A 72,089-nucleotide genomic window follows, 5' to 3' on the forward strand; every position below is an offset into this window, starting at 1 on the left:
GGACAAAGCCATGTATATAATAACCACCCAAAGCCGCAATTAAAGGATCAAATTACAGCTCGATGTCCCTTTGGGCAGATATCTGCATCGTATAAGAAAGGCCGGTAGGGTGCTTACCCCACAGCCCACTAGAATACAATCAGTATTAGGTAGTGAGCACCAGTCACTCAAGTCTACCCTTTTAATGATCAGTAAGTCATTAAATCTGACTACTCCTGGACCTGTTCTCTGGTGAAGCCATGCAAGGATCTTATCTCGCAATGCATCTTTGGTCTCTTTCTCTTTAATTTTCTGAACATTAGTTATATTGAAATTTCTCTGGTCCCTCGCAAAATCATGAAGATTCGAGTTCCTTATCGTTGGCATTTGGGATTTCTTTAATTGTAAGTTTCGTAGAGATATCCTTTTCAGTTTAGCGTTCATGGCTGAGGGCTGTTTGACCTCTTAATGGCCGCCATCGGGTTCATGCAAAGAAGAGGGAAGATCAGTTTCCTGAATTATATCTGTACTGGAGAATTTTGCCAATTCCTTGCCTGTCTGAGATGCCCCAATTGGCCCAATGGGACCCAAAGGGTCCTTGATAACAACATCAGTTTGGGTCGCTTGATCTATCATTTTCTTTTGTGTGGGAGTTTGACAGGCAATATTTGCCCTAGAGTCCTGTGACAGGATGTCAGCGCTACAAGGCCCATAGGTCTGAGATGCAGTCGTTAATGCATCCACCAAAAGACTAAGCTCAAATGGTTCCTTGCACAAGAGTAACTCTTTCGCGATATTGGCCATGAGTTCCGGCCATTGGGATGGGGACATGTCCTCAAACGAGTCGGGATTGGGTACTCCACTCCCTTGGGATGCCAGGCATGGTGCAGTCGACAGTGTACCAGGCTGTACCGTCTCAGAGTTTCTCAGTGGTGGAGCATTAATAGTCAACACTAACCCTCTGTTGTCCTGTGAGATGTGTGGACTGGCCAACAGTGCATGTGAACTGTGGGTTGTCATCAAGGAGGGTCTCTCCATGACCTGCCTTGAATTTGATGCTTTATGCAATGGGATAGGCTCTTTAGAGAGAATCATTTTATTGGCAGAGGGTTTACTTAGTTTTTGTTGTACTCTTTGCCTTCTGCGCTCGCTGAGCGCTAGGACCTCCAGTACACGGTCTCCGTTGATCACTGGGGAGCGGGCCATGGATTTCCCCGTGCTTCCTGTGACCTTAATATCAGTTCATGTTGACTTGGTGCCCTGTTTCTTACAGGCAGCCATGCTGCAGGATACTCACTAGATATGTTTTTAAACAGAACCGTCGGGATTCTGGACTGTCAAGATTCTGGTCAGGGAAGGGAGTCTGGTTCTGGCTGTAGTATGATGCTTCCCCTTAGGTTTGTGGGGTTGGTTCTGGTTCTGGAAATTGAGGCCAAGCTGAAAGTGGTTCAGCTATGCAATGGGTTCTGCTTTGCCAAATTTCTGGAGTCTGGCGCAAGGAAGATGGAAAGTTCTGCAACAGGGTGCTCTGCCAGCATTCGGATAGTGGGTGAAACTGTCTGTCTTTATCTGCCCTCTGCTGTCTCTATTTATGCTATGATAAAGGGGGTATGTGGGCTGGTTTATCCTACGCCCGCCCCTTTGCCAGCTGATTGGGTCAGAGTCTCCTCTCTGCCTTGACAGGAGGAGAAAAACAGGGTGTCACCTTTGTGGTGTGGGTTTATGAGGATTAGAGTCCACCCCTATCCTCTTGAATACAAAATCTACTTTTGACACAATACATATTTACACATGTGCAACCTCTATAACAACCACATATAAAGATTACGTATTTTGTATAGCAGCTACTCCTCCAAGCCCCGTAGCTGTGGAATCTTGTGTCTGCTTTTCACAGAATTTGCCCTTTTCATCCGGAAAACAATGTCCAATTTATCAGCAAATTTCTACAAATGTGAGCATATAACATGGGCATAAGTGTCTAAAGTTTCATACTTCTAGCAGAAAGACTTTTGGTGTAAAATCACATTTTCTGCCTTTTCTTTCCAAAATATGTCACACGATTTTGCCCACTTTTGAAATGTGCAGCCAAAATGTAAATTTACAATTCTGTTACTTTTGTGTTTTTGACAATTTTAACTGGTAAGTTATACATCTTTAAACAAAATGTTCTTTGTGACTGTTTAGCCACAGATGGCTGTTTGGGTCCGCCACTTTTTCTCTCCCTTCAGTCCAGAAGCATATCCTCCCTGTTGGCTCTTGGCAGAGTCCCTTTACGATGGTCCTCACACCTAGCCTTTCCTGCTTTGCAGCTGTTCATTGTTTCCTTCCCCACTGCAGACCAGGCTCTTCCCCACCCTATAAAGATTGCTTTGGTTTGATTTCCTGGTGGAGGAAGCTGGAGGGAGAGGCTTTGCCTCTGTGAGGAAAGCTGTTATTACCGTTTGGTAGCTTTAGCCAGCTTATTTTAACTGTTCGTTCTGTTGAATTTTCCATTAGCATATAAAAAACGTGTGGGATCAAATCACAGCTAAATACTTCTTCAAGATTTTAAACCATGGAATTAAAACAATTACAAGATGGGTTACTCTCAATAACAGGCCTCTTAGATTGCAAACATTTGATTTTAGTTTATACATGTTTAAAGTGTAATCCTGCAGGTCCCTGACAGCTGTTATTCAGGCGGCCCAGGGTACTGCACCTAGATTTTGACAGATCCAAAGACAGGCCACTTTTGCTGTGGAAATCCCTTGATGCTTTCAGTTTTTCAGGACATTGTAAATTCACAATGATTTCTTACAGTAAGTGAATTGTAGCACCCAGCAAGAATTTTGGATGTCTGAGGGTGTTTTGTACTGACATTCAGTTACAGCAACAAAGAAAAAAGGATTTAAAGCAAGATTTTGGGGTTTCCTTTAGCAAAGCACTGCTTTTCCTTCTGTACTCCATCATTCGGAGCCCAGTGACCTGTTTCAGGAGTGAGATCTCTGTTCCACCACTAATAACATGCATGGCAGATTGGGCAGCCATCTTTTTGTGCTTTGCAAATAGCGATTTTCAGAGGTTTTGGCGTGCACAAGGGTTTTGCGGCCATTTTGATGTTTCTGGCACCATCAGAACACACTGATGCTGCATGGCAGAGCAAAAGTGGGTTAAAGCATCCCACAGAGCCCCCCCACATGACTTGAGTTTGACCGCCCGTCAAGGGGAAGTCGGGAGATTGGGATGTTCTTTCTTTGGTCCAAGTGGAGAAAATCGTCTGCGTCTCCCATCAGTACTGAATTGACATGTTTCTCGCTGGTTCTGGATGGGAGTATGAAGCGATACTCTGGGCTCCTTGGGTTTTTCCTCCCGGTCCCCGAGTGGTCCTCCTTGGTACTTAGAAATTCTTGGTTCCATTGCTATGAGACAGAACAGAGCAGATTCATGTATTGGGGCAGATGCATGCATTTGACATACAATTTACAATATTCCAGCTGTGGATTTACTAATGGTTTTAAAAGTTAGATTCTTCTAGGTATCCGGAATGCCCCCTCTGGGTTTCCAGTTGGCTCCTCTATTTGCTGCAACGTATGCCTGGGATGGCATCTCTTCAGCTGGTTGATGTGGACCCACTTCTATTCCCCTCCTGCCAAACTGTCCTTGGGGATGCAGATTTTATAGGCTACTGGTGAGATTCTGTCTACAATTTCAAAAGGACCCCACCAACTTGGGAGAAATTTGCGGTGTTTAGCTTGGTTCATTTGGAATTTGTAAAAGTGGACCCGGTCTCCTACTTGATATTCTTTTTTAGTTGTCTTAAGGTCATAGTGGGTCTTCATACTGTCTGCAGATCTTTCTAGATTCTGCTGAGCATAGGCAAAAGCATGTTTAAGGTGTTTTCTCCGATTCTCAACATACTCATGAGTTGTGGCGGCATTTATCAAGGTCTGCTCTTGGGTTCTGTAGAGCAGATGCTGGGGTAGCACCATCCTTCATCTAGTCATCAGCTCAAACAGAGATATTTTTGTTGCAGAAGAAGGGGTAGATCTGATGGCCATCAGGTCAAGAGGTAATCAAATGTCCCAACTTGGCCCAGAATCTGCCACAAACCTTTTTAATATGCTCACAATAGTCGTGTTGTAGCTCTTAACTCCACCACTAGATGTTGGCAATGTGTAGTTTCTTTTTGACCCCAAGTATCTCCCACATCTTTGTCATCACTTCGCTAGTGAAGTGGATACCTCGGTCTGAATCAATCCTTTGGGGTAGTCCAAAACGTGAGAAGATGTGGCTGATCATCAGGGCAGCTACTGTTTCTGCCTTTCAATGTGGGGCCAGGAGATATTCCACCCATTTAGTGAACAAGCATGTTACGGTCAACATGTACTTGTTCCCCCTAGAGGAGTGAATCACAGGCACGATAAAATTGACTTGTATATCTGACCAAGGCGGTGTCATCCCCCTCTTTTGGAGGGGAACACAGTGTGTGAGTGATGTTGGCTGAAATTGTGCACTCACAAGACACCCCTTCAAGTATTGTTCAAGGTCCTGCCCCATGTGTGGCCAGTATGCAACCTCTTGAAAGATTTCTAGTGTCGTATGAAACCCCTGATGACCAGCTGTGGCTGCATCATGGGCGTGACATGGCATCAGGCTTCAGAATGAGGTAGGGACCACCCACTGGTCATGGCCAGCTATGGATCTCCTCACCAACAAACTGTCTTGGATTCGGAACATTTATAGACATTTCATCAACACTCTGAGGTCCTCTTTCCCAATGTAATCGGTATCCATCAGGGGAAAGTTCTCAGGGTCCTCAATGTGTTGCTAAAACTTATTGGATCCCCTTTTTGAGCCGTAATCAAATCTGTTACACATTATCAACTTTGGTCATGGTGGCAATGTAAGAGAATAGGAAGAACAGCGAGTAATGCTGTTGTGCAGACTCCTAAGGTTACAGCAATTCATACGGAAGGCAACAGTCTAGTTGTTTCACGCTCACCTGACATATCCGTAACTGATCACGTGACTCCTGATAAGGAAGGAAGTGTTTCAAGCATACTCGTCACTACTGCCTTTACCGACGCTCTGTAAATCCGCTCCTAGGAATTCTACCTTATGACTCTCTTGGCTTTCATTGTTCTCATATGGTCTAAACCTCTGTTCTATTTCTGCAATTCATATCCACAGACTTACTCTCTGGCCGTATACCGCCCTCTCTGATAGTTTCTTGCTGGGAGTTCCGCCCTCGACAATGAGTGTAACAAAACCCTGCCTTTCCCTCCAGTCACTTGCCTTCTCGTCTTACCTCACATTTCTCCCTCTCCATTATTTCTGCTATAGCTCGCTACAGCTCCAACCTCACAAAACAGCCTCCTCTGTCATCAGTGGATTACTGAGAGTTGCCAAACTCTGTAAAGGACTTCATTCAGGATCCATTGTATGTTACCTTCCCGATAGGCTGTGCTCTCTTTCTTCTCAGGCCTCCTTTCTTGCACTTACCTCTTCTGTCTTTCTTTCATAGAAAGGGCATCGATCCTCTCCGCTCTCTAACTCGTCCAAAGAACTCCATCCATCTTTCCACCGTCCAGTCCGAAGATTTGCTGCTACACAGGGTTTTATTCCCCAGGAGGGTTTCCCTGGGGGTTGTGCCTTCCTCCATCCTGGCATACATTACGGGGAAAGGGGGAGCAGGATTCCCATGGGAGATTTTCCATTTTTCTTGCTGCCTGTCTTCGTTGTGGACCGCAGTCTACCCAGGTTAGTGATACTTAAAGTTATATTTAAATAACACTTGACAGAATCTGCATCTGGGTTCTCCTTACTTCATTGTGTGCATTTGTCTGGGACCTAGTGATAATAGTGACCTGGATTTCCCCCAACAGGGACTCAATGTCAAGTAGATCCCCTTGGATGGCTCCGGTTTTGGCCAGCTGATCAGCTAGGTCATTTCCAGGTTTGTCTGGTCCCTCTACTTTAGAATGACCCTTGATCTTTTTCCAGTAGATGGTCATACCATTCGAGGTGACCAGATCATCAATATTTTGTATTATTTTCCCATGTTTCAATGGTTTATTAGTAGCACATAGCATGCCTCTGATTTTCCAGTTAACCAGGTGCTCCACAAACCCGTTCCATCCATAATCTGAGTCTGTGATTATGACCAGTTAGTGGAGTTGGTGTTGGACAGCAGTGAAGATGGCTTGATGCACATCCATCAGCTCTGCCACTTGACTTCTTAGGGGACTGATTTTGTACCCAGCAGAGGGTTCTGGGGCATCATTCACCCATGCATTCCCTACGCCGGCCACAAGTTCCTTTTCCCCGTTGTTGTAAACATGGTAGGAGCACCCATCCACATAGACAGTGGGCATTCCCTCACACTGGTCTTCTTCTTAGACTTTGTGTGGGGAATTATGGTATACCTCCATGTTGTCCTTGATTTTAAGACTTTTGTCCTCAAGACAGTTTTCTCTGGCACAATCATGCAAGTCAGCCAGACCTTACGCGAGAGGACTCTTCTTGTTTTGGCCATATCTGACCTCCACAGGAAATCCTTGAATTGACAGAACCCAGGAAGTAATTTGGGAATTAGTCACATTTCCGGCCCGGTTTCTGTCACTTTGAAGATATTGTAAAGGTTGGTGTGGAGTCTCCACTATGATGTCTTCCCCCTGGATAAGCGGGCAGTAATTCTTCAATGCCCACACCGTTGCCAGGAGTGCTTTCTCACAATCATTGAATTTTTCCTTCACGGAGGATACATTCTTACATGCATAGGAGATTACTTTATTGTCCTTGTCATGCTTTTGATATAATACTGCAGTCAACCATGTATTTGAGAACCCTGTCTCCACAAAGGACTCCTTGTTTTTGACAGGGTAAGCTAGGCAAGGGGCTTGTGAGAGGCTTCTTTTGAGTTGTCTTACTACCTCGGCTTGTTGTGGACCCCACTCCCACTTGACACACCCTTCAAAAGATGGATCAGGGGTCTTGTGATCTCTGTGTAATCCTGAATGAACTTTACGCTGTAATTAGTTAGTCCAAGGAGGCTCCTTAGTTGCCGAAGAGTTGTGGGGTCTTTTATTTTCTGGAGGGCTTGGACTTTCTTTTCCTGGGGACAGAGACCCTGAGGAGTTATCTCATGCCCCAAGAAATCAACACAGGTTCTGCACCACTGTGCCTTTTGTAAGGAGAATTTTGCTCCGGCAGCCCTTAACTGTGTCAGGACGTAACGGATCTCCGCTATGTGTTCCTCCACAGTTGAGCTTTTGACTAGAACATCGTCTACATAGTCCAGGTTACCCCTTTCACCCAGGTTGGGCATGGCCTTATGTAGAAATATGTAAAATGTTTAGCCGGAGTTGATGTATCCAAAGGGAGTCCGGGTCCATGTGTACTGCTGCCCCTGAAGAGAAAGGCCAGCTTGTTTTGGTCCTCCCTACTGACAGGTACATTCCAGTACCCATCGGTCAGGTCATTTTCAGTGAATACCTTTGACCCCTGGATCTGGGCCAGCCCTTGGTCAATGTAGGGAAGAGGCCATCAGGAAGTATGGACCCGTTTGTTGAGCTCCCTTAGGTCAGCACAGAGTCTCCACTGGCCGTTTGGTTTCAAAATCCCCAGCACCGGGTTATTGAAGGTGCTGTGGACTGGACGAATTAACCCACGGGACTGAAGGTTCTTAATTATTTCAGTAAGGGACTCCGTTGATACGAGAGGCAAGCGATATTGCTTCACAAACACTGGAGTCATGCCAGGGTCTGTGGGAATTGTTGTTTTGTGTATGTCGGTGCGACCACAGTCATATGAATCCACCGCAAAGAGATCTTGAAAATCTAAGATAACTTGTTTCAATGTTTGCTTTTGCTCCAGAGTCTCACAGGCATCAGCTAGCTTGACTCTTTCTTCAACCATCTGCCTGAAGCCTGGAAAGACCTCCGTTTGGCTATCTCAGCAGCCTCCTCCAGCTGGGTGGAGAATCCCTGGTCAAAGTGCTGATTTGGACTGGTGGCTTCATGTGGGGACGGCAGTCCTCGTGGACTTGAAAGATCACCTCATTCCACCTGAAGTCACAGGTCACATCTTCCTTACCATTAGGCAGGAAGAGTACAACAGGAAATTTCACCCATGCTTGGTAAAGATCCTGTCTGGTGTTGTGTCATCGTCGCTATCACTGTCAAAACAGTCCTTGGGGATTGGTCCTTACAGTTCATTACCTAAATCTATGGAAAAATGACGGTCATCAAACGCCATTCCAATAATGGTGCCTGCACCCAGAGTGATACTCTTTAGGTCGCTGTTATCCACCTCTATTGGAATGGTGTTGTGTTCTGTGTTGACTAGTGGTGTTGGGTTTACCCCCAACCCTTGCTGTTGGAAATGAGCATTGAGATGGACATAGGCATCAGGATTTTTCTGTTTCTGTCCTCTTTTTTTAATTTTTACTTCCAGTGAGAATTGTCGGGTCCGTTCTGGGATGGTGACTTCCTCTCCAATCTGAATTTCAACTGCATATGGCAGCAGTTGAACTGATCGAAATGCTTTCTCTGGGTCATCAAAGTCCATGGGATTACCCGCTAATCGGGACCAGACTTTGAAGTTTATTAGGTCCAAACCAATGGCAAAGCGATTGAGAATGTCATTGCCTAAATAAAATGCAGCAGGGACATCTCGCACGACCCAGCAATTATGGATTATGCCCTTGTTGCCTATGGACATTTTGAGCATGCACCTGCCAGGAATTGGGTGTTTCCAGGTCCATTTCCCATTTGTCTAACAGTTTAAACGTGGGAATGTCTGGATCTTTTGGGAGTTTGAAGAACATGGCCTCGCTGATGAAACTCTTACCGTTGTTCACACATACTCAGGCGAGAACAGAGTCCTTCCCATCATTTAACTGAATAGGGATGAACAACTGTTCTCCAATTTTCTGAATATCAGCCAAGCTTTGAGCTAATTTCTCATCTTTTTGAACTATAGGAATGGGATTTTCTGATTGTGAATTTGTATAGAATTTCAGAGTGTTTTCTTACAGTGTGGAATGCCACCTTAGACTGGAAGGAAGGTTGATTTTCAGAAATGGAGAGGACCCCCCATCACCACTTTGTTGTCCTACTGCTATTACTGTCACGCCTGGGATTTGATTATTCTGGAAGTGAAATTCAAATTGTTCAGGTTTTTGTTCAACCATGTGGCATGTGCCATTTAAACTAACATGGTTGACACTCTGTTTCAATTTTATTGGTCGGTTAGTCTGGGTCCAGAGGACCTTGTTTACACAATCTATGAGGGGAGCCAAACTACGCAGGATGTCATTCCCTAGTAAACATGGTGTGCCCTCTGGAGTCACAACTATGACTGGGTGCTTCACCTTGTGTTGCCCAATTTTAGTGTCTAAGTCTGCAGTCCCCTTGATGGGAATTTCCTTCCCGTCGAAGTTCTGAAGTTGTCCAGGAAGAGGGGTGAGGGGAATTTGGTATTTTTCCCCCCTTCCCGAATTCAGTTGATCAAAGGCCCTTTTTGACAGAAGGGTAGATTGGGATCCAGTGTCCACCAGTGCCAAAATTGTACATTGCCCCTGTATTTGGACCGGGGCATAACATCTTCCCTCGTTTTCCCTAAGGGGGCAAAGATAATGCACATTTCCGGCTAACTGGTGTGTCAGTTTCTTTGCTTTGGATACTGACAGAGAGGTGATTTGGGCAGGATTCTGTTTGGGATCTTGGGAACCTGTAAGAAAAATGTGACAGCTATATATGGGGGAAGTTTAGGGTTCCCCTGGTTCTGATTCTGGGCTGCCCCCCCTTCTTGGAGGCAGTCACCAGAATGGGTTTGAACCAGGGGATTTTCGCTTTGGTCATTCTGGGGTTTGATGATGGGCGGTTTTAACTCGGTCCCCACATCTATCCAGTCTGGATTTGGATCCTTTGGGACCCATTCACCCCCAATGTGTCCAAACTCATGTGTCCAAAGCAAATCCAAAGGAAACACAAATTGTAAAATCCATTGATCCATGGTGAGTAAAAAAATAAAATTCTCTCATAAATCCACTGTTCAACTATGTACAACGATTTCATCCAGGGTCCATGAGCCCAACGAAAGAAATGAAACCTATCAAAAAAACTACCTAGGAAATAACTATATACAAATGTGTGGGACATAGTCCAATCACCCCAAAATAAAGCAAAACGAAAATGAAACCTAACACTACAAACTATATACAATGGCGCGGGCTAGTCCGACGGCTCACTTTTCGATTTCCCGGGCCAGGTCATCATCGAACTTCTCGTCTATGTTCTGGAGGGGGGCCTCTTCCACGGCCCCGAGGTTTCGCAGGGACAATGCCATGTTGAACTCCAACTCCCTGCGAATTGCCTCGAAGCACTCAGCCCGCCTCAGCGCCCTCCGCATGGAGTTCTTCGCCCTAACCATTGTGAGCTGTGCCTCTTCCGCCCGCCGCCGCTCTGCTAATATCTGCTGGCCCAAACAGTGCCACACGGAAGACACTCCCAATCCAGGGTCCTCCTGCCCTCCGGCCGATGCCTGTCCTTCTGATGGTGTTGGCCCCGAGACACGCTCAGAGCAGAAACCTCTCTCACTGCCTTCCGAAAACAGCTGAAAACCACCTTGTTTAACTAATTCCTCTTCCTCCATTTTGTTACGCTCTCCTCATCCTCTCCTCTCCTCTCTTCCTCTCCTGTAGCTACTTCTCTTCTCTTGCAACTAAGTAATGATTTCAATGTATGCACAACTAGCCATTTTTCATAGCTGGAATCTTCTCCTGCAACTAAGTAATGACTTCAATGTATGTACAACAAATCATATCTGTAACAAGCGCCACGATGCCCCCTGGGCTGCATGTGCGCTAAACAAATGTGAATAAATAAATCTCTCCCACCTTCAGCCTGCTTCTGCCGTGCATGTGCCCTGCCCGTTGTTGCCTGCATGTCATCCTCCTGCTGGGGTCCAGCTGTTGGGGTGGCCACCCCTGCTGGACCTCCGACTCCTGACTGTGGCAGGGATGTGTCCTCCACCAGCCTGGCTGCTGGGTCAGGTACATCTCCACAGGGTGTACGGGTGACACTTGGGCAGGAAGATGGCACATAGGACGACCAGCGCATAGGGTGTTCAGTTGAGGATGGGATCGGCAGAAGCTCCAGCACACGGAGGAACCCAGCACTGTTTTGATGCAGTCTTCGAGACATTCGAAATTACGTGAGCTGTCCTCGCGAGAACTCTGCACGTCATCCCAAATGTCACGAACATGCAACGCCACCGCACCCAAGACAGGCTCAAGCCAGTCCCGGATTGCCACGTCTGCAGGGAGAGGAAGGCCAGTTGTTGTGCGGCTATCCCCTCCCTGAAAACGGGTCTGGACGAAGGCATCCCTGCTGGTGCCGGATGATGCAGTCACAGGATCGGGAACAGGATTACACACAGGCACCTCCGTGGTGGCCTGTGCTGCCTCCTGTCCCTGACCCTGGACTGCACCACTGGAACATGTGGAATCCCCCTTCAGGGCCCATGTGTGTGACTTCAACGGCCTCCTCCTCAACCAAACCCCCCACCAACCTGGATGACTCTGTGCCATCTTCCTCCGTAGGCCCATGTGGGGTCTCAGCTGCCCCTTCTGCTCCTGAGGAGTCCACCTCTACCTCTGCCTCTTGGACCTACCCCCGGCAGCTGCAGCCGCAGAGGTGGCACCAGACTCCTCACTCCCCGACGAGATGGCAACCATACACCGTTGATGTGCCTCACACATGACTGGACCCTCATGCGGCAGGCTCATGTCCCTGTACATACACATCCATACATGGGCCTTCCAAGACATATGTGCAACCTGCACACACCTGCCACACCTCAACATGCACAGCATCCAATCAGTACGCATGCACACTTACCACTACACTCTGGATGGGTCTGCCTCCCAAGGACCTGGAGGTGGAGCGCTGGGTGTATGCGTTCCAGGACCCTCATCTGCATGTTGGTAAGGCAGACCCGGCACCCCTTTGCATTCTTTGCCTTCAGGAGACGCCAGGCCTTGCTGAAGGTCCTGGACCTGAAGTCCTCCCAGCGCTTCCGGACGTGTTGCAAGTCGCGGGCTGCTACCTCCTCCACTTTGATGGCAGCCATGATGTCCGTCCAGATCCTCTTCCGTCCTTCATGGTCGGCGCGTGAACTTCCAAAGAGGGCATCATAATGCCCCAGGACTTGCTCCACCAGGATACCAACTTCTGCAGCACTGAATCTGGTAGCCCTCTGCCTCTCTGGCTGGGGGTTGCCAGTGATGCCAGATGGTGTTGTGTCCGACATGGCAACCCCCGAGGCAGGTGTGGGTGGGCAACTGGGTCCTTGGGCTGGGCTGTGGAGCAAGATGGTACTCCAGTCGGGAGCCTTCTGTTCAAGCAGGGGTGGTCACAGCAACTGTACCCCTGCAGATGGCTGACGTTCAGGCACCAAATAGCAGGGCACATGGCCAGTAGGCAGGCAGGCAGCAGCAGATGGCAGATGGGAGTGTGCTCGGGGCTCTGGGGGGGCAGTAATTCGGCCTTCTGGGCAGGAGCGTGGTCTTCCGTGTGTTGTTACATGGCCAGCTTGATACGGAGTGATTTGGCACGTGAAAAAACTGCATGTTAGCGTGTAATTCGAGGAAAGGCCCTTAGAGCGTAAGCGCGTCTGTGACGTTACACGAACAGGTGTTTCCCACAACACAGCATGCTATTGGAGGAAAGGGCCTTAGTGTGTACGCTCATAAGTGACGTTGCACGTGTGGGCTGGCTCAAAAGGCACGCGTATGACGCCATACGGGCGAGCGGGAGATTCTTGTACTTCTTGTCGGTTCACACGTGATTACTTCACAACGGTTCCAGTTCATAATCCCTGTTTCCTCAGACTGCGTTCATTTCTTCGTTTGGCGGGGGTGTTGCCAATGCACACACACACGCATCTTTTTCACATTCTTTTTCCAGGCAGATGGTGAGTTGCGCACGTATTTTCCAACTGTGGTTGCCCCCGTGTGTTGCGTACCCCTTCCAAGGTCATTGTAGGCTGCGTGTATCACGTGTACGCTTATTTTTGTGTTTCTGGGTGCCACAGCATAGTATGGATTCATTTTTCCACGCACGTGGTCTACCAGGGGTTGCGTGCACATTTGATATTGTTTTCGGGGTGCCTGTGTGTTGCATGACCCGTCATCTTCCCCCAGGAGTCACAGACAGCCTTGCTAGAGCACTAGGGTACAAATACCATCTAGTACCCTACCCCTTCAACCCCAATTGCCCAGGACAATTGTTTACTGCAACTCCCAGACGCACAACAACATCAGTGCTATGGTTAGGAGGCGACCAAGCAGTAAGGGAGGCAAAGGTGTCCCACCTCCAAAAGGTGGGTACGGTAGGGGATGTGGCCAGGATGTGCAGGGTGGCCCAAGCGGGCAGTTTGTGGAGGACCAATCGGGGCCACCTATGCCACCCCCCCAAATGGTTGTGGGAAATGTAGCTGACACCATCCCAGCTCAGCCCTTGTTAAACCGGCCCATATTGTCAACTGAACTGGCACAGGATGCCTCCTAGGCTGACTTCCATGTCACCAAGTCTAAGCCACGTGTGGTGGTGAAAGTTGCTGTCAGCAGGCAATCCACCCCAGCTCTGAGTCTCCCAGCCAGGATAGTGTCAGTCCAAGTCCATCACACCGACGTTGGTCCTGCCAACATCACCCTGCATCCAATGCCTGCACCAAGACCGTTGGTCATTGTGCCTTTTCAAACTTACAGTACCCAGTCCACCTGTGCTTCTGCCCCTACCAATCAGAGTGGCATAAGCCACTCAGGATCCGCACCACCTTCCAAGAAGAAGAAGGGTGCTCTTGCACTACAGGCTGGGACCCCAGACACAGCTACACACCCCGGCACGTCAAGGAAGCCTAGATTCAATGACGCCAAACTAGATGCACTTGTGGCCTATGTGTTGGCACATAGCCGCGTAATGGTGGTGACTGCAGGGTGCAAGACTATGACTGCTCAATGTAGGGCCTACTGGCAGACCATCGCGGACCACATTAGTGCCCTTGGATTTGTGAGGCGCACAGCTGATGATTGCTACAAGCAGTGGAATGACCTGAAACGCAGAGCAAATAACAAGCTGGCTTCCAATCATGCCTCTACTCTGGTGACTGGTGGTGGATCTCCACCAGAGGGCGACCAACTCACTGAACATGAGTCTGTCGCTGGAACCTTCGGCACAGAGGAACAGATCCGAGGCTTGGGAGACCTACCAGATCTTGAAGCATTTCCGGTGAGTACCCATGGATGTGTGTGTAATCCATGTGTATGTTGCTTGGGTGATGTGTTCTGATTGAGTGCCAGGTGAGGGTGTGTAGTCATGACTGGAATGGGTCACCTATGTGGTTCCTCCAAACCATTCCCCGGCCTTGGGTTTGGGTATGACAGTATCCCTTCTGACAACAGTAGCCAATTTGCACCAGATTACTGCAGTTGCCCTTCATGTTGCAACAGCATTGTTCAAAATGTTTTCCTGTTCATTCAGGCTGATTGTTTCAATCCTTGCCATTTTTACGACACGTTTTTCTGCCCTACTGCCACCAATGTGACATGCTTCTGTCATAGATTACACCCCACAATTGCCCACATTTATTACCTTGTTATGGGAATGATTTAACCATTCAGGCTGATTGAGTAATGGCCTGCACACAATCATTTTTGGGCCCTGTTTTAATGTTGAACATGACTGTTGTCTTCTGTCATGTTGAAGTGACCAACCATTGATGCATCCATCTGCCTGCCATCACTGTATAATTGAACACTGGATCTGTAGCAGCGTGTGGCACATGCATATTTTGTCACACTATTTAGCATGTTGTATCTAATGATGTCCATCTCACATGGTTATTTCCTACCATATGGCTGTACTTGTCAAATGTTCCATGGATTTGCTACATGCCATCTGTGTGCTGGCATGTGTCATTTATGTGTATTGGACATGCTACTCACAGGCTAATGTGTGATGCCAGTGCTATCCAGCATGCAGCACATGTGTTGCTTTTTCATCTTGGAGTCCTCGGTGTCTGCTTCTTGCCTCCCCTTCCAACTCATTGACAGTGCATGCATGCCATGGTTATAGTCATGTGGGACATGTGTAATTTATGTACTGGATCTCTGCCTCATCAGGCCTATGTGTGTGCTATGGTACTCATGCCTGTTTCCATTTGTTATCTTTCATGTTTTTGCAGGTGATTAGGCACTTGATGCTGTTGAGGAGGAGGAGATGGTGCAGACCCAGGAGGAATCACAGCCACAACCGGGCACCACTGGAGGATGTGGGGTGGTGGTGGGTGAAAACCCATTTGTCCTACAAACCATGCTGTCCAGGTGTGTCTCTGGGTACACCTCTGCAGACCTCTATGAATCAGGTGCTGAATCGGACAGTGAGACATATGTGCCGTCGCAGGTGAGTGTTTCTGGCAGGGATGCTGTTCTGTCCACCCCACCTGCACTGGGGGTAGACCCCTCTATGGGGATTTCAGTGTTGGTAAGTCCACCTTTGGCGGTTACGGATGCCGGGTCACACTCCACAATATTTGCTCCTGTTCCTGGGCCAGCAGATCAAAGGTGGAATGCAGTCCTGCAGCCTCAGGCAGTGCTAGCACAGCAAGGTGCAGATCGCCTTGCCCCAAACAGGTGTGGTGCCCATCAACAAGGTGGCCGTGTGCCACCAGGCAATACAATGTGGGAGAACTCCATGTACAGTATTGCAGCACAACAGGGAGCATTGTGTGAAATGATGGCTCAGGCAATGGATAGGGTGGCCACTTCCATTCTCCCCCCTGAAAGGCAGATGGAGCTCCAGCAGCAGGCAACAGACTCCATTTGCCACTCACACAGAGAGGACATATTGGCGTCCAACAGGGACCGCGGGCTGCACTGGAGGCTCTGCGCGAAGCCATATCTGTAGAGTCACAGGCCCACAGGGAAGCCCTGAGGTTAGAACACAGGTTCCTCAGAGATACTCTTGGTGAACTTCAGGCTTCCCGGAATTTTAGGTCAGAACAGCAGCTAGAGCAGCTCACACGTTCACTCTCAGCTGAGCTCCAGGCAACCCGTGCAGAGATCCGGGCATCACGCGAGGCCACGCAGGCAGAAATGTAGGCAACCCGTGAGGTGCTGCATGAGGATCTCCGTACCATCATCCTGCAGAACCAAACCTCCCAGACCCGCATGCTTTCTGCCATGGAGGACCATACCAGGGCTTTGCGTGGACTGCCTCCCATATCAAGGCCATCTCCTGATGTAGCAGCAGAGGGTGAAGAGAGCGACGACAGTTCTCCCACTGTAGCGTAGCCATGCAGGCCATGAGCCCATGGAGGTATTTCTTTTTTCAACATCCATGCATGTGGGTGTTGGGGTACACCCTGTACCACGAACCTCCTGGGTGGCCTCCCCCCCCCTCGGTCCACACATGGCCATTTTTGATTTTTTTTAATATATTTTTTTTACAGTGTGTTGCTTTGTGTGACTCCCGTGGGCATCAACTGTGTATTCCAGCTGGGCACATGCAGGCGTGTCCTGTCTTTGGGTTAGATGCTTGGTTTCCTGACACACACACCCCTCCTGCTTCCCCTTTCCATGGGCTTGCAGAGGGTGTGACCAAGTGACAGTAACTTACACAGTGACATTGGGCTTCCATGAGTTGTGTGGGCAGTCTGTAGTCAAAACTGTGTGTACATCCCTAGTGGGGATTGTTGCTGGATTCTACACTGCATGGTGTTTTGATATGTGCTTGTGCATCCATGTCTTTCTCCTTATTTACATGTAGGTTATTCATGTCTTCACAAGGCCGTCTCCTTTGCAGATGCAGTTCATGTTGTATGCAGTGCACTGAGACATTTGCTTGACAGCAACACTCTGCAGTTGGAAGGGGTCGATGTGCTGCCTTAGTCAGGTTGTGAGATTTGCACTACTTCAATGTTTTACTGTTATATATTGACACGGTTTCATCCTGAACTGATGTTTTGTGTTGCTGGTAAGTATTTGTTCATGTGTGCTGTTTCTTAATGATTGTTGAGCGCATATTGTTTGTGGCCTGTTTACATTATGGACAGTGCACTTTGTGACACTTGTGTCATGTGTTGTGCATTCATTTGGTTGCTTTCACATGGAATGGTGTGTTGGGTCGCTGAGATGGGGAGGGGTTGGGTGACATGGTACTATTTTGATGTGGTATTTTGCAAGGGGGTAGTCCTTCCTGCTGCATGAATGTGTGTCTTTTTGTGACCCAACATTGGGTGTTTTTAAGTAGGTAGGGATGCACACAATGTAACACTTCCAGTTGAACAATCTCAGGATGGTATGGTTGTGACAGTTGACTGTCCCTTTTGTCATCATCATTGATTGTCAGCTGGTATGTGCCAGGCCTGTGTGCACTCCGCAGGGGTGGGATTTTAGGTGAAGTAATTTGCCACAAGCTGGGTACGGGCTGCCTCACTAAGTGCCCTTTCACCTCCCATACGCAGCGGCCGTGCATGTGGTTGGGGATGTGGGGGCACCACCATGTCCACCGGCATGCCTCGGCAGGTTGCAACGTTGTACAGGACACATGCTGCCACTATGATCCTGCATACTACTGGGGATGCATATAGCTGCTGCCCACCATAGCGGTCAAGGGAGCGAAAACGTGACTTGAGCACTCTGAATGTGTGCTCCACTATGCCCCGGGTTGCAATATTGGCTGTGTTGTATTTTAGCTCGGGTGGTGTGATGGGGTTCCGAATTGGTGTTATCATGTAAGTGCTCAAAGGGTAGGCACTGTCCCCTGGGGAGGTGATAATGGTTGTCATTAGTGGGGTTTTCCCATTTCTCAGTTTCTGACATGCATGCATGTGCAGAGGCATTTACTCACCAATTAGCCATGTGTCGCCATGCCGGCCAGCTTCCAGGTCCCGGTTTAGGGGTGACATTCTGAATATGAAACTATCATGGCTGGACCCTGGATAGTTGGCATATACTGAGGTGATGATTCCTTTGGCATCACATACAACCTGCACGTTGATGGAATGCCAGTGCTTGCGGTTCCGATAGATGTGCTCAGTGGCCGTGGGTGGACGTAGAGCCACATGGGTGCAATCAATGGCACCTAGGACTTTGGGGAAGTGTGCCACCCCGTAAAATTGCTGGACAACAGCCTGCCTTTCTGCAGGTGTTCTGGGCATGTATATGCGCCTGCAGACTGAGGGGCGCGCAGTGATGATTGCCAACACCTGGTGTAGGCAGCGTGACTGCGTGTCCTGTGAGACCCCCCACTATGGCACTTGTCTGCTGAAATGAACCAGTAGCCAAGAAGTGCATTACATTGAGCACACTTTCCAAGGGGCTCAGTGCTTGCGAACACAGGGTGGGTGATGTGAGGTCATCCTCCCACTCCCTCACCAAGTCTAGAATTAAGTGTGGTGGAAACCTGTACCTCCCATACACCTGGTCATCAGGCATCCGAAAAAGGCTGGTCCTGGGTAAAAAAATATGGGGCCTGGCTATCCTCCTCCTCCTGCAGTGTCCCACGACCACTGCTGCGAGGAAGGGTATATTCATTGTAGCGTCTGAGCTTGTTTGTTGTTTGCGCTCACTTTTTTGCTGCGCGGGGTCGCTTTCGCCTGCTTCCTGCTGGCGTACATGTTTCCAGATTAGCACGTCTTTTTTGGCGCACGCCTTTCCCTTTCTTCGATTCCATGAATATGTGTTGTTGGCACACGTGTGGGCGTTGCAAGCATTTACCTCCTGTACTTCCCCCGTAACGCCCACATTTTCACACGTTGTTCCCCATTCCACGTGTTACGCCCCATGTTCCACCCACTTTTGTTGTGTGTGCTGCGCTATGTGCGCTTTCCCTGTGCGCGTAGCGCACGCCTTTTAATGACGTGTGCACCCACGTGCGCCACCCACAAATTTAGCGCACATCCCAGGATTTACATGTGCACTGAATTCCATGAATCGATGTGTGCGGCTTTGGCATGCTTGTGCTGCAATGTTCACGCTTGCGCTGCGATTTTTATGCTTGCACTCCCCTTTTTGGCGCACATTTATTCCGTGAATCGGCCCGTATATTGGCAACAAATTTAAAATCCCAGTACTTTTCACGAATATTCAATCAGGAATCCGTGATTTGTGTTGTAATGATAAGATATCCTTTTCCTTAGATGAAATTATTCAAGCAATCAAGGTTCTTAAACCTTCGAGAGCTACCGGTCCGGATGGGTTTCCTGCTTGTATATATGCTTGTATATTAAAGGATGACCCGTTTTTCTGGGCTACAATTCTGCAAACAAAATTTGAATACATGTTATCTACCAATAAGATACCAAAATCATGGCTTAATGCTATAATTATCCCCATTTACAAAAAAGAGGACACAAATAACCCTCCCAGCTATCGGCCTATAGCGTTAATGGACACATCAGCGAAGGTGTTTGCGATATTATTAATAAAACATATTCAAGATTATATCCAGGAACACGACATCTTCTCAAAATATCAAACTGGATTTCGAAAACATATGGGGACGTCATTAAATGCCATCATTTTGGCCCACATCTCTACTAAATATACAAACCACACCTGTGGACCTATATATGTAGCAGCGCTAGATTTATCTAGTGCATTTGATTTCATTATTAGAGAGCTATTATGGAAACAAATGCTTAAATTGGGGTTTTCACCACAAATTGTGCAATTGCTTGTGCTGCAGCATTTTGACACCACTTTTCAGGTTAGAGTCACCAAAGTTGGGGCTCTTACCTCTCCAATTATTACTGCAACAGGAGTGAAGCAAGGGTGCAATCTTGCTGCAACCCTATTCAATCTTTACCTTTTTGATATTGAGCAAATATGGGAGGATACCAAGATGTACCCTGCTAAATTGGCTGTGTTGAAAATACATGGACTATGTTTTGCGTACGATGTTGTCCTGCTTGACACTACCCCTTATGGGTTGCAAAACAAGTTAAATGCATTTATCGAATATGCAAGAGATCATAATCTTGTGGCAAACGCCTTGAAGTCACAGATTATAATCTTCCATAACACCAAACGAATGAAAACGTATAGTTGGAATATTGCAGGTGACAAAGTAGAGCATACTTATAGAATCTGTTACCTTGGTTATGATTTAGCAGAGACAAACACATTGAAATCTTGGGAAATGAGGATAAATACCAAAGTAAGATAATTTTAAGAAAATATTGTAAATTCTCATTGATACCGCTTATAGAGTTTTACACACTCAAAGTGGAACCTATTATATTGTATGGGTTGGACATTTGGTTGTTAGACATTGACAATATATTGAACAGGGTATAAGGGATTATTTGGAAGAAGTCCTTAGGCTTGGCCATGTCATTACCCAACTCTATAATATGCCAAGAAATTGGAATACTTTCCTTGGCTGGGAAGTGGACATGGCGAAGGCTGACGAGGTATGCTAAGATTATGTCACCACCACACAATTCGCTCTATGTTGGCTTGTATTCAATTCTCAGGGAGCGTTCTTTACCTTCTATGGCAACATTTTCTCATCAGATGGATAACATTTTATACAATATTAATTCCTCGATTGAAGACCTACTGTTGGGCTTACCAAAAGTGAAGCGCAATTTATATGATCGGGATTGGGCTAATACGTTAGACAACAATAAAACGTACAAACGTTATGCTGATTATGTTCTTATTATGAGAAAGAGGGAGCATCATGCACCTTATCTAAATCTATGTCTGTCGGATAAAATAAGAGCAATGTATATGTGATTTAAACTAAATCAGTTTAAAACCTTGGAACACCTTTATAGTTGGCAACATGGTGCTGGGTTTTCCACTAGTAGGAAATGTTGTTTTTGTGAAAACATTACGCAACAGGAAACATTGAAACATTTATTGCTCTATTGTCCGAGCCTTGAGAACAAAAGATTAAACCTTCTTGGAATCTTTTATCCACAGCCTTCTGAAATAGCTAGAGTTTATTTTTAGGAAAGGTGTTTAGCTGGCGATACTGTATCCTTTATTGTGGCTTTATCTCTCTTGCTATTTTGTATTGAAAAAAAATGAACACAGAAAAATTCTAATGAACATCAAAGGATTTAAGTATGTGTCAAAAGGGTAGAAAGGTATAATTCTATGTTTAGATATTGTGTATGTAGAATCATGAGACCAAATCTATTCTAATATGATCTTGGAACACATTATAAGTCCTGCTAATGAGGACTACTGTACAACACTATGGTTGAACATGAGATTTAAAGAAACTTGTTCAAACTTTTAAATTTATATTGGTATTTTGTAAACTTGTTTATTTTATACTATTACCAAAATGAAGAGAAAAATAAACTATGTCATATGTACGGGTTTAATGGTAAAAATGTGATATTTATGTTGTAAAAGTTTAACAATTTTTTTTTCTTCATGATATTTTGTATAAACTAAAAACAACTTTTAATACAAAAAAAGAAGCTGGAGTACTCAGGAGAAAATGTCCACTTTACATGCTGAATACAGCTTTGGCTGTCCTTCAGATGAAAAGTCTCCATCATCTGCTCAAATAATTCAAGGTGCTCCCAAACCGAATATTTGGCATTTTTGTGGTAGGGCGTGATGACGCTCCTAATCACTTTTATTTCCTTCAGGGGATACTTGAGTAAAGCCCTCTTAACTTTGTTAGCCTTTTCAGTTCTTATCACCCGGGTCCATTCATCCTCTGACTCAGAGGCACTGTTACCAGAGGTGGCTGTCTGGTCTTCTAGACTCTCCCAGATTCTGCAAGCTTGGTAATGGCTGGCAAAATGTGGGGGCCTAGTTCCTTGGGTCCTATGGCACTCAGAAGAGTCTTCTAACTCTTCCTTGCTCCCAGGATTGGCTAAGTACCCCCCCACTGTCCTAGCTGATCTCTTGGTAAATTATTTTTCTGAGGATCCATTTCTCTGATTTTACCCTCACTGGAGTCTCCCTGATCAGAAAAAATGGCCCTAGTACTTGGGAACCTGAACATAGATGCCCACCCATCAATTTCTGGGAGGCACTGACCTATTAGCCCCATATTCCCCATTGGGTTGAAGTCTACCATCCCCCTGGCCCTTGGTTTATGTGAGCCAGTGGACATGGGGGTGCAGAGTCCATGGAATTGAAAGGATTAAAGTATCTCTCCCATCTGACCTCATCCCTCTCAGCCCCTACTCCCTGATGGCATGCAAGAATCTGACCCTTTTGTTCTTCTATTAAGGCCTTACTGGCCTCTATTAGTTGTTCCTGCATGGCTATCTGTCTATGGAGCCTGTCATTTTTCTCACACGAGCCTCATAGTCTCTCTGTGCTTCCTGCCTGCTTTGGGAGTATTGGGCTCATTTTTGCTGCAGGAGACAAACCTCCTGAGTTCTGTCCTTACTGCCTGGTTATTCTTTGCCAGAGCATGTTCCACCCTCCTGGTGGGCTCTAACAGCTTTTCATAGTCCATTTTGAGTTCACCCAGTCCCTGAAGGGCCAGGTGATTTTCTTCCACCTTGGTTTTTAAATGGTTGACTTCCTGGCAAAGGCGTCTCTTTCCTGAATTAGAGTAACCCTCTGTGCAGCCAGGTTGTCCCTCTGTTTTTTGAATGCATCAGCTTTCTGGCGCTCTTCATCGAACTCTGTTTGGGATTCAAGGTCTTTAAGAATGAATTTATTATTTTCTTCTTTAATTGGTCTATCTGGTCTTGTAAGATGACCATCTGTTCTGTGCAAACTCTATTAAAAGTTAATTGTTGCACCAGTTTTTGTTGAATCTGTTTTAGAGAGTCCAACCTTTCTTGACCCTCTTTTTGCAGTGTCAGAAATTTGGTGTCTTGCTCTACCCTCTCTTGCTGCAGGAGATGCAGATCTTCTTTTACTTTTGTCAGGTACTGTCTGGTTTCAATCTCTGATTCTTGGCTCTTTTGTAGCCTTTGCTCTGAAGAGTCTAGATCAGTTTGGGTCTTTTCTAGGGATTGTACTTTTTCCAGGTCTAGGTTTTCAGCATATTTTTCCTGTATTACTCCAATGTGGAGGTACAGGTATGCCGCTATTTTGGCAATTTTACATTGCTCTTCTTTTACCCTTGGGGCCATATACAGTTCACTAAGTGCCTGGTGTAATGGACCCTGGTCCTGCCATATATCTAATTATGTGGCAGTGACTTGTTGTTTGATTTCCTGCAGCCAAACATTCTCATCCTGCTCAACCCATTCACCCCTGACAAACAATTTGTGCAGTAGGTGTTCTTTTGCCATATTAATTTCCACTGGGGTCGCTATTCCGGAAATATTAATTTCCTTCTGACTTATCTCAGGGTTACTTTTACCTTTGCAAAACAGGCCCAACTCCTTTGAGTATTACTTTTGAAGGGTGTTTTTACAGTTTAGCACAGTATGGTAGCCCAACACGGTGTATGTACCCCGTCAGTTAGCATGCTGTGTTAGACTGTCATGAGTGGTATGTCTAATTCAGGATCCCGCAACGAGCCCCCAAGCTGTAAGTGATTTCAATCCAGCACACACCCAAGTCAACGCCTAGCATGTAATGCACAACTGTAATCCTTATTTATCTTTGTCTAAAATGTTCAATATTCCTACTAATTCTAATATTACATCTGAACAGGGTACCAGTACAGATGATATGTGTGTTGGGATTAAGCCACTCCAAGTGTGGCAAATATTGATGCTCCTGGTATAAATAGCATTTCTGAGAATTCGCAAAATAGTAACTCAGCAATAGCTGAGACAAGTAATGTATCTAAAACATCTAAAAATACATTGTTACCACATTTTAATATACAGAGTAACTTAGATGACATGTCGGCCCCAAAGACAGCGAACGTGAATGTTCCCATTGAAAGCTGGCATTCCCCACTCATACACTGAAATAACCAAATAATAGGACACCAATGGACACACCCCAAAAGGGAATCAGACCAGGACCAATTGAGTGTGAGGTAAAAGACAAGCATTTATATAAAGTTAAATGGGGCACGCAGAGAGCTGTAAGTAATTTCAATACAGCACACACCCAGGTCAATGCATAGCATGTAATGCACAACTGAAATCCTTATTTATTTTTGTCTAAAAGTTCTTTATTCTGAACGATGTACCACTCATATCACACCCCTCTCCTGGAACCCCGCCGGTCACACTGAACCAGGAATCAGGCTGGTTTGCAAAGTTGAAATATGTATTTATGTATTTACAATTTAATCACACTATGTTTTAATGGGTACACAATAATCACCAATGAGGTGATGTAACAGTGAATAATCTCTTTAATACACACAGAGTAATAGTGAGCAATAGTGAGCAAAACAATTCAGCACAGAAATAATACTTTTGTGTGTGTGATCAGAACAGATAGCACTGTGGTTAATGGTTCCCCCTGCATGCCCCTCAATCCCCAATAGGCAATGTAAAGAGATAGGAGGAGAGAACAGGTTTTCAGGCAGAAGTCAAACAAAATAACAGTCCCACTTACCCCAGCAAACACAAGAGAAAACAGAATTGACTGTCAAGCTGTCTGAAAGGCTTTTAAAGTTATCTTGAGAATTAATTGGGCAAAAACACTAATATGGTCAAAATTGCTGAAATTGCTATTATGGGAGCCGCTTTGGATGGTTGCACACAAACACAAGCAATGATTCAATACCAAGAAACAATTAGAAATCCTAAAATTCAAGTCGGGAGCAATCAAAAGCAGTTTTCCACGTGTTAGAATTTCCCGAAAACAAAATTTGTGGCAAACTTTTCACTGCACGATAATCATGATGACGGGAACACTGTATCGATTTTGGATGTGGTTTTAGATGTGATTTAAAGCTGTGGATGTTAGCTACAAGCAGATGGTGAAATTCTGTTTATAGCACAAAAATGAGGATGTTATGGACATTTTAGTGGAGGTCGTTTCTTTCGAGATAGGTGCAAGAATGGAAAACGGGAATGCGCTTAGAAAATGACTAATGGGATTTCCAACACTGGAGGATGAATATGAACAAAATGAATCCCCACAAGAACACAGCCACTTGATCAGAATGACTGCCTGCCCGGGACTTGCCTTCTTCAGATGAGAAAAGATCAGCACAAAGATAGTTTTAGCAGCACTAGTACAGGAGGAAGATAGAAGGGATAGGATAGAGAGTTTGGGCAATTCAAAAATACTCTTAACAATATTGGTTCTGAATATAAGATAGGATGGGTTTAAGATAGGGATTAACTAAGCAAGTAACATATGCTAGTGACACAGTTCTATCTATAGATACTCACTAGATATGTTTTTAAATGGAATCATCAGGATTCTGGTCTGTCAAGATTCTGGTCAGGGAAAGGAGTCTGGTTATGGGACAGACAGCTGGGCACATCAGATTTGATCTGCAATCAGCAAGGCACTCTGGTCACAGCACAGCACCAGACTGGATCGGATCTGCCCTTTTTGGTTCTGATGATGATTATCTCAGCAGGCAAGCAGTACAGCGCAACCCGGCTGTAGTATGATGCTTCCTCTTACGTTTGAGGGGTTGGTTCTGGTTCTGGAAATTGAGGCCTAGCTGAAAGTGGTTCAACTATGCAACAAGTTCTGCTTTGCCAAATTTCTGGAGCAACGAAGATGGAAAGTTCTGCAACAGGGTGCTCCGCCAGCTTTCGGATAGTGGGTGAATCTGTCTGTCTTTATTTGCCCTCTGCTGTCTCTATTTATGCTATGATAAAGGGGGTGTGTGGGCTGGTTTATCCTAAACCCGCCCATTTCCCAGCCGATTGGGTCAATGTCTCCTCTCTGCCATGATAGGACGAGAAAAACAGGGTGTCACATTTATGGTGTGGGTTTATGAGGCTTAGAGTCTACCCCTAGCCTCTTGAATACAAAATCTACTTTTGACACAATACATATTTACACATTTCCAACCTCTATAACAAACACATATACAGATTACATATTTTGTACAACAGCTTCTCCTCCAAACACCGTAGCTGTGGGATCGTATGTCTGCTTTTCACAGAATTTTGCCCTTTTCATCCAGAACACAATGTCCAATCTGCAAGTGTGCACGCATAACATGGACATAAGTGTCTAAAGTTTCATACTTCTAGCAGAAATACATTTGGTATAAAATCACATTTTCTGCTGTGTCCTTCCAAAATATGTCACACGATTTGCCACCTCTTGAAATGTGCAGCCAAAATTTAGATTTACAATTCTATTACTTTTGTGTTTTTGACAATTTTAACTGGCAAGTTATATATCTTTAAACAAAATGTTCTTTGTGAATGTTCAGCCACAGATGGCAGTTTGGGTTCACCTCTTTTTCTCTCCCTTCAGTCCAGAAGCATCTCCTCCCTGTTGGCTCTTGGCAGAGTCCATTTACGACGGTCCTCACACCTAGCCTTTCCTGCTTTGCAGCTGTTCATTGTTTCCTTCCCCACTGCAGACCAGGTTCTTCCCCCACCCTATAATTATTGATTTGGTGTGATTTCTGGGTGGAGGGAGCTGGAGGGAGAGGCCTTGCCTCTGTGAGGAAAGCTGTTATTGTGGTTTGGTCGCTTTAGCCAGTATATTTGAATTTGAACTGTTAATTCTGTTGAATTTTCCCTTAGCATACAACAAACTTGTGGGATCAAATCACAGCTAAATACTTCTTCAAGATATTAAACCATGGACTAAAAACAATTACAAGATGGGTTACTCTCAATAACAGAACTCTTAGATTGCAAACATTTGATTTTAGTTTATACATGTTTATCGTTTAATTCTGCAGGCCCCTGACAGCTGTCATTCAGGCGGCCCCAGGGTACTGCACCCAGATTTTGACAGATCCACAGACAGGCCACTTTTGCTGTCGGAATCCCTTGATGCTTTCAGCTTTTCAGGACATTGTAAGTTCACAATGATTTATTACACTAAGTGAATTGTAGCACCGAGGAAGAATGTTGGATGTTTGAGGGGATTTTGTACCGACATCCTGCAGTTTCAGCAACAAAGAAAAAAGGATTTAAAGCAAGATTTTGGGTTTTCCTTTAGCAAAGCACTGCTTTTCCTTCTGTACTCCATCTTCACATGTTGTGGAGCCCAATGACGTATTTCAGGAGTGAGATCTATGTTCCACCCCTGACAACATGCATGGCAGATTGGGCAGCCATCTTTTTGTGCTTTGCAAAGCGTGATTTTCAGAGGTTGGTTAAAGCATCTCAAAGAACTCTGCTACTCCGAGAGCGCTCTGCCCATGACACAGAAAATACATGTTATATTATAAAAACAAGTCATCAATGAGGTGTGCTATAGGGGATACAGTGAATGTTGCTCATTGGGCAAAGGGGACAAGTTAGTACACATTACATAGATGCATTGCTCCGGGATCGGTCAGCGCTGATCTTGTAACTTCTTGGAGCACACAGTTCAGCTGGGCTCATCAGTGAGGGGCGCAGGGTCAGACAGTGTCGTGCAGTAATATTTCTTGCTTTTTCACTAATCTAGCTCATCTCATCAATTCTAGTCAGACACGATTTAGTTGAATGCATAAAACCTAGACATAGCATATATATATATCACATATGCTTTTCGCCTAGGCCACAGGGAGAGCGAAGTTACATGGGTCCAGGTGCCTTATCTAACACAGTATTTCAGAATACATGGGTTAAGTGCCTCTTGGATCAAACACAAGTGCTTTACTTTTTGTTAGTACAAGTAGAATATATGGCCTCACAGGATCAGTACTGTGGAGGTGAACTGGGGTGGCACATGGGCGCGGGTCTTACAACCGTCACATAAAAGAAATTTAAGGTTAGGGGGCTTGAGGTCTATATTTCTCTAAGAGGGGTCTGCTAGTGCAGAGGCAGTTTTGTGGAGACGGATGTTTTTTTTCCAAGACCAGGCTCCAGCCCGGTCACACACAGGGCAGTTATCTCAGAGGAAGAAGAGGGATACAAATTTTGCTTGCAACAGTTTGCGCCCAGGCTTCCTTTAGAATAGGACAGCGTGGAGGCAGCAGAGGGGAGGAGGTGGGGGGAGACAGGCTGGCTATGCGCAGAGAGGGAAGGGGAGAGGTGCAGGCTTGAGTTCAGTGTGTATTGTGCGGCCTAGTAGAAAATGGAGTATGTGGTTGACACAAAATGGAGTCTCGCGGCTCATAGGCTGTGCACAGTTATGTATCATTCAATGGCTACCTCACACCTTAGCCAGAAGTGCACTGTCAACCATGGAATGAGCGTAGTGTGTGCATCATATTTAATGAAGGGGAGCCTGGGAGACCCTTCCATCCTTATAAGATCTCAAAAAAGTTGACCTTGTAGTGAATCCCTTGGAGCTTCACAAAGCACTACAGCTTCATGCATTTTCTAATAACTTTGAGACACTGCCATTGAATCGAGAAGCTATTCTGCAAGTTTTCCATATGATTGTTCCCTTTTGTAGAATCTCCTCTGACAACATCCAGATTGTAGACCAGTTGGAAAACACTAAAGAATATATAACAAACATATGGTTTAATTTGTCTTCCATCTTCGATTTTGTACTGAGTTATGCAGATGAGTGATTTTAACTTGGATATATATCCAAGGTTATTATGTTGCCCCACATTAAGCCTAGGTCATTGATACGCAGGTCGAAAAATGTACTCAATATTAAAGATAATGCAAATATAAAAGATAGGCAGGTCTCCCACAGTGTAACTGGTGTACGCACTGTGAATGAGAGCCTCTCGTCGACATCTATACCTTGTCCGGACGTTACACTAATACCTGTATCTGGGGGATTAAATGGAGAAGCAGTGGATGGTTACTGGCAGTGGTTACCTACCGCCTTTAAAAGCCACTTTTCCTTTCAGCCACGATGATGAAAACGTATTGCTCTCATGGAATACTAGAGGATTTGGCCATCTATTTGCAGAAGATGGTTTAGCTGCCAACATGGATCTTTTCATGTTGGTAGCATTACAAGAGGCATGGCTCTTCCAAATAATTAATTTTGATGTTTGGTCGACTGTACATTGAATAGCCAAAAAGGGGGAGCGAGGGCGTCCAAAGGGTGGGCTCCTTTTAACAGTGAAAGCACCTTGGAAAATAGTAACACTTGAAGCGTGCACCCCAACTGTTAGGCAGAATTTTTGACCCATGACACATGGCAGATCCTGTTCATCAATATCTATGATCCACCAAATTGTAAAGAGCCTAAAAGAAACATAAACGTGGTAACAAATTTGACAAAACATTGCTCTGACTCATATCTTTTATGGATGATGGGTGATTTTAATGCAAAGTTAAATTCAGCGATCTCACCTTATTAATAACTAATTCTTCTGCTCCAGTAGTTAAAAAAAAATCAAAAGAAAAAACAACAGGGTAAACTCTATGCAAATCTACTAGAAGAAGGTGGTTTCTCAATGATACATGAGTCATGTCAGGGAGATGCCAATATGGCATTTCCGAGAGTTGCAGGTAAAAGCACAACAACAATTGATTATATTTTTGCAAACACAGCCGGGCTATCTTTAATTGCAGACATGGGAATAGTTTCTAGGGACGATAGTGATCACCTTCTTCTGTGTGCTTACCTTCCATTTCTGGCAAATGGACATCTTATGTAGGACCATCATTTGAATGGTGACATCTCCTTGAATGAAAATAACAATCATATACAGTGGAATGTAAACATTTGTGTAAAGGCTGACTTTATAGCACAACGTTTACTATATGAGTACACCAACAAGTATCAAGATATTGGATCTCCAGCTAAAGAGGTCATCAGTTGCTCAAAGATGTGCTGTCGAACACCTTTGTATACATTAGTGTCGGAAGCAAGGTAATTACAGAGCTGGTGCCTTAATGACAAGCTACTCAAATCTTTCATCCCAGGAAGACACAAATTGCACATGTCAAAAGGTGTGAACACATTGAAAGGGACAGAGTTATTGGAATACTTTCTACATGTTAACAGGGTAGGGAGGATTGCTCAGGGGCAATGTGTTTGTCTTGGAATCTGGTCTCCGGTATTAGGCGCGTAATAAAAGATGAATTAATTATTATGTAATTAATTAACCTCTACATGTTAGAGGGGGGCACTTAACCCCAATTCAATAGGAACATACATATTAGTGCACTTACTGGAAGACATGTGTAGTTAATTTTAATAAATAAGACTGCTTATTTCAACACATGGAAATACACAGGGACACACATTTTCACCCTATTTTGCAAGAATTAAAATAAAAAAACACATGGCCAGGAAATCCCACCTAGATAATGGCACCTGCACATCTGTATAAGTAAAAAGAAGGGATAGGGATTAACAATTGATTTCCATAATGTTTATTAGGTGACAAACTCTTCTTCCATACTAATGTGAGTCCTAAAAAAAATGTACTCGGTAGCCATCAATAAAATCTCATATTCAAATGTATTTAATCAATTACCATATTTAAACCTATTACAATTCTAAAACACTCATTAGTATCACCCATAGAATGACTTTCAAGTACAACAACCAGAAAACAAAACACATCTAAACATCACTTGCAATACATTATTAAAAAACATAACACAAAAGACACAATAGGACAAACAATAACATCTTGATCCAAATCATGGCCCTCATTCCGAGGTTGGTGATAGTCATGGCGCTATTAGCGCCATGACTAGCACCAATGCCGGTACCGCCACCGACGTGGTGGTATGGTGACTTACCGGTCCATTCCGCCCTTTGCAGGACCGGTAGGTCCCCATTTGAAATGCCATTCCCCATTCCCATTTGAGCCCCCATAGAGCTCAATGGGAAAGGGGAAGGTGGCAATAATGGTACTGCAAATTGCGGTACCGTTATTGACCCCGGTATCCCTTTGCGGGTCCCGTCCTTAACGCCTGCTAAAACCAGGCGTTAAGGAAGGACCCGCAAAGGGACCTCGGAATAGGGCGCAAAGGGATTACCGGCACCGGTGTCATTATCGGGGCCCGGTATCTCTTTGCGCCCGGGTCATAATGACCCCCCATGTGTCCGTATTACAAAATCCCAGCATGTTTCTGTCCCTAGCACCAAGTCGATTGGACATTCATCAGGGGATGTCCTCTGTATATCATTACTCAATTTCTGGTTCTTGTATCTTGGTTGAGATTTACATAAAATACTTTCTAAACTTGTGAAGTTCACATACAATCAGTACGAAGAAGTAAAATGGGAAGAGAGAAATATATAAACACACGTCACCAATCAATTCATGAATGATATGAATTCATCTGTTGAACAACATCTATTAAAACCATTTATGTTTGACCATTGTATAAGTGTGTGGTCACACAAACATAATATATAAAGGTACTTGCTCATTATGCATGGTAAATGCCAATGCATCTGAAGAATTTATTTGACTGTCCTATTTAATAGGAATCACATTTCACTAAAGTCTCCAATTGGCCTCTGAGCAATACTGCACAAAACATAATGCACACAAGGAAACTCATCAAACCTATATTCATTGGAAAAACATACAGTTCTCAAATTGCAAACATATCCCAACCAAAGGGGTCTGAGAATAGATTCAGATTAAAATAACTGCCCTCTCATACCTATTCCTGAAAGTGCAAAGGTCACTGACAACACAAAGGAAAATCCAATGTTGGATACCATATCAGGTCAATGAACAGGTCAATGAACATTATGTAGGCATCATGCTCTACAAGACATTCAGTTGGAACAAAGGAAAAAAGAAAAAAACACATTCTCACTTAGTACCATGTTCTCCGGTCATATCTCTACAAAACCCCAGTTTTGATGCTCCTGTGATATATACCGTAGTGATCACCATCAATATACTAGTGCTCACCCACAGAGGCACGTTACACACCTATTCATTTGCATAGTCTATCTACCTCACACAGGCAAATATGCAAATCACCTACTCAATATGCTCACCCTGTGGATCACCGTAAACGCTAACCCCAATGAGGCATGTTAAACACATACTAGTGTGAGCAGTTTTTTGAACTATCAATTACATAGGTCACTGTGCACTATAAACCCCCCATCCAACGGGAGAAACAATGTGCCGAAAGTCAAACGAACACCATACAAGTTTATGCAGTGAAACAAGCCACAAAACTAACATCTCGGGCATGTTGTATCATTAATTATTTAAGTTTGTGTGATTCCCTGCGTCAGCAAACAAGTGTCCTACCTTTAACAGTGCAACCGGGAACAACCACAAGTGAGTCTGGAAATGTATTCCAACATGTAAGAGCCCGATTCTGGTGTGGCACTTGTTGTTCTACTTTCCACCTTCCATCCAGGAAATAGAAAACAGGCTACTTCTCCTACCCGCACCACCCTGCGGCCATCTTGTACAACCTAATTCTTACATTACCAAGTATTATATCAGCATAGCTTTAATTAGTCCAACAACCTGACATTTAGTCATTCATCACCATCACATTTTCACAAATAGAGCAACCAAATTACAAGTCATCCTTCACATATGCAAATAAATTATTATTGAGACTATAGTACACCCACATTATTGTAATGCATGGTGCACATATTCCTGCATATTTTACACCCTGAAAGTTGAAAGACATTAACCTATCATTTTCTAAGAGACATCCAGGAAATGTTATAGACACACTTTGAGGCATTACACTATAGCTGCCTACAGAGCTCCATATCCACAACGCAAAATAGACATGGCACAGATTTAATTGTCTTTGTTACATAATTAGATCAAGTGTCCTTTGGTTTTTTTTTGTTTTGTTTTTTTTACCATATATGTATTTCTGGCTGACAGTTCATTATAATTTGAAAGCGCTGACCAGCAGCAAGTGTGCATCCCCAACTGCATCCATGGCCTTATAAGGACAAAAACTAAGGTCCAACTAGTTGGGCATCACATTACACCATTCAACCTCTTTGTTTAATCCCCACACATGGCTTTGAGTTTTGAAAAACATTCTTTGTTCAAAATGTAGGAGTTTGTTATTGGTTTCTTCCTTTTTGGAACCTTGGATCTTCTTAAGGGTGATCCAGGTTAAATCCTCATGGCAATAAAGTGTTTTACCATTGGTGCCTGTATTATTTTGCCTTTAATGCAGCTGCAATGCTCAATCAGTCTGGTATTACACTTCTGTTTGTCTTTGCTATATAATGTATGCAGCGCTAATTCCAGCGCTTCGATGCCCCTCGGGCTGCAAGTGCTCTATACAAATGCAAATAAATAAATACCATGATTCCTCAGAGAGCTACTCTAGAGGTTATCAAAGAGGTTCTATTGGGTAGAAATGATGACCATCCTGTAAGCAACGGCTTTGTCTTGTGGTGTACTGAATTTGCACTCACGAAAACGGTTTCCATTTTCAGGGTCGTTTCTATCAACAAATAGAAGGGACTGCTATGAGCGCAACAATGGCTCCCAATTTGGCCAATTTAAATGCAGAGATATTTGAAATAACTATTGTATACTCTGAGGACAAAACCTACAAAGCAGATCTGAAACAGTGCCTACGATATATAGATGATATCGTCATTTTATGGGAAGGGCCAAGAGAGGAAGCAGCAAAGAGTTTTATTGTGTGGCTTAATCAGCAGAATTTCTTTCTGAAATTCACTAAAGAAATAAGTGATTTAGAAATAAACTTTTCGGATATAACTATTTTCCACCAGGAAGGAAACTTGTGGCTCAAGTCTTTCAGTAAGGTAACTTTCTCTGCCCACCATGCAAAAGATATAATGTCGAATTTGCCATTTTGGTCAGTTTTTGAGATAAAAAAACAGTTGTATGAAGGAGCTTTATGAGAACAGTACCAATACACTCAATAATAAACTGCTTGAGAGAGAATATCTGAGGAAATTGGTCAGGGAATTGGCTAAAAGAGCTTACAATAATAACCGAGAGGCCCTCCTGGAAAAAGTACTTCTGAAAGTCAGAAAAAAGACAGGACCAGTATTTGTGAAAACATTTTCTAACCTGTCTTACCAGATCAAAGCAGGGGTCGCAAAAACTTGGAGAAAAGTGTATAACAATGCGAAAGCTGCTCCACTAGAAGCGAACAAAAGAAGCCAAAAGTTGAGAGAACATTCTAGTCAGCAATGACATCACTGAGAAACATCAAGTTGTGACATGACAAACCACCCTATAGGGTTTGGATTCAATGTGTGGCCATTTCCTGTGTGGTGAATATGTGATGTGTAAATACACAATGAAAACCAATGAGGTAGACATCGAGTTACAGACAAAATGGTGTTTAAATAATTGAGCAATTGTAATAGTGAAAATGTTGTGTACTTGGTATAGATGGACAGGATATCCAAACACATAAGCAAATGTCTACTATCAATCCTGACCACACGGCACACACCAAGCAGAAAAAAAATGCCCATAGTTGAATGTGAGTCACAACTTACAACGTCAACTGGATGTACAGGCAAGGAGAATGCAGTGAGGGCTGGACCGTGGGCCTGGAGAGGGCCACATCAGGGTGTGTCCTCCTAGTACTGCACCACGAAATAACCCAGGCCTGTGGCCACATGAAAAATCCAAAGCATGGCAGTACCCAGCCCAATAACCAACACATTCCACCAGAAGTGTCGCCACTTTCAGTTTGCAACCACAACACCCTTCTGTAACATGTTGATGAACATTGATCAAACATCATCCCAACTACAACCTGTGTGTGTTACAATGTGAATGCGTGTCCACAATCTGTGACCCAACTGTTAATTGTCATAACCTCAATTACTGACATTGTCACTGTATGTATGGTGTAACTACTCGTCCACCATAACACCCATCCTGAGCAAATTGACTCCACATTTTCCACAACAAAAAGATGGTGGAGGACTACCAACTCAGTTTCTCAACACATCCACATGAATATGTCGACACATCATCTCTAGAAGTGAGAGTGATCATTCAGCCATGAGATCCCCACCCACATACCCCATTCAAAGAGAAACAAATACTACCCAGATGTGTCCCACATGATGTACGCCATAGAGAAACTAGAGACCACATAAATCAGAGCCACACATAGTGGACCTCCCTCGCTGACAGTTACAAAAAAGAAATCATACAAACTAAAAAAGAGACATTCAATGAAAGAATAAAAAAATCCAACTCCAGCTGTAGGGACATTTTCTCTATACTCAGAGAATTAGAATCCCCAATTGTGCCTATCGACTTATGCACTAAAGATAAAACTTGGTGTACAAATATACAAAATGCCTTTTGTAACAAAATTGCTATTCTCCAAAACAAAATATCACCCAACAAAAACGACCCTTCACAAGATAGTTCTCACTACTCAAGAAGCCATCCTGCAAGAACTTGCTAACAACCAAACTAAACCATGTGAACAATTTAAATTTTGGTGAATATCAACTTTGAGACTGAAACCATCATCACATTACTCAAACCTTCCCGGTGTCTTGGTGATACTTGTCCAGCACCTATCATCAAAGAAGTGGCTAAGGACCTCACTCCTTTCATCAACATCTTCATCAATTCGTCCTTTAAATCCTGCTCTGTCCCCACCAAACTCAAGGATGCTTGGGTACTACCCCACCAAAACAAACAAACCTGGATACTAGCATCCCAACCAACTACATGCCTATCACAACAGTATCGTTCCTCCTTAAAATCTTAGACAGAGCCGTCTATCTACAGATTCAATCCTATCTGGAGCTCAACTTTCTAGGCACCCGACAATCCGGTTTAAGGCCTAGACACGGAACCGAGACTGCCCTCCTCAATCTCAAAACCAACTAGACGACTGCAAAGACAAAGGTGAAATATCCATTCTCCTTCTCCTAGACCTGTCTGTCGCTTTTGATTTGGTTGACCATAAAGTGTTATGTAATCATCTCCAATCTGCTGACAACTTCTCCAATGAAGCTACCGGTTGGATAAACTCTTTCTTAGACAACAGAACTATAAGAGTCTTTTCGCCCTCCTCATGTGCTGACCTGGTACCGATCACCTGCGGTGTACCTCAGGGGTCATGTGTCTCTCCCACTTTGTACAATATTTTTACAAAGCCGCTCTTTGATATACTGGATAATCTGGGTGTCTCATATACCAATTACACTGACGATACTCAGATCCTTATCCCCATCCAGGGAGACTACGAGAAAGATGTAGCTCTTATAAATAAAATGTATCAAATCGTACAAACTTGGATGGCCACTCCTTATCATTGGGTCCACCACTAGAATGAACAAACTCCCTCACCTTTACAGATCCATAAATATTGATGACATTAAGATAAAGGTGACCAAAGAAGTGAAAACGTAAGGTTTCTACTTAGACTCCGCCCTCGACCTTAACAAGCAAATAAACGCCACAGCCTCTGCAACCAGATACACATGCAAATTAATTTATGCATGTAAACCATTTCTGACCACCGAAAACTGTACCACAATTGCACATGCTCTAATTCTATCCAAATGGGATTACTGTAATGCACTCTACCTAGGCACAAGTAAATACAGTACCAACAAACTCCAAACCCTCCAAAACAATGCCTTAAGAACTGCCCTAGGTACACCCAAAGGTCAGCACATTTCGGACCAAAGACGATCCACTAACTGGTTGTCTATTAAAGACACAGTCAAGCTTAAAACAGTAAATCTGACATATAAATGCCTCAACAACAACGCACCTCTATAACTTACAGAGAGATTCATTAAACATACTTCTGAACATCCTATTGGAAAAGTACACTCCGATAGCATCAGCATCCCTAACTTTAAACTTAAAAAGAAGGGAGGTTCTAGCTTTCCAGTACTGGCAGCAAAACTGTGGAATTCAATACCAGATTCCCTCAGAGCATCACCCTCCCCTCACTCATTCAAATCCAGCATCAAACAATGGTTGCACTCCTGTGATGCGTGACACCTGCATCCATGATCTGTATAAATGTATATTACGGCACCTACTCTACATATTCACACTTTATAGTAAAAATGTAAATTATCTCTTTACCCTTCGCATGTATATTATTTCATATTGTATATTTCTTTTAACCTGCATAGTTTACCGCTATGTACTGTAACCAAATTCTTGCAAGCGCCCAGATGCCTGATGGCCCGGTCCGCTCTATAAATAAATAAACAATACAACAAAACAATACATCAACCACATCACCTGTATACATGCATCTCCAGTTGAATATCCATGCACACAGCAAGGCACAGTCATCATCGTCACACATATTGAAATATAGACCCATAAAGGCAACTCACCGGGATAAACGATAATCTGTGCAAGGAACATAATACAGGACAAAAACGAAAACCACATGATGAACATCACGAATACAACACCACTGCCCTCACACGTCAATGTGTTGTGATAAAAAACAACACAGAAAATAGACTGTCACCACTGTATACTAATCCATCACAATGCAGATTTAATGTATGCATATATGCCACACTATGGCACAAAAATGTCTTCCTGTTAAATAAATTCATATTGTTTTATTCATCCACGGTGATTCTTTGTTCTGAGCTAGCAGTTATCTAGCTCTTTTTGCAAGGCTATAGCGACCTCCTGTCAAGCTATTGGCTTGGGAAGCCTTTGACTCTACCCCCACGTATCTGCTCACACGCATACAGCCACAGACGCACATGAAAGTCTTTACACCACCCAATAACATGTACCAAGCACTTGCATATGCATCAACTAGATGCATGGACTGAGAAGGCTACAATGATTTCATACACATATGCTGAGCAATTGGCACATGTCTGTGATCCTAAAACCTACATACAGCACGCATTTGATGCGTTGGCAATGTGCACACGTAAGCCCGAATCCCACATTCACAGTGTACAGATGCATGTACCAATGCCACACAGAACCTTGTCAAAACAAAACTATGAAAGGCTGAGTGTTGAACAATGAATCCCAATAAGCACACCACATGAGAATGGGGCATGCACCCTCAAGAACGGAACTACAAAAGATGTCTGCACAAACACACATATATGCATTGTACAAATTGACTCCAATTAAACAAAAAACACCACTATGTTGGCATTTAAACAGAACAAAAAGCATTGAACAATCATTAACAATCATTAACAAAAATTATACAGGAATCCTCCTTAAAAATAAAATACAACAATGAGGCAAACATACGATAAAAGAAAACATCGCTAGCCCCTTGCTTTCCCCCAGAATGGCAACACTCAACTCCTCCATCTTTGTACATGCCACATTCCTGGTCCTGGTAGCTGCCTCCTCTATAGCCTGCAGCCTTTCTTCCTCCTGCTGCCACATGTGCTGCAGTTGTCATGTTGTTGCCACATGAATCCTTTGTCTTGCCTGCTGCCTCTCCCTCCAGATCAAGATTGCCTGCTGTGTTACCAGTGCCACAAGCCGGCGGCATGCCTGTCTCTGCTATTGCAACTGCTCCTGCTGCCTGGCAGCCCACCTGTGGTGCTGGGACTCCAACCAGCAAGGTGACCGACTCCTGGAGGGGAGTACTGCCCAACCACTTGCCTCAATTCCCATGTCCACATCCACCGCCTGATCATGTTAGAATGAAATTCCAGACCCTCTTACTGCCGGAATGCCGACATGTCCAATTGTACCCCCAAAGAGTGAGAAGGAGGCACCAGACTAATAAATGGGTGGACATGGGCAGAGGAGCATGTGCTGCTTACCAGCATGGAGTTCACACCTCAGTGTGCCTGGGGTACTGCTGCTGATGAGGAGGTTGGTGTTATTTGTGCCAGTTGTGCCATGTGCACTGCACACAGCAGTGCACCAGCCATCTGTGACACCATGGGGCACACCTGCCCGTGATGGCTGACAAGTTGGCAACAGATCACATACAGGGACTGAAGTGCAGCCACTTGCCTGCTATGGCCCAAGATCAGCAAGGCAACACCACTTCCCAGATTGCACTCACTGACAGGGTAGTCTGTTTAGTGGCTTTGATGAATGTGTACATCCCTGCAGATGATGGCCCTGGGGCAGTGGCAATATCCGCCCCAATCAATGTATCCTGCCCAATGTCCTGTCCCAGGCACATGTCCCCATCCAGCACATTAGATGATGTACCACCACCAGACACCATGGCCAGACCTCCAATTGTGCCCTCCCCTTCAACCACTCCTGGCCCTGACACCCCAGATCACACCTCTCTGGCAACCGGTCTGTATGTGGGGATGGCATAATCCCCCTGTACCCCAGCCCATGAGGACTCACCCTCCAGGTCCATGACAACATCCCTCATGGCATCCCCAGCACCATCAGAGGATGTATCCTCGGCAGCCCCCTGTTCCTCCGATAATGTGAATGATGGTATCCGTCGGCATGGCCAATGCCGCCTCCTAGAATGTTTTGGCCTTGTGACTATTTTGTCCTCGGTGCCGGACTCCACATCAGCGTGTGACACTGAATGGGAAGGTGTAGAGGAGAGGCAGTTCAGGATGTGTGTACACATATGAATGTACAAAGATCAGCATGGTACCATGCAATCATCTCACACACAAATGGCATGGCCCAATCACAACATGACTGCAATGAACCACCATGTTCCCAGGCCGTCGTCCTCCATGCATGGTCTAATGTTGAATCACCCACTGCATACATACCTGCCAACATGCAGACTCACGTGGGTGTTAGGCAGAATCCAGGGCAGTTCCCTTAGGGCGCACTGCCCCAGATTAGGACTACAGGAGAGAGCAATAAATCCCCTTTGGTACCAGTCTGTACTACAAAGATTTAGTTGGTAGCTGTGGATGAGCAGTCCGACTTATCTCAAGAGGGAGATGAGCAGTATTCAAGGCTGACACAATAGGTAGTACAGTACTATGGAGCAAGCAAACACTGACCACAGCTTTGTATTAAAAAAAGAGAATACATATTTATTTTATACACTTCTAAGTCAACACATAGATCACAGTTAATAAACTAAGTTAAGTTTAGTCAAAAGAAAAGCATATACAACTCCCTATTCAATTGTAGACAAGTTTGCAGTAGAGTGAAAACTGAGCAAAACAGCACAGTGAAAACCAACTACAAATGGCACTCTAACAATTTAACGAAAGGGAGGGAAAACACAAGTTAAACCGAAATATGTTCAGACACTCCCTAGCAACACTTCCCTGAAGTTTTGTGAACAAGTAATACACAGTAACACTTTAGCCAAAACATAAGTGAATGAAAACTGAGCAAATTGACACTCCACAAGTTAAAACAGTAGGAAGGAAGAGGGGTTTAGAAGATTTAGGTGCATCCACACATTTCTCATTGAAAACCAATCTAGTGAGAGCAGATCTAACAAATCAGCCAGAGTCAATAGGTCTGAGCCTGAGTCAGTGGTACAGAGCCAAGGCTTAGGAGCAAAAATGTTCTTGTAGCTGCAGTCAAGTCTTTAGTAGAAAAATATTGAAGAGGTAGATGCAAGGCGAGAGACAATGTTAAGAGAGAGGGCGGCCGACCCCCCAAGTAGTTAAAGGATGTAAAACACCTTTAGGGCTACCACGGGAAAAGGGTGGCCTGGCGGAAAAATGTACCTTAAACGTGAAGAAGTGGCTCCTGCGGTGGTGGTTGTTCCTGGTAGTTCCTGCAGGTCGAGGGATCCAACCGAGGAAGAGAGGTTCTCGTTGTGGAGGAAGGTTCGAGTCGCTGCACTACCCAGGGATGAAACTAGCCACAGTGTTGCCAAACGAAGTTTAAAAGGTACGCTCCTTTTAATCGCAGTCCGGGTCGATAGCTGCCTGGCCAGCCGGTCTCCAAGTGCTGGGCACTGTCGATTCGACCAAGGCAGGTCTGAGGAAGCAATAGGTGAACTGGTTGACCCCACCAGCTCAAGGGAAGGAGGCTCTTTCACTGAATATCTCCTCTCGCCGGGTGGAAGAAAAGTGGTGTGACGATCCGGCAGGGCTTCGCCAGTGGTGTAGATGCTGAAGATGTCTCTGGCTTCTCTCCCCTTCAGTTCCATAGTTGCAGTGGCAACGTCTTGCTCTTCCAGTCCTCAGAACCCTGCTTTTATGCAGAAAGAGACCCATTCATACAGCCTAGTTGTCACTCACACAGTGGAGTGGTCATCTTGGCGGGAGACCCTCCAGCCTATCAGGTTAGAGTGCGACCTGAGTTGCTGTGGCACCTCTGTCCAGGGGTTCTACTCCCCCTCCCAAACAACAGACCCACCCCAGACTCAGAGGCGCTGAAAGGAGGGCTTCTGGGCAGAAGCCCGCCAAAAGAGCGAACAAAGGATCCCCGACCTGGGTTAGGAACATAGAGTAAGACTCGAGAAAGAAGTTATATCAAAGTTCTGGCAAATAAAACCTACCGGAGTAAAGTTAATAGTAAAATAAACCGGCGGTATGTTAGAGGCTGTCAGTAAAAGTATTAGCCTTGAACAATGGGAAAATCCCATAGGAAAATATTTGTGGTTGAATATAAAAGGTAGTAACCACTGCCACCAGCCCAAAAACTTTGTAGAGGGGGACTTTAAGGTACCCTCTGAAAAATGAACATAGGGGAAAAAACTCTTAACCCCTTCCAGTACTTCCATATTAAGATGGGGGGGTACTGGTTTAGTTCATAAATATTGACTAGTAAAGTCAATGGGGACTTTACATGCCCTGGGAGACAGTAGTCAGTCCCAGGAAATGGAGTCTATGTTTGGGGGTCGCAACGACACCCCTGTGTCACTGCACGGAGGATGCTGTGTAACACATGTGCACAAAGATGGTTCCTATGGGTGAGAGAAAAGATCCCATAGGCATTGAACTCCAAAATAGCCTAGAACACACATAGCAAAGATGCCTAAAAGTGGGAAAAATAGTCTCACTCTTAGCAGGTAAAAATAAATAAACCCTTCAAATCCAGCAAAGCTGCTGGGAGACTCTATAGGGAAGGGAAATTAGCCATAAGTGAGAATTCTCCCTAACAGTGGGAGGCACATTTTGTGAGAGAAATTGAGAGACATAATTTTCCTGATAGGAATGCATTGGCCCTGGAAATGATTGAGGGGGAGAAAGTGAAAAATATGTATATTTTCACAAGTTGGGTGTCTTCTGCCTTAATCGGCAGGGTTGGCATGTATGCGCTTATGCCGGGACTTACTCCTGGGCATGGACAGGCTAACTAACACATGTGCACAGCATGTCCAGCTTTACATGTCCCTGCAGCCCGCCTGACTATGTACACTTGCCAGCACCATCCATGTATCTGCTGCAGCAGATCCCATATGCATCAGTGTGAAATTACAGGCAAACTACTAGGCATTGCAAAAATAACCATGCAACAAATGATATCATTGCATGTATGAGGTCCCACATGCAATACACTGTGCTCCCTCAACAATACCCCCACCCCATGAGTGCAACCATCTCACCCCCACTGGACAGCATGCACACACAGTGCCATCACAGGCAGCAATGCAGCATGCATTGATCAATAACAACCTGCAATGTGCTGCAAACTGTACAAGCTGTCCACAACAGATGCCAAGTAATGTCTGGAACAGTTGGCAAGAAAGTTCCCTTTGGACCCAAGCAACTCCAGATGAAACAGACGAGCTGGTCCGTTTCACGTAAGTTATGCACAGCCTACATAATGGCCAACTATTAATATGGTGCATCTGCATGTCTTATTCTCAAAGGTCGTTAGATGCAGAGAAGTCCTATACTCGGTGACACTCGCGTAGGTTAGGAATATGTGGTGCAAGTGCAGGACAGCAGTAATTGCTACTGTACATCTCCAGGGACACAGAAATGGACAGGTGGGCCACTGACACAACTGGAAGACCATTGAAGGGGAGAGTACCAATGCCTCAACCTGCCAAGAGAAGGGCACAGCCTACACATGCTGGGGATGCACCACTACCACAGGCAGGCACCAGCACAGCCACTGAAGTAGACACTGGTACCCATAAAAGCCAAAGGCTGCCAGCACTCAGTAAGAAGGTGCTAAATCGGAAGCACAAATTTACTGCTGAAGAATTGCAGATCCTCACAGACATCGTTGAAGAGAACCAGTCTGAAATGTACCCCTGGGCTCGGAGCACAGCAACACAGGCCCAGCGCAAGCATAAATTGCAGGTGGCGATGCACCTTGTAAATTCATGTGGGGTGGAGAGGCGGACTGAAAAAGAGGTACACAAACTCATACACAAGCTCATGGATGACCTGACCAGTTGTACAAAGGAGAAGCTGGGAGAGAATGTGTCCTCTGCACAGGAACTGGTGGTGGGCTGCCACACATAGAGGAAGTCACACCTTTTGAGGAGATAGCCTTTGGCCTCATCTCAAGTGAACAGGTCATTGGTGTCGGAGGCATTGACACCTTTGGACATGCTGCAGGTGAGTGATATGTGTGACTGGTGGCTGTGATTGTGATGCCACTTTGCATGGCCAAGTTGGTGTGCATATCTGTTGCAGGGTGGCATGAACCTCATGGTATTGTCGAACAGGACGCACATACATGGGTAACAATTTCATGCTGGGTGCATTGCGGCTGTTGGCTGCTTAGGGTAGACATCACTGCACCTTGCCAGTGTAGATGTGAATGACATTGTCACCATGGTACTGTGTCCAGCTGCTGCATGACATCATGCACAGCACCTGTGCCATGTCTCTGTGGGGAGTACTGTCAATGTTGCATGCAATCACATGGCTCCACCAATGCCATTGGTTCATGCATGCGTGTGCCAGTCAATGCTCTGGTCATACAGGGACCGGGCATGTGGGCAATGACAGTGTGCTGAAGGGGTGGTGGGCCATGACCTGCAGCCCTGGTGCTGGTAGCAGACTGGCCAGCCATGCATATCCAGGATGCATGTGCATGCAAGATCCCAGGCTAATTTTGGCATGAAGGTGCACGCTAGTGACATCCATGTGAGTCCTCGGCATATCATGCATGCAGTGTATGTGTGTGTTGGTCCCTTGGTGCGACCTTTACTGTGACCTTTGCAGAAGGGAGGACTGTCAGCTATGCATTGCCGGTCCACACACGGGTGTGATTGTGATCTGGTACAACTTACACCTAATGATTGCACAACAAGTGTATCTATGCGGTGATGTTGACGTGTGTGTACTGTAGCAGACGCATGAATGCACATGTCAACATGCACCTCCATGATCTTGACTAGGTCCACCTGATGAGTCTACATTGGGAGGCTGATGGTGTTTGCTTGTATTGTACATGTAACTTACATCACAAGATCATGTGGCACAGATGCAAATGCATTCCACTGTGTGTGTAGCACATGTGCATCCTGGTGGCTTACGTATCATGCCGTAGTTGCATGGTTTTTGCTCTACTCAGGATTACACTGCCATCAAGTGAGTTGTTTTTCAGGGTGTTTGGGTGCAATGGTGATCTGGATGGGGTGGACATGGATGTGAGACTGGACACTGGGATCAAGGTTGAAATCTGCTGCTTGTGGCCGTTGACCATTTTCACTGCTTGCGTCTCATGTGTGTCATGGATGTATTTCCAGATATTGCCCTAATTAGTGTTGTCTAAAGTTTTGTAGGTGGAACCGCAGCTGAGGGAAACCATGTGGCTGGGGGACCATAAGGGGACCATAAGGGATGCACCACAAGGCAGCAGCAGTGGCTGCACTGCTGTGCATGGTGAGAACCCACAACTGTCAAAGGCCATCATCAGCTTCTCTGCACTGGCATCTTCAGGGAAGCAGGAGAGGGATGATGTGGCAGAGTTCCTGAGGCAGATGGTGGATGAACAACCAATGAGCAGTCTGGAGGACATATTCATACTTGAGCTGGTGGGGGGGACTGAGCTGGAGGGTGTCCAGGAGACCGGGGCCCTGCCTGTGGTGAGTCAGGCATCATTGTGAAGCACTGTGCCTGGAACATTGCCCACACCCATCCTGGTGCAGAGGATGTGTGTGCCAATAGTGGGGTGCTATTGGACCCACAGGCCATGCTGGTGCAACCGCCCAGGAAGGGTGGCACTGCATCTTCACGTCTACAGCACACCCGCACACATGGAGGACGTATGCCTGCTCCATGCCTTGGCTGTGAGGATGAGTTGTTCCAGGAAATTGTGCATCAAAGCATGGTAATGCAGAACATTGGCAGTGACATGCATCACATCTAATGCTAAAATGAACGGGGAGTTTCATCTGGACACCTGTGGGAATGCAAGAAGGTAGGCCATGTGTTGTTGGCGGTGTGTTTCGGTGAGTGGCCAGAGCGAAATGTCTGAGAATTGTCTTCATTTCCAGCCAATTTCAGAGACATTTCCCTGTGTTCACTCACCGAAACACGTTGCCAACAACAAATGTCATACCTACTCGCGTTCCCACAGGTGTCCCAACAAAAAAGGTACCTCACATGTGTGGGTGCACGTACCGGGGGCAAAAAAGGAAAAGGGTAACCCGCTGGTAACCCCAAGTCTTTCACCACAGCACAATTTGTTCATGTGGGCAAACTACAGATTTGGGCCTAGGGTGTCGAAGCCAGCAAGGAAAACAAGGAACCCCATGCATTTCCCAAAAGAGGATACCCGTGTGAATGCACAGAGGTCTGACTTGCACGAAGCGGCCCAGAATTTATTACCCAGAACCCCAGAGCCGAGCGAAATGTGCGGAAAAGGCGTTTATTTTCCCGAATTTCAAAACTTTGCAGGGGTGTCTGGGTAAAACATTCTGGGGCGACTTGCACAAATCATACGTCTGCGGATTCCCAGAGGTGTCTTTTTTTTGGAAATGCATGGGGGTCCCTGTTTTTCTTGGTGGCTGCAACACCCCAGGCCTAAATCTATAGGTTGGCTCCCCAAACCCTTTGGGGGGGATAGCAGTGGTTTAGCCTTATTCCTTCGCGCCCAGGTAGGTGCACCCACACATGTGAGGTACCGTTTTCATCGGGACACGTGTGGGAATGCGGGACGGTAGGCCATGTGTTGTTGTGGGGTGTGTTCCGATGGGTGAGCCGAGCGAAATGTGCGGAAAATTTGTTTTTTTTCCCACATTTCGGACTTTGCGTGTGTGTCTGGGTAATACATTCTGGGGCGATTTGGGCATATCATACCTCTGCGGATTCCCACGGGTGTCCTCTTTTTGGAAATGCATGGGGTTCCCTGTTTTCCCTGGGGGCTTGGACACCCGAGGCCCATATCTGTATGTTGTGCCGGTCGGCAGAGCGTCTCAAATTCCGGTCTGAAAACATACTTGTGGTTACTTGTGTTTTAGGCTTTCCCCTTGGCGGCTAGGTAGGTGCACCCACACATGTGGGGTACTGTTTTCATTGGGACACCTGTGGGAATGCAGAACGGAAGGCCATGTGTTGTTGGGGGCGTGTTTCGATGGGTGAGCTGAGCGAAATGTGCGGAAAATGTGTTTTTTTCCCACATTTCGGACTTTGCAAGTGTGTCTGGGTAATACATTCTGGGGCGATTTGGGCATATCATACCTCTGCAGAATCCCACGGGTGTCCTCTTTTCAGAAATGCATGGGGTTCCCTGTTTTCCCTGGTGGCTTGGACACCCGAGGCCCATATCTGTGTGTTGTGCCGGTCGGCAGAGCGTCTCAAATTCCAGTCTGAAAACAGACTTGGGGTCACTTGTGTTTTAGGCTTTCCCCTTGGCGGCCAGGTAGGTGCACCCACACATGTGAGGTACTGTTTTCATCGGGACACGTGTGGGAACACGGGATGGTAGAACATGTGTTGTTGGGTGCGTGTTTCAATGGGTGAGCCGAGCGAAATGTGCGGAAAATGCGTTTTGTTTCCCACATTTGGGACTTTGCCGGGTTGTCTGGGTAATAAATTCTGGGGCAATTTGGGCATATCATACCTCTGCGGATTCCCACGGGTGCCCACTTTTCGGAAATGCATGGGGTTCCCTGTTTTCCCTGGTGGCTTGGACACCCGAGGCCCATATCTGTATGTTGTGCCGGTCGGCAGAGCGTTTCAAGTTCCGGTCTGAAAAAAGACTTGAGGTTACTTGTGTTTTAGGCTTTCCCCTTGGCGGCCAGGTAGGTGCACCCACACATGTGAGGTACCATTTTCTTTGGGACACATGTGGGAATGCGGGACGGTAGGCCATGTGTTGTTGTGGGGTGTGTTCCGATGGGTGAGCCGAGCGAAATGTGCGGAAATGTTTTTTTTTTCCCCACATTTCGGACTTTGCGTGTGTGTCTGGGTAATACATTCTGGGGCGATTTGGGCATATCATACCTCTGTGGATTCCCACGGGTGTCCTCTTTTCGGAAATGCATGGGGTTCCCTGTTTTCCCTGGGGGCTTGGACACCCGAGGCCCATATCTGTATGTTGTGCCGGTCGGCAGAGCGTCTCAAATTCCGGTCTGAAAACATACCTGTGGTTACTTGTGTTTTAGGCTTTCTCCTTGGCGGCTAGGTAGGTGCACCCACACATGTGAGGTACTGTTTTCATTGGGACACCTGTGGGAATGCGGAACGGAAGGCCATGTGTTGTTGGGGGCGTGTTTCGATGGGTGAGCTGAGCGAAATGTGCAGAAAATGTGTTTTTTTCCCACATTTCGGACTTTGCAAGTGTGTCTGGGTAATACATTCTGGGGCGATTTGGGCATATCATACCTCTGCAGATTCCCACGGGTGTCCTCTTTTCAGAAATGCATGGGGTTCCCTGTTTTCCCTGGTGGCTTGGACACCCGAGGCCCATATCTGTGTGTTGTGCCAGTCGGCAGAGCGTCTCAAATTCCAGTCTGAAAACAGACTTGGGGTTACTTGTGTTTTAGGCTTTCCCCTTGGCGGCCAGGTAGGTGCACCCACACATGTGAGGTACTGTTTTCATCGGGACACCTGTGGGAACACGGGACGGTAGAACATGTGTTGTTGGGTGCGTGTTTCAATGGGTGAGCCGAGCGAAATGTGCGGAAAATGCGTTTTGTTTCCCACATTTGGGACTTTGCAGGGTTGTCTGGGTAATAAATTCTGGGGCGATTTGGGCATATCATACCTCTGCGGATTCCCACGGGTGCCCACTTTTCGGAAATGCATGGGGTTCCCTGTTTTCCCTGGTGGCTTGGACACCCGAGGCCCATATCTGTATGTTGTGCCGGTCGGCAGAGCGTCTCAAATTCCGGTCTGAAAAAAGACTTGAGGTTACTTGTGTTTTAGGCTTTCACCTTGGCAGCCAGGTAGGTGCACCCACACATGTGAGGTACCGTTTTCATCGGGTCACCTGTGGGAACGCGGGACAGTAGGACATGTGTTGTTGGGGGCGTGTTTCAATGGCTGAGCCGAGGGAAATGTACGGAAAATGTATCTTTTTCCCACATTTCGGACTTTGCGGGTGTGTCTGGGTAATACATTCTGGGGCGATTTGGGCATATCATACCTCTCCGGATTCCCACTGGTGTCCTCTTTTCGGAAATGCATGGGGTTCCTTGTTTTCCCTGGTGACTTCGACACCCAAGGCCCATATCTGTATGTTGTGCCGGTCGGCAGAGCGTCTCAAATTCCGGTCTGAAAACAGACTTGGGGTTACTTGTGTTTTAGGCTTTCCCCTTGGCGGCCAGGTAGGTGCACCCACACATGTGAGGTACCATTTTCATCGGGACACCTGTGGGAATGCGGGACGGTAGCCCATGTGTTGTTGTGGGTGTGTTTTGATGGGTGAGCCGAGCGAAATGTGCGGAAAATGAGTTTTTTTCCACACATTTCGGATTTTGCGGGGGTGTCTGGGCAATGTATTCTGGGGCGATTTGGGCATATCATACCTCTGCGGATTCCCATGGGTGTCCTCTTTTCGGAAATGCATGGGGTTCCTGGTTTCCCTGGTGGCTTGGACACCCAAGGCCCATATCTGTATGTTGTGCCGGTCGGCAGAGCGTCTCAAATTCCGGTCTGAAAACATACTTGGGGTTACTTGTGTTTTAGGTTTTCCCCTTGGCGGCTAGGTAGGTGCACCCACACATGTGAGGTACCGTTTTCATAGGGACACCTGTGGGAACGCGGGACGGTAGACCATGTGTTGTTGGGGGCGTGTTTCGATGGGTGAGCCGAGCAAAATGTGCGGAAAATGCATTTTTTCCCACATTTTGGACTTTGCGGGGGTGTCTGGGTAATACATTCAGGGGTGATTTGGGCATATCATACTTCTGCGGATTCCCATGGGTGTCCTCTTTTCGGAAATGCATGAAGTTCCCTATTTTCCCTGGTGGCTTGGACACCCAAGGCCCATATCTGTATGTTGTGCCGGTCGGCAGAGCGTCTCAAATTCCACTCTGAAAACAGACTTGGGGTTACTTGTGTTTGAGGCTTTCCCCTTGGGGGCCAAGTAGGTGCACCCACACATGTGAGGTACCGTTTTCATCGGGACACCTGTGGGAACGCGGGACGGTAGGCCATGTGTTGTTGGGGGCGTGTTTCGATGGGTGAGCCGAGCAAAATGTGCGGAAAATGCATTTTTCCCCACATTTCGGACTTTGCAGGGGTGTCTGGGTAATACATGCTGGGGCGATTTGGGCATATCATACATCTGCGGATTCCCACGGGTGTCCTCTTTTCGGAAATGCATGGGGTTCTCTGTTTTCCCTGGTGGCTTGGACACCCGAGGCCCATATCTGTATGTTGTGCCGGTCGGCAGAGCGTTTCAAATTCCGGTCTGAAAACAGACTTGGGGTTACTTGTGTTTTAGGCTTTCCCCTTGGCGGCCAGGTAGGTGCACACACACATGTGAGGTACCGTTTTCATCGGGACACCTGTGGGAACGTGGGACAGTAGGCCATGTGTTGTGTGTGTGTGGTTTTCATAACGTTTTGACCCATTTGCTGGTGCCCTTTGTCACACAACCCTTTCATTTCACAAATGTGCCTACATTTAGTCGCTGCTTTAGGCACCATACACTTTTGTAACCTGCACAAGTCACCTACCCTTGAAAAGGACTGCCTGTGCTCTTTCAAAAAATGTATGCTTGCCATTCCTCACCACATTGGTTTTCCCGATTTACACATGCTAAGTGCATCTGTTCAGGCCGTGAGAGTAAAACTCCTGTGTACCATGGCTCAGTGTTTGGCTTGTGGTATTGCTTGTTTTGTAAAACACCACAAAAAATGTGTGCTCTCCTAACTGCACGAGTCGGGGGAATGTGGCGGAGCATTGCTTGCTTTTCTCAAAATACACAGAAGCCATAGCCGTACCAAGCCAACCATGTCCAACACTTACCTTTTTTTCGGTCATTTTCCTGCTTTTCCCGCTTTTCCCCCAATCTATGGCAGTTTCCCCTACCTAGTTGCTGCCTGACCTACATAAATCACCCCTTCCGAAACTTGGAATTTTGTCTACTTTTCAGAAGTACTTGCATTTCTGTCCTCCAATTCGGCTTTCCTACCCTTTTCTTCCATTCCATCCATGCATGTCCAATTGGCAAAAATGGCCAAAATCGCCTACCTCTCACAAAACGATTGATAACCACATCAAAATAATTTTTTGTTTCCATTCAACCTGTTCTTGAAAGCCAGGAAATTGGGGAATTCAGCACAGCACACCATTCGTTCCTAGCTCTTACAAGGAAAAAACCACAGGCTTCTTTGTACATCATTTTATTGGCAATTTTCGCACTTTTTGCTTATTTTCTCTCACCCCCCTATAGCAACCTAGGATTCCTGGGTGGCGTTACGACCGCCTACATGTAGGAAAGAAAGGAGCCAAATTTGGCCAAGAGACCTCATGTAAAAAATAAGTTACAAGCCATTGAATGGCCACATACCGAAATCACCAAAAAAGGCCCTGGCACTGGGGCGAAATACCCATGGCACTTAAGGGGTTAAAGAATACGATGCAATACTATCGGCTGGAGATGAGGTAACATTTTCATAAAATGTTTATTGGTTCTCATCAGATAATTTTGGTTAGGCCAATTTTGGTTAGGCCTCCGTCTGGAACAGCCTCCCTGCCACACTGAAACTTGAGGAGAGCCATCTCTGGTTCCGGAAGCACCTCAAGACCTTCCTCTTTGCTTCTGCTTTCGCTTTTCCTCTCCCCTGCTGATCTGTTGGCTTTGGCTCTGTGCACCCAGCTACCCTCTGATTTCTGGCCCAGGTCCCTGCCCACCCAGCCACACACCCGCTCTGCCTCCTGGCAACCCCTACATTTGGGTCTGTGTCTGTAACCCTACAGTCCCCTTACCTGCACTTATCAGACACTCAATGTCTGCGCTTTACACCTCACACTTGCCACCATGCTGGCTGCACTACCAGTTGTTGTTGTTTATACTTTGCTCAGCACTTTGTACATCTCCCCTCTCCCTTGCACTTTACGCCTTCATTCTCCCCTGCACTTGCGCATTCCAAATGTCACTGGGACAAATAAGATTGCTGTTTGTCCTCCTTTGTTCCCCTCCCCTGCCTCGCCGCGCTCTGAAACACGCGTATATGAGCGCGATACAAATAAAATATCAATATCAATATCAAAATTAGTAGAAACCAGCAGGTATGAAATTCACTTTGGAGAGAAGGTATTAGTTAAGTGTTCCCTAAAAATGGTCTGTTAAAATATTAAGGAAGAAACAATGTGTGAAATAAAAGCTTTATTTTTTTATTTTTTTTATAGATATTTGCAGGTGTTGTACTGAAAAGTCTTACCCCAAGGATATTGCAGACCGCGTCAAACATCAGATGTGATGCAGTATGATAGAAACTGGAGGCTGCTGCACCAAGCCTTTCGGATGTCTGTGTTGGCAGCATATGAGGAGTCGGGGAAAAAAGCACTCGGAGTGCTCTTCAGCTTCAATCGTGAGAGAAATGGGTGTTGGCAGGATAGAAAAGTACGTTTTGTAGCCACTACGGTGGAAATTCTTTTTTTTTTGTTTTTTTTTGTTTTTTTTGTTTTGTATTTGGTTAACTTAACCTTTTACAGTGTTACAAACACAAACCCTCAACAAACAGTTCACATTGACATAACATAATATCCTAAACCATAACACAATTAAATCAGACAAAAAACTTAACATACTTAAATATAAAACCCATCAGCACCTGAAATATTTATTATACAAGGTGCACAAATGAGCTTCTTCCTTAAATTTCTATCCTTAGGTACACAAAGTCTTTGTCCAAAAATTACAGAACAATGTTACATCTTTCTAACATTTGGATTACCGCTGTTGTTTTCTGCTGCAAGTAACCTTCAATCAGACTTTCCAAAAATTAGTCTTGCAGACAATATATAGGTTCAGGGATACATCTTTTAAAGAAGAGCAGCCTAGCATTCCTTGTGCCATCACAAGACATAAGCAGGTGTTTAGTGGATTGAGAGTCTGGGTTTTTGAAAATGTGACAGTGTTTTAGGGCCAATTCTCCTTGTCCTCTTTTTTCAAGTACTTCACCTATATGGATAACATTTAGTCTTAATCTTAAGAATGTATTTCTAATTCTCCAGTCCCGAAACTTTATCAGGTACTTACTCAGGAAACCCAATTTTCTCTCAGCTAACTAATTTATTGGGATGGGCCCCCGAGCGAACCCACGTGATTGCATGGATCGAGTCCCTTTCATCCCATTTCTTTAGTTATAGTTATAACGGAGTGGGAGCTCTGTTCTAGGCTACCATCCCGTAGCACACCTGTCCACGCCCCGAGAATTGGAATTTTCACTATGGATTCAATGGGTTCTGATTGAAAACCCTGGAGCAATAAGGGAAGGGTTCCGTAGTGCAATGGAGCATGACAAATTGTTTAAACAACAATATGGATATGTCAGCCAATCAGTGATGTAATCTGTGCAATGCACATAACTGCCCATTGCCCCTTGAGGTTGAAATAGGCATGCCCGTGGGAGACTGAGTGACCTGGAATCTGGAGAAAAATACTTAGCAATAGCCTGATTAGGGATTAAAGCCACATGGCACATGAATTGCTTATCTGCAGAAGGCAAACCAACAAATTAAACCAAAACAACAAACTAACATTAACCTTCCTATTGCAGTGTGGCAAGTTCATAATCCAGCAAAGTTCCTCCTCTCATATATAGGGTTGGCCAAAGAGCAAAATGGGCATGTTATCTTTCCCGAATATAATTGTTCTCCGTGATTTACAAGGCCCTACTACTCTTATGGGAAAAATACATCCACTCTGTTCAACCAATGCATGTGATATGCGACAGTCTTCCAGAGCGGTATAAATTATATACATAATTAACACACAATAAATATTAAAACACAAAAAACAAACTATGATTATTTATATTAAAGAATATACAATCTTCTTCTTCCACAATATCCCCCCACTTTGTTATTCACATCAAAACTAATTTAAATAAATCTCCCCCTTCCTATTTAAACATCCTAAGTGAATGGTTTGGTCCAGGAGGTGGGAAATAGCCAATAAAAAGACAATTGTTTCCTGCAAACAGGTTATCTCAATTTCCAGCCAGGGATCCCCTCTGCAGGTAAGAAAACAAAACTTCACCAAAACTCTTTCAAACCAAATACAGGTATATTTCGAAATGGAGTTTAATTGCCTGCAACCAATGAACCTCATATGTAATACATGCAAGATAGTTGGACTTCCAATTACATATTGCATTGAATCAACAGACTGAAAAAAGCACAGTAAGAAAAGTTGATTGGCTGGCCCAGCTTTCAGAATAGCAAAACAGACAGATGAGAATAACAAAGAAGAAACACAATCTTGGTGCTCTGCACTTCGGATTAACCATGGCCATTCCCCAACCATTATAAAAGTATGCAGAACGTACACCCATATTCTCACGCCAAAATGTGTTCCTTTTTTGTCTCTTTTTCTCCTTTGTTTTAATCATCATCAGCTGGCCTCCACCAGCATGGAAAACAGATCTCAAAGTGCCTACTTCTATCAAAACGGTAACAGTCACTCCTTTAGTTATAAAAACCTTGTCTAGACCAACACAATCCAGTAAAGCTATGTCCTATTACCAACTGCAACTTTTTGTTAAAGATCTTAGACAAAGTTGCCACAGTACAGTTACAAAAATACATTGATCAAAACAATCTTCTGCATGTCCAACAATCCGACTTCAGAGAAGCGCATGGAACTGAATCGGCATTGTTGGTTCTTCAGACTAAAATGCTGGAGATAATGGACAGGAATAAATCAGGTTTACTCATATTTCTAGACCTCTCGGCAGCTTTCGATTTGCTGGACCACCAGAAGCTCAGAGAGGCCATTGACAAGGCAGGAAACTGCTCAAAAGAGGCCATTGATTGGATCTCCTCATTTCTTGGTAATAGGAGTTCCAAGATACAATGGGGCGAACACTCTTCAGACCCTCAACCCGTAGATTGTGGTGTACCCCAGGGAGCCAGTTTCTCCCCCCTTCTTTTTAATATCTACATGCATTGTCTCTGCACCCTCCTTACCAACATGGGTATATTTTTCACTAATTTTGCAGACGACACACAGCCAGTTATGGAGTTAACTGGCTGCCACACTACTGACAATGACAAACTTAATACCATCTATAACTCCATTGAGGCATGGATGAAGTCCAAATGGATGTGCCTCAATGGAGGGAAAACGGGACTCATGGTCTTTGGCTCTACTCATTCAAGATCCAAAGTTGACCCATCTTATAAGGCATTTGAAATTAAAAATACCGCAGTCAAAGTGTCAGAGAAAGTAAAGACCCTTGGTGTTAACTTACAGGCCTCCTTGGGAGCAGACTCACATGTTGCCTATTTAAAGCAAACTTGCTGCTACCATCAAAAATTGTTAAATAGAATTAAACCTCATTTGAATCAACAACATAGCTCCACTTTAGCCGGAGCCATTGGCTTGTCCAGATTGGACTATGGCAATTTGCTATTGATGGGAGCCAGTACAAAATGCATTAAGCAATGCCAAATTGTCCAGAATAATGCGGTCACAACTATCACCAGTAAAACCAAAAGGGATCATATAACCAAAGAGAGGAAATCCCTCGACTGGTTAAAGATTCAAGACCGCATTACATTTAAGGCTATGACCTTAGTCCACCATTGCTTATATGGAACAGCTCCTGAGTATTTGAAAAAGCAAATCAGCCCACATACTCCTGGTAGGAGCTTAAGGTCTGAAAATAAAGGCTTAATTCAATCAGGAACTGCAAAAAAAGTAAATGGACTGGGATGAGCATTTGCGGTTAAAGCCTCCTTAAGAGGGAATTAACTCCCACTTCTATTCAGACGAGAACAGAATTATTTTAAGTTCAGAAAGATGCTGAAAACAGCCCTTGTTACATAAACTTACCCTAAGGAGCTCCAATCTCTACCTATTAATAGGGCCTGCTTGTCCTGTCATGTACTGTTGTCCGTGTTTCCATGTTAAGCGCCCTGATGCCTGCGGGCTGCGGTGCTATACAAACATATAAACATAAACATTTCCCTATAAATCCAAACATTTAAAACTGTAGATATTTGTAAGAGGTCGCATAGCCAAAATTGTCATATATTTTTTTTTCTTTTGCATTTCTGCAGTCCTACGAGACCCCTGTCACTCCACTCATGTTAAAATTCTGTCTCAGAGTGGGTGACGCCAGAACCCGGTCAGTGGTTAGAATCAGGTACATACATTGTTTGCTGAACTCGAGGATTGCAATCTTGCCTAAAGTCTGTTGTAGACAGTCAAACTAGAAGTCCTGCAGGTGGATCAGGTCGAAGTTTCAGAAGATGAACACGTTAGCCAGATCCTTGCATTCTCCAAAACCCCAGCCAGATACACATCATAGCTGAATGTATATGGGCATCCAGAATAGAGAAGATTGATGAAGAGGAAGGACCCAGGAACCGTATTACATTAGGCTTAGAAGCAATGGCAATAGTGGACGATAATTCCAAGATTACTTCCCCGTTCTCTCTATATCAGGTAAAATAGGCCATGGGTTGATTTCTTGCACCTGAGATCTGTGTGTAATCTGCAGGTGACAGGTTTCAATCTAAGCAAGGACAACTCAAAGTTCAATTTTCTGAAGTTGGTAAATGACCACCAATTTCGGTTGGCTAATACTGAGTGTGTATACAAATGGTCCATGTGCAGCGCCTTGGTGTAAAAACACTAAATGAATAACACATTATTATTATTTTCAGAAATACATTTTGCAGCAATCGCATAGGTGGGAGAAAAACAAGAGGCCTGACTACGGCAAAGAAACGACATTGCTCTTTACGGCCTGAGAGCAAATGATGCACATAAAACATTTGAATCAGTGCCACAGTACCCAAGGAGACCCCCATCATAATTGTAAATCTAACTGTGGGTGGAGATATTGTATTGGGAAGAAAAAAATAAATGATTAAGCAGGTCGACATGCTCATTTGCGCTCACTGGGGGATACATCACTGTCATGTTTACTAGTTTGGCTTTCACCAGGTAAAGATTGTCTGCCCACGTCTAGCGTGGGACTCCAAGTGCCACCATGCCGTTTTAAATAGTGCCTGCAACTTGACTGTCCATTCGTATGAGTATTATTTGGTTTTTCATACATGTTTGGAAGTGGAGGAGATGTCTGTTAATTGCTGTCCGTTCACTACAACTGGAGAAACTCTTCTTCTCATAGTGCCTCATTACGAGTCATCCGGAATGGAAATAACAGTGGCGGTAAACCCACCGCCACCTTTGTTTCCATACTGGGTGATCTTGAGTCCTGCAGGCAGATGTGTCATTCCCGACAGGTCTGACCTAGCAGGTTTAACACCGGCCGCATGCATGCGGATGAGGAACCAGCGGCACCATCACGAGATGGTGCCGGTGTTTCCATGGTCCCCATTTCCATTGTGTCCTATGGGATTTACCGAATTCCGCCTCCGGAATTCCCGGTTGTAATGCCTCAGTAATTCCGGGAATCATGGAGGCGGAATGGTAATACGAGTCTGGCGGTAACCGAGCCGGAAAAACTGGCAGGTTACCGCCGGACCCGTAATGAGGCCCTAGTCTTCAGTCTTGGGAGGATAGCTCAGGGGCAGCGTACTTGCCTTGGAAGCAAGAAAACATGGAGCAACACAGGTTCGATCCCCGGGTCGCAATAACCTATCATATCATACCAATGTCATCACCCCTGGGCACACAGATTTGGAATGCAGTTCCCCATCTCACCTGACTCGGATCTGTAGTCAGGATTAAGTGCTCTTGAGGTATGAATGGAATGTGTGAAGTGAAGAGAGGCGTTGCTCCTTCAACCATGAATCCAGATCTGTTTGAATCTGTCCAGTCATTGGAACGAGACTCTCAATAGTCTCAGCTGATGGTTTCCAGTAAATGAACCGGTGTCTCAGCAACTCTATGAAATGGTTGTGCACTCAGTGGACCATGCAATTGACTAAGGATATGTGCTGTGTCCTCTTCTATCTGGTTTTGGAGAAATGCCTTTTGTTTCACTAATCGAACCGTGCAGAAAGACATTTCCCCATTTCTCTACTGAAAAGACGTTGAATGTAAATCAGCATATTTTATGGCACAAGTTTGAATTTCTGAGATTTATCAAGAATCCATGCTCCTGTAATGCCCCCACCATCTTGTAGGCATCTGTCATTACACTAGGAAGATGTGAGGCATCCAAATAAGGACATTCACTTAAACATCCTAAGTGCTAAGGTCAGACCAAATGGCAGCAGCCTGAAATTGACATTCAATTGTCCTATGGACAATTGTAGGTGTTGCTGGTGTGCTGAGAGACTAGCTACATAGAAACAATATCTTGCAGATCAAGGACATCTAAAAAAATCTCCAGGTTAAATAAGAGAATTACTGTTATGACAAGTCACCATGCATACACCTAATTTCCCACACTGGATTACACTATGAGTGATGTTGAATGATAATGGCTGCCCTGCCCTAGTAGGTTTAACTTAGAAATGTTATTGGAAAACTGCATTGCATTTTGTATTGCTGTGTTCTATGTGGCTCGATATCAGAAATCTAATAAAAGGTTAAAAAAAAGTACATTTTAATTGACATTGTCTAGCCACTATGACGGTCAAAAACAAACAACTTATCTACTTTGTCTTACACTGAACCTGGGCGATGGAATTTTGCTGCATGCACTAATAGCATGCATGAATTAAACAATAGAACATTGCCTTCATATGAGGGCCTCACCATGCTTCATTAACATAGGTTACAGTCAATTGTCTCAAGAATGTTCCCTCGGACTGTACATCGCTTACAGAGTATCATGAAGAATAGACCGCAGGCTGTGTCACAGACAATGAGGATCCCAGAATGTATTCAATAAGGTCTGGTATTTGTTTGCTATAGTGAGGAACCTGATTGTTGCTTTTTACTTTTTCACGGCCATCAGGATCCTGAACTGAAGAGGAGCTGCCTTACAGTTCCTCTTCAGTTCCTGCTCCTTATATGCCCTGGTAGCTCAGCTAGCACTCTTGTTGGCACTCTACAAAGGCCCCATGCTTAGTGTCTGAGTAGGGGTGTGGCAGAGGCGTAGAGAGGGTAGGGCCTGAGCGGCCAAGGCCCACCCAAAATCTGTGAATGCCCACTCAGCACAGCTGTGTGGGCATGTACAGATGTTAATGTCACTGCGTTGGGCCCTACTACATTAGCTTCAGGCCCCACTTGTTAGGCAATCTTTGCTACGCCTCTGGGGTGTGGTGGTATATTAAGAAACACCACTTGGAATGGTAAATACCATCTGTTAAAATATCACCTAATTGTCGTTGGTATTGCATAACATGTTTACTCCACTCCACGAAGTGCATAGAAGGTACTGCATGGGGCAAATATGGGTTCATTCCCCCATGCAGCACTTTCCATGTACTCCATGCAGTAGGCATATTCCATGTCATTCCAAACTGGTAATTAGGTTCTATTTTGATAACACATTGGGTCTGATTTGCAAAGTGTTTTCCAATGTGATTGCGCCATTGAAAAACGCATTTGTAAAACAGGTCCATTATATTTAAAATACCACGTCTTTATAGTTACTACATCCAGATTATGAGGGAGCGTCTGCAGTGTGTCCATGCATGGCAAATACACTCCCAGACAATTGCTTGTAGCATTAATACCAGCACTTAACTGCCCTGCACTTATAGCCGATGGCATGTGAGGGAAATCACGCACCAGTGTTCATCTAATGTGTCAAGGCATAATATTCAAAGAATATGTTTAAAAAGCTGGTAATTTAAGCACTTGCAGATTTACTGGATGAACATGTAATGCATAGCCATGCTCCTACATTGAAGAATGCATATGTTAGTCAGTCCTGTTTTAGCAGTGCACTTAAGAAGACTGTTATTGGCTGGAACATGTTTGATTCAGCAATTATCTTTCCTAACTCATGTTGTTTATTTGTTGAGATAAAGTAGGTCTGCAGACACTTCACGTCCGTTACACAGGTAAGTTCCTTCATTGCTGTACTTCAGGTCACACCAAGTTATCTCATAGGAGACCACTGGCACCCATCATCCAGACGTGATCTCTCTAACTGTATGGAACCTTAACTCATGAACACTCTCTCACTCATACAACACCATTCTCACAGCATTCTCTCTGACATCATGCACTCCATGCCATGCATCCTTACTAGCTCTCATCATCCATTGCTATCCAAGAACAATACAACACATTGCCATTCCTTTGCAAGCTCTCATCATCCATTGCTATCCAAGCACAATACACCACATCTCCCTCCCTTTCCCAGATCTCATCACCCATTGCTACCCAAGAACAATACACACATTGCCATTCCTTTTCAAGCTCTCATCATCCATTGCTATCCAAGCACAATACACCACCTCTCCCTCCATTTCCCAGATCTCATCATCCATTGCTGTCCAAGCACAGTACAACACATCTCCCTTCCTTTCCCAGATCTCATCATCCATTGCTGTCCAAGCACAATGCACCACATCACCCTCCCTTTCCCAGATCTCATCATCCATTGCTATCCAAGAACAATACACACATTGCCATTCCTTTGCAAGCTCTCATCATCCATTGCTATCCAAGCACAATACACCATATCTCCCTCCCTTTCCCAGATCTCATCACCCATTGCTATCCAAGCACAATACACCACATCTCCCTCCCTTTCCCAGATCTCATCATCCATTGCTGTCCAAGCACAGTACAACACACCTCCCTCCCTTTCCCAGTTCTCATCATCCATTGCTGTCCAAGCACAATGCACCACATCTCCCTCCCTTTCCCAGATCTTATCATCCATTGCTGTCCAAGCACAGTACAACACATCTCCCTTCCTTTCCCAGATCTCATCATCCATTGCTGTCCAAGCACAATGCACCACATCACCCTCCCTTTCCCAGATCTCATCATCCATTGCTATCCAAGAACAATACACACATTGCCATTCCTTTGCAAGCTCTCATCATCCATTGCTATCCAAGCACAATACATCACATCTCCCTCCCTTTCCCAGATCTCATCACCCATTGCTATCCAAGCACAATACACCACATCTCCCTCCCTTTCCCAGATCTCATCATCCATTGCTGTCCAAGCACAGTACAACACGTCTCCCTCCCTTTCCCAGTTCTCATCATCCATTGCTGTCCAAGCACAAAGCACCACATCTCCCTCCCTTTCCCAGATCTCATCATCCATTGCTGTCCAAGCACAGTACAATACATCTCCCTTCCTTTCCCAGATCTCATCATCCATTGCTGTCCAAGCACAGTACAACACATCTCCCTTCCTTTCCCAGATCTCATCATGCATTGCTGTCCGAGCACAGTACAACACATCTCCCTTCCTTTCCCAGCTCTCATCATCCATTGCTGTCCGAGCACAGTACAACACATCTCCCTGCCTTTCGAGGCATGATCGGTTTTTACTATGGACCAAGGTATACTAAAGTTTAGCACACGCACAGTCCAACTTTCATTACATATAGTCGAGAGGAATGACATTCTTCGTAAAGCAGCATATCTAATTGGTGGAAATATCTCCCTATGTCTTTATTAGCAAGTGTCATTGAATTAAATTCAAAAGCAGAGAAAAATAGCAAGCACATTCCATCACGAGGACGGATTGTATTACAATAAGAAATGTGATAATGATTTTGAATTATTCAAAAAATTGCACCAGTTCTTTGCAGCTAATAAAACAATGCATCATTAATATTTGTTCCGAGGAGATATTTAAACATGTACATGTTTTTGCAAATTATGAATTCCATGGCTAAGTGTTGAAGTCTTCAGATGTGAACTGTACCCTATTGCAGCAGTGCCTGCTTTGTGAACTGAGACTAATTTGCAAGACAGGTGCAGAGTTCTTCATTGTGTGAAATATGAATATGTCAATTTACGGCAGCCTTCGCAGTTCTTTCCCCGGACTGATGTCTTCTGTTTACATTAATTGTGAAATCAAGGCCACTAGACACGGGGACGGCCCCTGTCCTTCAAAGCTAATAAAACTGCCATTAAACAGTTTGGTTCCACGGTTGAAGCCGACTGCTAAATGCGTCTTAAATGAAGGTCAGGCTATTCTTTAAAGCAACCGCTCCCAGTGCCTTCAGGACACCTGTGCGCAGGTATTACTAGGACGCACCTTACTGTATGCACAGTGTGAATGTGATCTTCTATTGGAGATACATTTATGACCTGTGCCTAGAACTGTCCAACTATGACTCTGGGGACTCAGCACACCTGATGAAACAAAGAACACTAAAGCTTGTACTCTGATCGAAAACATATGCCATCCCCCACTCCCTCCTTTCAATGAGTTCATGTTTTAAAGGTCAAATGGCCACCCTTTGAGCCTCTTGGTTGGCGGTGACTTAAGTAGCTAGTTGTAATTCATGTATTGCAACACTGGCTCTGCTTCCAATGTTCTTCGCTGTTTATTTTGCATTTACCCTGTCCAAGAGGATTCTGAATAAGCAAAATAAAATAATAATCTATGGAATAATCTACATGCAGAGCATATGATCAGCCTTTCGTGTATTGGAAATCATTGTATGCAGAACTAATGGCATTTCAAGTCTTATCATACACATTCCAATGTCCCCCAACGCTGGACGTATCACATATGGAGATCTGTGGAATAGGGAGGGATTCACGAATAGTTTTCCAATGTAATCTTCCCATTGAAAAATGCTTTGTGAATCAGGCCCACAAGGCACTGTTTTGCTTTGTCTCCTATGTACATATGCAAATTATTGTGTGATGGTGAAAACAATAATGTGTTTCTTTGGGAAGCCCTCCCATTTTTTTGCATTACATTTAAAATATCTGTAATGAAAGCATTATCGTTATATAGTAATGACTTGATGAACATGTGCATTTTCTGTGAATGGACGCTTGTATCAAAAAAACAAATACAAAGTTGTTAAGATGTTTCACATGCTTCGAATGTCTGCAAACTGTTTAATCCGAATTGGCTTCTGACCCTTTGGTGTTTCTCGTCTGTCATTTTTGATGTGAACGCCTGAACATGACGGCTAACTAGAATTAAAGGAATTACCCGCGTGACAATGGAGTCATCCTCATATTCTTCACACAAGTAAAACACATGTTTATTATTATTGTTTGTGTAGAGTGCACGTAAGGCCACGCACAGGCTTTGAAGCCCCATACGTAGTGGTAGGAATCAAAGCCGGCGTTCCATTAGGAGGGGGGTGAGCATGGCTGCACAATTAGGAAGGGCTTATTTCAAACACATGATGAAAGAGAAGATGCTCATTCCTCTTAGGAACGTAACATGTCAGCTTTAAAACGAAGAAGGGGCGGGGAGCTCCATAGGGACATGTCTTGTTCTTCCTGCAAAATTCTACCTTCCTGGTCTACAAGACACGTTGTTTTGGGTTGCTGATGCTAGGCATCTGAACGTTCAGATGGCAGCATTTGACCTTGTGGGAATGGTAGTGCTGGACAGTGGGCATCCCTCATGCACGAAGGAGTGGTTTCGAAGGCTAGCATTTGGTTGATGGGTAGTCCATGGAAATTCAGAGGTGGTGTGATGCCATCTGTACTTCTCTGCCATGTGCTCTGACTTCTTTCTAGCATGTCGAATGCCATGCAATGCTAACATCTAAAGAGTAATCGAAAACAATTGGCCTACATGCCTATATACCTACATATGCTTGGGCATAGTTTGCAGCTGGATGTGGGGGGTGCAACACCCCAGCCAGGATTGCACTCCAATCGTTTTTTCTTTGATCAGCCAGGTCTCTAAGGCTGTCAGCCATGCAGCAGATAACTGCATTTCAAAACAACATTGCACATCACTGAAGGTGAGCCATCACATAGTGATCAGAGCAATATTGTGGCCTGAGAGCCACCAGGCTGAAAGAGGATGCCTGAGCCTTCACCTGCTCCATGGTGGTTGAGGGACCTTATTTACTTAAAAATAAACTGCACTCTAGGCAGCGTCGTCTTGCAAGGGATCTTGTTAGCACCAGCAGGACAACTTGTCCTGATGGTACTAACGATGCTCCTTGTCCTCATCTGCAGCAATAGTGTTAACCAGGCTCCCTGAGGTGCAATATATTGGTTCAATGCGTTGCTTGCAGGGAAGTGCTACACAAACAGCCCACTTATCATCTTGGCCAAGCTACACCCATGCCTGTATGTGACAATTCCTGTGACTTTGTAATATTTCAACAGTTCCTGAATCCTTTTCTGTACATTCGCAAATGTACAGTTCAGCTAAATAGGCTTTCAACATGCTTCCGTGTGAATCAAACGTTTTACATAGTGCAGGGAGGGTGCATAGACAATGCATGTAGATATTAAAAAGAAGGGGGGAGAAACTGGCTCCCTGGGGTACACCACAATCTACGGGTTGAGGGTCTGAAGAGTGTTCGCCCCATTGTATCTTGGAACTCCTATTACCAAGAAACGAAGAGATCCAACCAATGGCCTTTTTTGAGCAGTTTCCTGTCTTGTCAATGGCCTCTCTGAGCTTCTGGTGGTCCAGCAAATCGAAAGCTGCCGAGAGGTCTACAAATATGAGTAAACCTGATTTACTCCTGTTCATTATCTCCAGCATTTTAGTCTCAAGATCCAACAATGCCGATTCAGTTCCACGCTCCTCTCTGAAACTGGATTGTTGGACATGCAGAAGATTGTTTTGATCAATGTATTTTTGTAACTATCCTCTGGCAACTTTGTCTAAGATCTTTAACAAAATGTATAGCGAATTTTGAATTCAAACACTAAGCAATTGTCTTTCTATAAACATTGCTTTCATGGGAAAGCATCATTTTGGAGATAAGCACATACAAGTAGAGTGGAAGCTGGAATGAGAGATACTGTGTTGTTTGTTGTTTACATACATGCAAAGAGAGTTCTTTCACCATATCTAAAAAATGGTGTCAGATTGATTTCTTCCTCACAGCATACATCGCTCTATACTGTTTATGTAAAGAAAAAAAAGATGTGCAATATGAAAGTAAGTGGAAGCATATAGCACAGATTGGTGTGCCTCAGCAAATATTTAATCAAAATGATACTGTTGAAACCACCCCCCAAAGAAACTGTTTTGAATTTCCTTGCATATATTTTGTGATCCCTTTCCCTTTAAAATATGCAATACAATCTTTAAATACATGATATAGCGTAAGAAGTCTTATAGCTTAATGTTTATGTTTGGCATGTTATCCACAGATCACCCAAGACAGATGTTCCTGCAGAAGACATGCTGCCTCATTACGAGTAGCTGAATTACCTCCAGATTGTTTACTGTTACTGCCTCTCGGTTCCATAGGCTGACCATGGGATTATGAGCTGCAGTAGCACTGTATGCTTCCCCATTTTTGGAGTCCAATGTACTCAATGGTGATTTTTGCAGATTTTCTGTGTGCGGTAATTTTGCTGCAATAAATCCTCCGATTTTTGGAGAAAAAGTGGAGGATTTTCCTCCAGAAGAAAGCTGGAGGTAAATCCTTCACTTTTCGACCAAACTCAGAATTCCACAAAGCCATAAAAATGGGAGTAATTCTGTTGCCGCAAGTCTTTTACTGCAAACTCGTAATGAGACCCACAGACTTTGAATTGGTGCATATTAGGTAAAAACTAGCTTATAGTGCTGAAACAGACGTGTAATTCTGAGCTCTCATTTATAGCAATGTGTCATTACTAGTGTATATGTTTCTGTCCTTTGCTGATTTTTTCTACATATACGTTTTCGTGTTTACTAGTGTATTAGCAAAACTCTTTCTTTTTGCTGTAAATGCTTAATTCTTAGACAAAGTTGGTCCACCATTCAAAGTGCATTTAATGAATTAAGGTATATCATTTCAACAAATTGTCCAAACCTGAAAAACAAATATATATGTTTTTACATTTTGGAATCTAGTTTATTCATTGGAAAAGGGTTCAACATTAATTGCCAAAGTCATTAATTAAGCATAAGCCCCGAGCCATGGGGCCATACCTGACTCAGTAATGGTTCAGCGGCGAGGGGCTTATTGCTATTAGAACCCCGGCCTGCAAGGCTGGGGTACTAATAGCAATCATTTTCTGTTCCGAAATGCTGCAGAGTTTCGGAACAGAAAAAGACAAAATAAAATGTATGCTTCCTATTAGAATATACTTACTGTTTGATTTTTTGAGATTGGATATATTTTTTTCATGAGCTGGGGAACTGGATCACATATTCTTTTTCAATTTCTGTGATAAAAGAAAAGAGCATGTTAGTGTATGTATTTTATAAAGACTTATTACATTGCATAATAGACATTTCAGCTTTTTTTTCAACCCTCATATTTAGTAGTTCACAAACCAGTGCAGTGTGTAATTTGCTCAGTTTCTGTGTTTGTTTTTCAAATCATTAGGTCTATGGGAATAAAAATCCACGTCGGATAAAAAAAAAACCTTTTTTGTTATGCTACAGTCTATTTGTTTGTTTGTTTTCAATGTTCACTTGTTGTTTCTGGCTAATGTTCTATCTGTTGGCTTGTTGCAGATTTTTGGAGCAGTTAGATACCTGTTGGCGTATTCTAACTGTCTATGTTTTGTTATAATTTAGTGGTATTCATTTATCTGTTTGGTTGTTGCAAAATCCTGGGGAAGTTATTTACCTGTTGGTGTATTCTAACTGTTTATTTCTTGTTATAATTTAGTGGTATTCATTTATCTGTTTGGTTGTTATAGAATCTTGGGGCAGTTAGATACCTGTTGGTGTATTCTAACAGTTTATAGTTTTTTAATTGAAGTTTTGTTAATGTTTAAGTACAGATTAGTTATAACATTTTGGTTTTCAGAAGATTAAATAAGCGTTTATAAGAATTGCTGTTAATCTCTGCTTTTGATTAATGGTACTATCATTACATTCGAACCATCCACATTTCTTTTTTATATATGCAGTGTAGTGACCTGCATTAGTTGTGGCTCCTGCGTGGTAGATTATACCTACTGTTGTGAAGGTTTTCTTACCAAGTGATATTTGACCAGGTGTGAATCCAGTCAGCACGCAGTTGTTTTTGGTACCATCTGCATTGTAACGTAGAAGCATTAGTATTAAGTATTTACTATGTGTTTGTATTAGTAAGTTGGAGCGATTATCTGAATTACAGGTAGTACATAATTTACCATGGTTTGCATTTTGTACAAGTTGCTGAAATGGAACAGATTCACTATTAGGTTTGGATACATACACAATGCGCTCATTAGGGATTTGTTCCTGTGCCACATTGGTACAGAGAGTGCATGTAGGGTTTCACATGTATGAAATCTGGAAGATTTCATTTATAGGTATGTTTTTGTTTTCCAGTACTTGTAGTAAGTACATTAGAAATTCTTGTGGATCTTCCTGTGAGTATATAGTGAATTTCACCATTCCAGCAATACCAGCACAGTAGTCCAATTCTTGTCTTATTCCATGGACACTATACGTGTTGTCAGGATTGTTTGTTGCATTTCTATGAAGGACTAACATTTGCAAACACAATTGGTCTGTAGTGTGTAAGTAAATGTTGTCAACAATTGGTGGCAATTGAAATAGAATATTCATTGCTACATTTGCATAGCAACTTACACCAGTTATATTTGAACATTTTAATGGGCCAGATAGTTCTGTGTCCAAGTCCAGTGTGTGTTGCTTCTTTTAAGAAGTACCTGAGTTACTTTGAGTAATAGGTTCTTCTTTGGTTGTGGTAATTGATGAAGTATTAGCTTCTTTTACTCTCTTTGGAGGATTCACAGTGAGATCCTGTTGCATTTCTGTTAGAATTAGTTTTCTTTTACAACGTTTTTGTTTTTGTGGAACAGGATATGTTTTTAGATGGGGGTGTATAGTGAACGTAGTCTATTGTATTCTAAAATGTAGGGAATATCAGCGTTTACTTTACTTGCATCAAAGTTGATTACAAATAGACCATCAAGTGTACGTAAGCATGATAGTGCTACGTAGCTCATGCCTTCTTTAAAGACTGTGTTACCAATATCTATCAATGCTTTGTCTAAGGTAAGAACTTGTGATTTGTGAATGGTGACTGTGTATGCTAGAGGTAGAGAAAACTGTTCTCCGCGTACATTCATTTCTTGGAAGAGAAGGAATCGAGCTGATGAGCGCCTTATCCTTTTTACTTCTATAAGTCTGTCAAAGAGAATATTGACAAACTGAATGTTGTTGTCACATGGGTATGTTTGACTGCCAACAAGTGTACCCAGTGCTCCATTAACTAGTCCTTGCTCCACGTCAAGGTTACGTTTAAGCATTACTCTACAGTTTAAGGATAATTTTAATATTTTCTCCAAACCAGTTGTGCTGTAGATAGAATTTTCTAAGGTATTTAGTCTTGTTGTGGCTTGTTGACACATGGGTAGTGTCATACCATGTACGTCCAGTTTGTCTGTGGAGTAAATTTCAATTAATGGTTGTATTTCTTTTTTCAACATTGTTTCATTGAATTTGGAACAGCTCGCAAGAGTCGGCATTAAAGACATAAAATTGACATTTTTGTGTGCTAATTGTTCCATAACCTCAGTAGCACATGAGTTATGGCCATTAAATGCATGGATGTGCCTGGTTTTTAATATTGCTTGTGCTTCTTGAGATAGTACACCATCTCTAATACTTTTTAAAATGTTGGCGTAAGTAAGGTCTGCAGATTGGCACATGTTTTCTGTTCATTCTCTGTATTGGAAATGTTGCCAAAGGTTGACATTTCCTAAGCTGCCAACACTTTTACGGCAGAGTTTGTGTCCTAAGTTTTTAAAAATAGGTTCACATTTCACTGGTGTCATTTGAAGAAGATCTCCGAAAACAATAATGTGTTTTCCTCCAAAGAGCTCTTCGTAGTTTGTTTTAAGTACTTCTTGCAATCTGAGGTGAATCAAAGCCAACATTATGTTGGAGACCATGCTCACTTCATCTATCAGTAATATTTTCATTTGTTTTAACACTCTGCGTAGTTCCATTGCAGCTTCTGTAAAAAATGTGTAATATTCTAATTTGTTTTGTTGTTATACTGGAAGGAGTAGTAATCGGTGTAAAGTGGCACCGCCTATGTTGTAGGCAGCTAAACCTGTGTGGGCAGTTACCAAAGCTGACAGTTTGTTGTTTGTCAATTGTTGAAGGAACTTGCTGATGATTTTGATTAAAATTGTTTTGCGTGAACCAGCTTCACCACTGACGTATAGTAGTATAGGTTTGTAATTTTGACAGGTACATTCTTTATTTTCATGTTGTACACCATGTGCAATTTCTTTGGTTATTCTTGAAAAATGGTACACTGCGCTTTGTTCAGTTTTGATTGTAGTACAGTTAAGTCTTCTGTATCTTCTTCATAGTGACACATGGTGTTCTCTACTTCTGTCATAGCTAATTCTGCCTCAATTGCTATTAGTGGCTGTCCCAGTGGTTCTTGACTTCCTGTTACAGAAGGTTGGCTACTGTTAGGAGAGTCTTTATCTAGTTGAGCCTGGAGTTCTTCTTCATGTTGCTGTTCATTGTGCAACATTGTTTTGTACTGGGTAAAGTTTACATCGGTGATAGTGCTTTCATTTGCTTTGAAAGCGTCTTCATAGGAGTCCTAGTTTTCTAGTATCTCTTCTTCTTTTCTCCATGGTTTAAAAGGTTGTAGCAGGGACATGTAATATAGTTCTTTATGTTGCGGAGTTTTTTATGACAATTTGATATGATAAATTAAGCTTCATTTTGTAAGTTTCATTAAGCTGCCTTCACAATCTGTTACTCTATATCTACCTTTTTTTCATCAGGTTTTATATTATTTTTGTATGTGAAGTTTTGGGCTATGTAGTATAGACACATGGTTTCCAACGTGGTACTCCTGTTCGGGTAGTATGTGTCTAGTAAATTGTTTTTCAAAATGTCTTGGCTGTTGGGATCTTTTTGGCTATTGTTTCTATGTCGTCGTATGATTTGAGTACTCTTTTTCTAGATTTAGCAGGACCAAGACTTAGCCATACTAGATTTTCAGATTTTCGAGACAGAGCAGTACCGGTTAAACTATCTGCAGCTTCATAGGAGCCACATTCTCTATGAGAGAGCATTTTTATGCCTAAGCTGTACAATTTCTGAGATAGGTTTTTATCCAATGACAGGTCATTCGAGAGGTCTTGAAGCTCTGTTTTTTCTGCTTTTGTTAAGTAGGCTGTACCATATCGTGCAACTGCAGTGGAATTGTCTTCAATGTACTGGACATCTATGTTTGCATTCCATAAGAGGGCAATGATCGCATTGTAATTATTGATATATTTGATTCTTCTGTTCTTTTTATGCAATACGTGTTCTTAGGTGATTTACCTTTAACACTTTGTCTAACTGAAGACATGAAGTTGTTCACTTCACCTGTTTCTGTAACTGGTCTAGGGAAACCAAAGCAGCATTTGATGTAGTATTTCCCTTTGTTTTTGTATTTGCGATGACAATATTTGCCACATTTGTGTCTTTGAAATTGTACAATTTGTGCATGAAGATCACTATTTGTTGCTTCCGATGGAATTTCACAAGTGACAGATTTTTTGGTAAACTGTAAAACAGTGGCATCACTGTCTTGACCAAATTTCGGAGCATCTTTAATCCATAAAAGCATGTGTATATGCGATGCTCCTCTGGCTTGGTATTCTTTTCTCCAAAAGAAGTGTTGCACTTCTCCTAGGAGAGGAACAGTTTTTTTACAAATAAAGTGTAGCATAGCAATGAAACGATGATGGAAATATCTTGAAACTTTAACAGGATCTAGAGAGCAAAGTTCTCCAGCTGTTAGTATATCTATGTTTGTTTTGTTTTTGTTTGATATGCGTAGGAAATCATGTAAATCTTCCCATGCATATTCTGCACAACTTAATGTAACAAACCAAGTGGGTGGGCCAAGGTTTCTTATCATACAACGTACATCTCCGTGACGTCGGAACCAGTACTCTTTCGTACCACGCATGTTTGCTAACAGATTTGTAATGCTTGATTGTAAAACCTCATCTTATTATTGCACTTTTTGTATTAATTGCGTAGCTGACATATTTTGAAAGTGGGTTCCTGATTTCAATATGTGTGCAACTCCGTAACATAGAGTTGCTAGTTCACTTTCAAAGAGTAGGTGGAATATGTATTCCACATTTTGTCTAAATCTGGGATCTTGAGAATACATTTGTAATTACCTGTATTCTTATGCTGTCATTGGAGTGGGTCTATCATCATACCTACCTCCTTTGCCAGTAGGAAAGAGTAGAGGAAAAGCACATGCTTCTATACTTTTTTCCCATATGCTTATTGGTGATCCTTTGGTTTGTTGCATTTGGTACGTTTCTAGTGCATCATCTATGGTGTCATTAGAGTGTAATGGATGAATTGTATAATGGTCTAAAATATTGGATACTGTAGCAGGATCTAGATTTTCAAATTGACCAGTTTCTGGTGACTCTTGAATTATTTCAGTTGTTTCCCTTAAATTGTCTTCAATATTTATTTCTTTGCAGTATTCATTATTGCCTTTTAGATATTTCAAGGCTTGTCTAACTTTATGTACGTCTACAAGTTGTTGCCAAATGTGTTTGTCTTTTGTTGGTACACCATTTACTAAGACAATTAAAGATTGCTCTATTGGACGCTGCACTGCCAGAGTGTGCACATTTTTTTCAGATCTAATGGTAAATAAACTACTTTTACTACAAATGCCTTTCACCAATTCAGAGAGAGGGAATTTTGCTGTTTTTAGTTGAAGGCGTATTATTGCTTGAAATTTGTGCACTGTTTGAATTATGATGCTCTCATATAAATTGAGTTGTTGCAGGGGTTTTGGTAGAGGGAATAATTCCAAGTTATTTGTGAAAGCACGTGAAGGAGTTTGGTTGTTGTCAAGTTTTGTAGTGCAGTAACTGCAGAGTATTAAGCGGTGAGTTATTTCGTATTTGTTTTCTGCTATCAGGTAGAGAGCTAATTCAAACCATTTGGAATCTACATTGTCTTCTATTCTGTATGTTACGTCTACAGTTTTTGTTTTACTTTTATAAAAAGTTCTGCGGCAACACACAAACACATGGATTGGTACTTCAGCGGATATACTTTTACATTTTAGTATTTCTTTTTTGTATGTGTGTTGTAGAATGTTGCCATGTGCAGAATTGTTGCTAGTCTGTTGTAAAGCTTTTGCATTCTGTAAGTGGCTTTCACTTCCAAAATAATTTCTCTGGATATGGTCGATTTCTTCGAGTAGGTCTTTGGGTGTACCATGTAGAAGAGTGTTATTTAAATTGGCTAGTGCTAAAGAAGGTCTTTTAGCATAGTACAGTTTATAGACTAGATTTCTTATAGTTGAATGATGTGTTGATATCATTTTGATATGATGGAAGGTGCTTTTGAAAATAGGTCCTGAAATACAGGCTAATGAATGTCCTTGTAGTCCTGTGTACTTGCGCACTGGACAGGTTTCCATATTTTGCAGCACTTTCATTTTGATTTTGTCTTTGCTTTTCACATACTGATTGAGGAACTGGTGTAAAGATTTGAAAGATTCTTTGGTAATGTTACACATTGACATGCATGGCCATTTGTATACTGGACGTTCTGGTTCAGTCGAATGGAGAGGTAATTCTGAGTTTTCTGGGAATATTTTTGTAAGCAGTATTTCTTGTTCCGTTATGGTATTATTAATTTTTTCATAACCTCGTCCACTGCTGTGTATGGCAATTGTGTTTGTTTGGTTTTGTTTGTATGCGTCTTCATTTAAATATGGTTCTGTGCTCATGGTGTGACTCCCTTCATCTCCACAGATATTTAAGAAGTTATTTTTGTTGACATTCCATTTATTTA

The sequence above is a fragment of the Ambystoma mexicanum genome, chromosome 12 (genome assembly GCF_040938575.1).
Source record: "Ambystoma mexicanum isolate Mex_15411 chromosome 12, UKY_AmexF1_1, whole genome shotgun sequence".
NCBI lineage: Eukaryota > Metazoa > Chordata > Amphibia > Caudata > Ambystomatidae > Ambystoma > Ambystoma mexicanum.